The following is a 61,787-nucleotide window of genomic DNA, read 5'->3' as shown; positions in this document are numbered from 1 at the left end:
GCCACCCTGTGGCTATTGTGGACAGTGCTGCTGTAAACAGCCCACACACGTGGGCACACGAATGTTTGACATCTCTTTGCAGTCCTTTTGGGTATATACTGGACATCTGTAGTTTTTAAAAGCTTGCCAAATATGCTAACATGGAGCCAAGGTTGCAAACGGCTGATTTGGGACAGTGGTCCCCAAACTGTGGTTTTGATTTAAAGATTTTATTTATATATTTATTTGAGAGAGAGGGTGCACGAGCAAGCAAGATCGGAGGGGAGGGAGAGGAGCAGAGGGGGAGTGAGAGGGAGGGGGAAAGAACCTCCAGCAGATTCCTCACTGAGCCTGGAGCCCAACAAGGGGCTGGATCTTATGACCCTAAGATCATGACCTGAACTGAAACCAAGAGTCAGACGCTTAGCTGACTGAGCCACCCAGGCACCCCTGGTTCTGGTTTAATAGATTTCCGAGCCTTGCTCTGGATAGTATAATTCAGTAGCTCAAGGAATCTCTCTTTCTGGTTCCTTCTCCGCCTTGGCATCTCCTTTCTCCATGTTGACAGAACCGGCATACCTATCAGCCTCAGGAGAGCTTCTGACAATGCACAGCTTATCAACTGCAGGAATAACCCCTTCCCCTCCGAGAGAGGACCCTCTCTTCCCCAGCTGAGCGCCCCCGGGCTGGTGCTTCTGGGCCCCACTCCAGGTAAGGCAGAGATCAACTCATCCTTCCTGCCCAGGCCAGCCCCTGATCTCCTGTAGGAGATTCCTGAACACTCTCAACTCTGCAAGAACAAATGCTCACATTCAGAGATGGTGCAGTCTGGGTTGATCCTGATGCCCCAGAGCCCTCTGACTCTGTAAGGACAGATCTGGGCTATAGATGTTCCCACCTATCTCATTCCTGGGATATCCTGGCCCAAAACATTGGTATTTTGTGCACAGACGACCACTCAGTTGTCACCAAGAATCTTTTATTTGTGTCACTAAAATCTCCATCCTGGAGATTTTCTCCAAGCAAAGGAGGCTCCTCCAAAAGTGATCACAGCATTCTGAGACAGAAAACTGACCGCTTTCAAAAACTACATCTCCAGCTTAAAACAAAACAAAACAAAACAAAATTGAAGTCCATGGGTACTGGTTATTTAGGTCAACCAAAATTTTAGAGGTTCTGGCATGAGTGTCCAATCCAAGGACATCATGGAGCCTCTGTGAGTCTTCACAAACATACCTGGTGTAACCTCTTGCAGGACAAGGCACCCCCTTTCCTCCCCTGAGAACTGGAAAACCAGGGAAGCCAACGTGTTTGCCTCAATATGGGGGTCAAAGCAGCTCTAAAGGGCTAGAGCATTAAGAGACAAAAGTTTGAAAATGCTCTCCTGTCAACCAAGTCCTATAAGTCACAGAGCAGAACCAGCTTAATATATCTAATCTACATGTCAAAATACTTATCATATTTATTTGTACCATGGGCCAAACTCTGCTCAGTGCATTAACACATATTATCTCACTTAATCCTCACAACTCCCATGTGAGGTGGAATTTATTATCTACATTTTAAAGATGAGGCAATTAAGGCCCAGAGAAGTTAATCAACTTGCCCAAGGTCACACAGCTCTTAAGAAATGGAGCTAGGATACAAACCCAGATCTGTCTGACTTCAAAGTATGTGCTCTAAATACAAATTTTCTCTCGGAAAATGTATTTTGAGAAAGGAATGACCTACTGATCTGCACAGATGCTGCGCCCACTCAGAGCGGTAAAAAGGATCTAAAAAGGATATCTACTGGGCGTATTTAAAAAATAGAACATGATGTAAGCTAAGTGCTAGACTGTGCCGTCTGTGGGAGGCAAAGGACCCGAGGAACATCCCTCATTGCCAGCACCTGGCCCCGCAGCAGGTGGGAGCTGTGCTGGGAGGGATCTGGTCACTGGTGACGTCCCACCTGATCTTCTATTGCACTTTCATATTTAATAGCTCATAAATCCATAAAGTGACCTGTCTTCGGAGATTCTATTCCACAGGGTGAGTTTGTAAAACATTATTCATCTTGGACCACACCAGTTGTTCCAGAGGCTAAGCGGATTCCCAGAGAGTGGCAGCAGAAACGGTGGGAAAGTTATGGGCTGTCGTTCTTTCCCGAGGTGACCACATACCTATTAGCACCCATCCCAGGTCCTTGCAGGTCCAGCCAGGGAACTTGCGTAGGTAAGTGTTTCCACCCGCAAGCCGCCAGGCCAACTGAAGGCCACCCTGGCACTTGCATGTGGTAGTCACTTCAGCCAGCAGGCGGCGACCTTGCCCGTGACATTTCCACCTTCCGGGTTTCTCCGAAAGGCAGCCAGGTGCAGCCTGAGGCAAGTGAACCAAAAAGGTTTCGGCGCCGTGGACACCTTGGCAGAGAAGCTGGTATTTGCGACAGCAAAAGAGTGTCAGAAGCAGACGCACCTTCTCCGGTCTCCAATCACTGTTTTTAGAAGGAACTGCTTTTTTAAAAAGGAAACAGAATTGTTTGCTTTGGTCGACGTATTGAAAATGTATTATTACATTCAACTAATTAAAACTTGAACTACAATTTCGGCGGGTTGGGGATTTTTTCACTGATGTCAGGTAGCCGGAATTTCCTTCATTTTCCAGGGTGCTTAGCATCTGGGTTTTTCTTTTAAATGAATTCTCAAAATAGAGACTGGACAGGCACACTGGTCTTGCAGGAAAATGTGTGTCTGCGGCTGTTCCCCTCACTGAGTGGCAACGTTTAGAACATTCTGTCTGCTTCAGTGAAGCTTGGGGTTCCAGCTGCTACTCATCCCCGCCCCCCAATCTCACGGACAGCCTGTGAACCCAGGAGACTGAGGAGGGCGCCTGCCTTCGTAACAGAGATTGAAGGTAAGGTTCTATTTGATAGAAATTCTCTGTTGCTGTCAAAACAAACAAAACACCTTTAAAAACCAGTAATGGCACAAAGACCCAGGGTTGTCGAGCGGCACAGAGAGGCTGGCGGGGGGAATAACACTTCAAGATTGGCAAAGACGAAGCTCTTTACAAAAATAGTGTTTAAACCACGTTGTGGTCAGTTTGAATAGATTGACAGAAGTTAGTGTTTGTAAACTTGAATTGTAAATGAAAGCTCAAAAAAAATCCAAGCTTTAAAGGAGAAAATGGTCATCTAAATTATTTTTGAAAAGATGATCAACCCACAAGAAGAGATTCCTGGATGGCGCGTCTGCTTGTCTCACTCAGACCCTTCTCCTGGGAGAGAATTCTGTGCTCCCCTAGCGGTCCTCCCCTCACTGCCTACTGCCTGGAGGGAGCCTTCTCTCTTGCCTTTGCCTTTCCCCTGAATCTGACTGAGCTGATGTTGTTGTCTCACAGAAAACCATAGTGGCTATCTTTTTGTTCTGGCCCTGACAAGAGGTAAAGAACCACCATGGATAACTTTGGAGTTGGGAAGGACAGGACTCAGATGGTCCAACTCCTTCGCTGACAGAAGCGGGGGCCGGTGACTTCCCTGGGTCACCCTGGGTTACACAGCTGGGCTAGAGGCAGCAGATCTGATGTCTAGTTAGGAGTTTTTTCCATTGCATCCCCAAGTGCCTAAGCCCAGCTCAGTGGGACTGTGCACATTGAAAATTGCCTTGGAACGAACGAACATCTCATGATCAAGTTCCCCAGAGAGTTCTCTCTGGACCACTGACAGAATTTAGTTCCCATTATGTGAAAACAGAAGAAATGGGGAAGTTGTAGAATATTTTGTGTGTGTGTTTTTTTTTTCTCATGACCATAATCTGATGAATAAAAGAGATTTTTAGGGGAATTATTCTTTGTACATATATATTGGCTCCTTTGCAGGAGTGTAAGCCCTTTGAGGGCAGAGAAAGGGTTATATTTATTCCTATAAATTCGATAAAATCCTCTCTGTTCTCAGTTGATGTCCAAGAAGTATTCGTTGTTTGAACTGAGATGGCTCTGAATTAAAGACTGGATTCGAAAATTGAAAACACTGGCAGGATCTCTCAGACTTCTCAATTTCAGGACTTTTTCTCCCCGCGACCAGGCCTCCTGCAAGTTCTCCTCTTCCCTCTTTCACTTTTTCTCTGAGACACCCAGTAGAAGTATTGTCACCTGCAGCCACTTCCCACTGTTTCATATACCATGTCTTCTTTCCCCACCAAGGTTGTCCTCGAAGGCCAGGCTAATGTTTCCCGTGTTCCAGTGTCCACGTCAGTGGTGGTGTGCTGGGCTCGTGGAGAAATCCTAAAGGCTATTGAAAAGAGCAGTCACGGAACTGGTAAGGATTGACGTGATGCTTTTAGATAGCATTTTACTTTGTAAGTTCTCTCTCAGACGATACTCCTTTTTCAATAACATAAGTTTTTAATTTTCAAATTTTTTTCAAAATCATATTTTTTAGTTGATATATTTTTAATTGTGGTGAAATGTGCAGAACCTAAAATTTACCATCTTAACCATGTTTAAATGTATAGTTCAGTGGTAGCGGTGCATTCATGTTGTCATACAACCATCTCCAGAACTTTTCTCATCCTCCAAACCTCAAACTCTATAGGCATTACACAGTACCTCCCTCTTCTCCCCTCCCCCCAGCTCCTGGTAAGCCCTATTCTATTTTCCGTCAAATTCTATAAATCTGATAACTCTAGTGCTTCGTGTTGGTGGAATTGTACAGATTTGTATTTTTTGTAACTGGCTCGTTTTACCTAGTATAATGTCCTCAAATGTCATCCATGTTGTAGCATATATCAGAATTTCCTTTCTTTTTAAGGCTGAATAATATTCTATTGTGTATATATATATCTCACTTTTTGTTTATCCATTCATCTGTCAATAGACACGGGGTTGCTTTCACCTCTTGGCTACTGTGATTAGTGCTGGTATGAACATGCGTGTGCAAATATCTGTCCTAGTCCCTGTTTTTTTTTTTAAGATTTTATTTATTCATTTGACAGAGAGAGATCATAAGTATGCAGAGAGGCAGGCAGAGAGAGAGGAGGAAGCAGCCTCTGGCTGAGCAGAGAGCCCAGGACCTCGAGATCATGACCTGAGCCAAAAACAGAGGCTCAACCCACTAAGCCACCCAGGTGCCTCCTAGTCCCTGTTTTTAATTTATTTGGGTATATACCCAGAAATGGGAAATTCCATTTTTAATTTTTTGAGGAACCTCCATAGTAGCTAAGCCAGTCCACACTCCTACGCGCAGTACACTAGAGTTCCAGTTTCTCCACATCCTCGCCAACACTTGTGATTTTCTGCTGTTTTGTTTCTGTCTTGGTTTATGATGGTTGTCCTAATGAGGTGAAGAGGTATTTCATTGTGGTTTTGCTTTGCATTTCCCTAATGATTAGTGATATTGAGCATCTTTTCATATACTAAGTGACCATTTTCATATCTTCTTTGGAGAAATGTCTGTTCATTCTTTGCCCACTTTAAAATCAAGTTATTTGGGTTTTTTTGTTGTTGAGTTATGGGAGTTGTTTAAATAATCTGGAAATGTATGATTTACAAATATTTTCTCCTATTTCATGGGTTGCCTTTCCACTTATGATGGCATCTTCTGATGCAAAAAAAAAGTTTTTAATTTTGCTATTGTCCAATTTATCTATTTTTCTTTCACTATCTGTGCTTTTAATGTCTTATCCAAGAATAAGCTAACAGTTTGGTAGTAATGTGTATTCCCCCAAAATGGTTTCTAGCCCTAAAATATAAGAAATTTGATATCAATTTAAGAAGGGAATGTTATTTTGTTATAACATTCGTGGTATTTTATTTTGTCACTCATTTATGGTATCCATAATGTTGCCTACCCTAGGAGAGTGTGTGTGTTGGGGGGGGGAGCAAGGGGGAGAGAGAGAATCTCAAGCAGCATCCAATGCTGAGTGCAGAGCCCCACGTGGGGCTCTATCCATGACCCTGAGATCACAACTGAGCTGGAATCAAGGGCTGGACGCCCAACTGACTGAGCCACCCAGGCACTCCTACTCTATAGGATTTTTAAGTTTCTCCTACATTTTCCCCAAATTTGAAAACAAGAACTTTTCTTTTTTGTGAGCTCACATGAAAATACCAAGCTTACATGAATATGAGGACTTAAAATACAGACTCATTCTCAAGTCACCAAAAACATAGGAAGTGTGAAAAATACATTCTTAATTATATTCTGGTTTGGGATTTTCAAAATTTTAAAAATCATCATGAGTCTTTATATTAAAATGTGATCTGACCCTTTTCAAACACTAGACTTACTGATATAAAAAAGAGAGATTGTCATAAAGTAAAATGTATGTGAGTTGTACCTAGCAATTCATATGAACAGAGACTTTTAGGAAAATAATAATAATGGCAGTGTGCCTGGGTGGCTCAGTCAGTTAAGCATGTGCCTTTGGCTCAGGTCATGGTCTCAGGGTCCTGGGATCGAGTCCCATATTGGGCTCCCTGCTCAGCTGGGAGGCTGCTTCTCCCTCCCCTCCCAACTTGTGCTCTCTCTCTCTGTCTCTCTTTCTCAAATAAATAAACAAAATCTTTTTAAAAAAAGAAAAAAATAATAATGGCAGAACACTTTAGAGTTATTACTTATTAAGTTGGAAATGAAGATTATAATACATTTTTCCTGTCTCTCTGATGTCAAAGAGTCAAAGTAAAATGAGTCAAAGAAAAATGTAATATATTTTCCACATATAGGTGGCAATCTTTATACTATTAACATGGTCTTTATTAAAAGGCAGATGATTAGAAATAATAAGAAATCCTCTTTTTGCAAAAATTTTTTAGAACTTTTTTATTATGAAAATGCCAGGCATATATAAAAGTATAGCGAGTACTATAATGAACCACCCTGTTCTCACCAGCCACTTCAAAACTTACAATGGCCAGTCTTGTTTTATTGGGCCATAGCCCCTTCTCCAATATCTGATTCTTTTTTAGAGTTTGTCTATTTATTTATGTATTTATGTATATATGTATGTGTGTATGTAATCTCTATGCGCAATGTGGGGCTTAAACTCAGGACTCCGAGATCAAGAGTCCCATGTTCTTCTGACTGAGCCAGTCAGGGGCCCACACCATCTGGGTTATTCTGGAGCAAATCTCAGATATTGCAAAATTAAAATAGAAAAATAAATTTATGGTCCCACCTTTAAAACACCTCCACGGAATTCCAGGAGCATACATGGCATCCTAATGGACACAAAAACAAACCAAAAACAACCTCCTTACTACGAAGATGAAGAAGCATTGAATGCCATACCCTATAAAACATGGGGTGGAAAACCTCCATCTATGAAGTCATGTGAGAATGTTCTTATTTTTTTTTTAAAGATTTATTTATTTATTTATTTGACAGAGAGAGAGATCACAAGTAGATAGAGAGGCAGGCAGAGAGAGAGAGAGACAGAGGGAAGCAGGCTCCCTGCTGAGCAGAGAGCCCGACGCGGGACTCGATCCCAGGACCCCGAGATCATGACCCGAGCCGAAGGCAGCGGCCTAACCCACTGAGCCACCCAGGCGCCCGAGAATGTTCTTATTATATATATGACTATGCAGGTGAAATACAGGTGATACTTTGGGTCTGAAGGAGAGAAACCTATTTTTTTAAGCAGTGACTGAGTTACAGAAATACTGAGTGACAGAATATATGACATCCATATCCTTCCTTGGGGCTAAAAAAATGATAAGACCAAGTTAGAAGTCTTTGCAAAACGAATGACGGGATTTATAAAGGGGATACGAGTAAGCAAGGGGAATGGAAAATTACCAACTTGTTAGAACAAAGCAGTGACAGCTGCTGGCTCTAAAATTAGGAACAGAGAAGACATTTTCGGAGCACCACCAAACAAAGGCGCAATCCAGCCAGCACCTTTGCAGAGTTCAACCCCTTAAACAGTAAAAGGCCAACGGCTACTGCGGAGATGACCGCTTGGTGGCTGTTCTCTTGCCCAAACCTTGATGCTGCCTGGGTCCAGGACCACCTGTCTACAGAGGGCTGCCCCTGAAGGACGGCTCACACGGAAACCAAGGGCAGGGAGCGAGCATCTCTTGAAAGACTTCAGCGCGTCTATGATTTACTGAGACATTTAGGACTTCACAGACTATCTGAAAGTCAAATGCATTTTGCTCACGTCTTCATCACACTCTCTGAGCTCTTCAAGCCCGGACTCGGGAAATAAAATGATTCCCAAAAGAACTCTAAGCATCTGGGTTGTAGACTCCTTTGTCTACCTGAAGTATAAACTTAACCGCTGCTACCGAAAAGGTGGTTTTTTGGTGTTTTTTTTTTTAAAGATTTATTTATTTGAGGCGCGCCTGGGTGGCTCAGTGGGTTAAAGCCTCTGCCTTCGGCTCAGGTCATGATCTCAGAGTCCTGGAATCGAGCCCCACGTCAGGCTCTCTGCTCAGCAGGGAGCCTGCTTCCTCCTCCTCTCTCTCTGCCTGCCTCTCTGCCTGCTTGTGATTTCTGTCTGTCAAATAAATAAATAAAATATTTTTAAAAAAGATTTATTTATTTAAGAGAGAGAGAGAAGGAGAAAGGGAGAGCATGAGAGGGGAGAAGTCAGGGGGAAAAGCAGACTCCCCACTGAGCAGGGAGCCTGAAGCGGGACATGATCCTGGGACTCCAGGATCATGACCTGAGCTGAAGGCAGTTGCTTAACCAGCTGAGCGACTCAGGCTCCCCGAAAAGTTTTTTAATCACAAAAAAATCCCACATGAAGATCTGTAAACAGAGCACCTCCGAACAAATAGAAAGCAATGTTAGGGTCCCCAGACCTGCTTTCTAGTCAGGCCACTGCCCTGGGGTGACCAAGGTCATCACACAAGCCAGGCGGGGCTTGAGATCCCTCCCCCAGGACGAGAGAGTAGCTGTGCTTGCTGTCACTGAGTCACGGGAATATTGCTGAGGATAACTAGGAAAACTGCCATAAATACATTTCACAATTTTTGAAACACTGAAAAGTTAGGTGGCTCAAGGGTTTCTTTTGCTTTGTTTTATGATTGATTATAAATGTTTTTACCCTAGTGGTCATTTGCTCTCTTGATGGCCTAGTATCATCACCCTCTCCTCTGCTGATAACAGTCAGCAAATTTGCCTCTAGGGCAGCCCTCCACGCTCTCTGTCCTGTGCTTGGGTACACTTGACCTCACCCTCCGCCCCAGAGCAGGGGCCAGTCTGACGGCAGGATAGCCAGTGCCCAGTGGGGTCCTTGGCTTGGGGTGCAGTTTTAGGGGAGTAATCAGAGTCCTTTCTTCTCTTTTCCTGCTGGACTTGAACCTGGAAGAATGGGAGGGTAGAGCCAAGCTGCCTTGCCTCAACCGGAAGCCGGGGAAGGAAGCCAACACCCAGAGAGAACAGAGCCAACAGACCAAGAGGTGGGGGCCTGAGCGTATCTCTTTAAGATCCCTAACCCAGCTGCCCCAGGACTGCTGGGTTATGTCAGTATATTCTCAGTTGGGGTTGGGTCTTCTAAAACTTGCAATAACAAGAATCCTAACTGAGAAGACAGTCCCTCCGTAACTTGCTACAAAGTACTCACAGCATCATATGGGGAAGCTCACTCTATCACAAAGGATCTCACTCAAAAACAGATATTCATTTGACACTGACTATCCCATGGTTTCTGGGGGTGAGTCTTGATTACCTCCAAATTAGAACTCTTCAAGAAGGTCTGAAGTTTCACTTCCTTCTTTGCTCTCAAGAAATCAGGGAAATACCACTACTTGGAATGTTGAGGATTTCTATCCTGTTGTGATGGTGGCTGACAGCTATTACCTGGGTCCTGTATATTTCAGATTCATTGCTACATGGTGCTGCTAATGTGGAGATATTTTCTGTAAACAAAAAATTTGTGGATTATATCCATTTTCCAGATCACCAGATGGTCAAAAATTTGAAAGTGTTCTTGCTCAATAGCTAAAAGGAAGAGTTCTGACCGTCACCTCCCCAAGAAGCTAGAATATTGATACAACTTTTGGTTTCCACAACAAAATGCCTACAAAGTAAGATGTAAGAAGAGGTTGTAACAGCATCGGGGAAGGCAAAGTTTTGGAACGATTAAACGGGAGAATTTTTTTTTTTTAAGATTTTATTTATTTATTTGACAGATCACTAGTAGGCAGAGAGGCAGGTGGGGTGGCGGGGGAGGACCAGGCTCCCTGCTGAGCAGAGAGCCCGATGTGATGCGGGGCTTTATCCCAAGACCCTGAGATCATGACCTGAGCTGAAGGCAGAGGCTTAACCCACTGAGCCAACCAGGTGCTCCAAACGGGAGAACTTTTTGACATAACTTAACTGTTCAGAAACATTTTTGTTGTTACTCAACTGAAGCTGTTAGAACCTTCCTAGATCTCCTTTAGGGAGAAAGAAGGCACTTTTCAATTCCATTATGTTCTCTGTGAGTCCTTCCCTGAGAAGGTGTGGTCCATGTGGTGGAGGGAAGTGCTGCCACTGTGCAGATCAGGATTTCTTAAGTCCAATACTATGGACATTTGGGGCCAGATGATTCCTTGTCATGGACGGCTGACCTGTACACGGTAGCCTCTACCCACCAGACACCAGGAGCACTCCTCCCCAATTGTGACAACCAAAAATGTGTCCAGACATTGCCAAATGTCCCTTGAGGTGGAAAAGCGCTCCTAGTGGAGGACCACTGGTGTATGATTTCAGCCACTGAAGCAGAACCGTCACCAAGTTGAAACTGAGCTGGTTATATACCGGCAAGGCTTGGGCTCCCATATGGTCTGGTCATTACGAAGATTAATGAGGAAGCTGTCTACTGTGGCTCACTTGGGAAATTCCAAAAAGTAAAATATGGCTGATAATCTTACAGTGGTTAAATAATCGGACTGTAATATATTTAGAGTGTTTATAAACTGTAAGAAATCTCAGCTCAGTAAAGTTCCTTTCCTTTAAATAGTTATTTCAGTGTGAACAATGACAAAACTGTAGCTTTTGTGGGATTCCACTCATCCAAGGTACCAGGGTAGCAAACACATTGAGACAGAAAGGACAAGGGTGGTTGCCAGGAGTGGAGGGAAAGAGGAAGTGGGAATTATTGTTGAATGGGCACAAGACTTTCCATTTTGCAAACTGGAAAGGGTTCTGGAGATGAGTAACACAGCAATGTGTGTGCATTTAACACTACTGAACTGTACACTTAAGATGGTTAAGGTGGTAAATTTTATATTATGTGTATTTTACCACAATAAATTGTAGAATTCACCTCATTTGTGGTGGAGAGAGAATAAACTTTTTCCACACATTTAAACATCCCTCTTAGTTGATCTCAGACTGATAAACCCAGAGAAGGGCTCTGATTGGCAGGGCTTTGGAAATGCCCATGTGTGAGTCAATCAGAGATGACCAGGATGGGGGCAGTATGATTTTCCCAGGCTTCAGGAGAGAAGGAAAGATCACATACCCATCCCTGACCCAATTAACTCTAGCCAAGGGTGGCGAATCTGTCATGGCCAGCTTTCATCCAAACCATATGGCTGGAGTGAGGGGAGACACAGTTCTAGGAAAGAGAGGGAAAGAGAGGGTTCAGGGCAGACAAAGCAGTAACTGAATATTCCAATCTTCAACGACCATAATTATGATCTAGTGTTCTCTTTCCTAGTTCCCTCCTGTTATCACCATTACCAAATTGAAACTGAGCTGGTTACATACCCACGGAGCTTAGGACACATCTGGTACAGTCATCATGAGGATTAATGAAGAGCTGCAGGTTTTTGCAAAGGGAAACATATGACTTATAAAAGCTAAGCCTGTGTTGAGTAAAAGTCTGCATTGCATAGCCTGGGAAGAGACTGGAGTTGACTCTGCTTTATTCATTGCCTTGTCAATGAAGGCATTAGACAATAGAATGCCTGGACAGAGCTGTGCCACCATGCACTTTGCAGTTAGGGAACCTGAGTTCATAGCCCGATCCACCACTTTGGGGCAGGGGGTCCCTCTTGGACCCTCCATGTTCTGATAAAAATTAACCCAAGTGGCATCCCTACTAGACAGTCTGCGGAAGAAGACGTCTGGAGGCAGGTAATGGGGCTTATCATGAAGGTATCAGCCTCAGAGAGGATGGGACACTCACCCAGGCACTGCCCCCTACAGGAGCTCACAGAAAAAGCCACCAACTGGCCTGATGGACACTGATATCCTTTGTGGTAGGAGGACTGCAGCCCAGATGGGGTTCCCAGGAGAGAATCTGATAGGCACAGCTAATTGCCCCCTACACTTGATTGGGTGGGGTATTTTCAGCTGGGCCCTTCATAGGGTGCTTTCCTCTCTGAGTGGACTGGTCTGAGCCAGCTTCTCCTCCCTGGGTTGGGCATCTATGGTGAAGGGAGTAGGGTTTCATGATGTAGAAAGTGGCCACCTGTGGCTATTCCCTCTGCATGACTAGGACAGAGTTGTTTTTTTAAGAGAGGAGGACTGAGGGGAATTGGTACCATCTTAACCTAGTTCAAAGCCCACATATACAGTAGGCACTCAACACATTTGCTCTTACCCTTAGAACATCCATGTATTGGGTTCCAGTGACTGTGAGATGCAGACAGGATAGATTAAATCCCTGACTCCCTGAGCTCCCCTGCTGAGTGAGGGAAGCATGTAGAAGTTTCATGTGGGTGATATAGATGTTGGGAGGAGATGCCCTGAGTGCCTGGCATAATGGCAGCATGGGATAAAGTTCAGTGGAGAAGGGCAAGACCAAGGCGAGCATTGAATGTCACAAGTATTCTCCTGTGTCCACTGGAGGGCTTAAAGGTGGAGAGCAATACTTTGGCATAACCAGAGCAAGAATGTTCATGAAGGAATGTGCCCATTTCCCTTCCTGATTCCTTCATCCAATTCTGCCACTGATGCTCTAGTGGTGGGGTCTACAGGTGTGTGGTTTCCCTATAAAGACCAAAAGAATAGAGGCAGAAGAAGTAGAAAAGGGTGTGTATGTTGGGGGGGGGGGGGGTGGTGGAGCACAATACAAATGGTACACAGGGATTTTTTTAAAATTCATTTTTTAGAACAGTTTTAGGTTTGGGGCACCTGGGTGCTGCAGTCAATTGAGCATCTGACTCCTGGTTTCAACTGGGGTCATGGTCTCAGGGTCACGGGATCGGCCCCACATCAGGTTCCATGCTCAGTGCGGGGTCTGCTGGGGATTGTCACTCCCTCCCTCTCTGCCCCTCCTGCTGGTGCACTCTCTCTCTCTCTCAAATAAATAAATCTTAAAAAAAAAGAGAGAGAGAACTGTTTTATGTTCACAGCAAAATCAAGTGGAAGGTACAGAATATTTCCCTTACCACTTGTCCTGACACATGCACAGCCCCCCCAACTATCAAGGTCCCCCAGCAGAATGGTGCATTTATTACCACTGATGCATCTACGGGGACACATGGTTATCACCCAAAGCCCGTAGTTTACATTAGGATTCATTCTTGATGTTGTACTTCTTATGGGTTTGGACAAATGTATAATAATATGTATTAATTATTATAGTATCACACAGAGTAGTTTCACTGCCCTAAAAATCCTCTGTGCTCCACTTACTCATCCTCCCCTTCCTTGGACCCCTGGCACCCATGGGGGCTGTTGTCTCCATAGTCTTGCCTTTTCTAGAATGCCATACAGTCAGAATCATACAGCCTTTCAGATTGGCTTCTGACACTTAGTAATGTGCATTTAAAGTTCCTCGGCGTCTTTTTATGGCTTGATAGCCCCCCCTTTTAGCACTGAATAATATTCCATTCTCTGGATGTACTGCAGTTTATCCGTTCCCTACTGAAAGACGTGTTGGTTGCTACCATGATTTTAGCAGTTATGAATAAAGCTGCTATAAAGACTTGTGTGCAGGTTTTTGTGTGGACACAAGTTTTTCAGCTCTTTTGGGTAAATACCATAGAGTGTGATGGCTGAATCATTTGGTAAGTGTATTTTAAGTACTGTAAGAAAATGCTGAACTGTTGTCCAAAGTAGCTGCACCATTTTGCATTCCCACCAGCGATGAATGAGAGTTCCTGTTGTTCCACATCTTTGCCAGCAGTGGATGGTCTTTGTTTTTTTGTTTTGTTTTGTTTTGTTTTTTTGTTTTTTTTTTTTTTTATTGTGGCCATTCTAAGAGATGTGGCACCTCATTGTTATTTTATTTTGCATTTTTTGATGTGGTATGATGGTGAGCATCTTTTCATGTGCTTATTTGCCATTTGTATATCTTCTTTGGTGAGCTGTCGGGTCTTTCGCCCATGTTTAAATTGGGTTATTTGTTTTCTTACTGTTTAGTTTTAAGAGTTCTTTATGTATTTTGGATACCAGTCTTTGTCTTTTGAAAATATTTTCTCCCAGTCTGTGGCTTGTCTTCTAATTCTCATGTCTTTCTCAGAGCAGAAGTTTTTTTCAATTAAGTTCAGTTTATCAATTCTTTCTTTCATGGAATGCCTTTGTTGTTGTATCCCAAAGCATCATCACCATACCCAAGATCATCTAGGTTTGCTCCTCTCCTATCTCCTAGGAGTTTTAAGGTTGTGCATTTACATTTAGGTCTGTGATCCACTTTGAGTTAATTTTTATAAAGGGTGTAAGGTCTTTGTCTCAAATCATATTTTTTTTGCATGTGCTTGCCTGCTTGTTCTGGCACCGTTCATTGAAAAGACTGTCTTTGCTGCATTGTATTGTCTTTGCTCCTATGTCAAAGATTAGTTGAATACCTTTATGTAGGTCTATTTCTGGGCTCCCTATTCTGTTCCATTGATCTGTGTATTCTTTTGCCAATACCAAATTGTCTTTATTATTGTAGCTTTATAGTAGGTCTTGAAATGAGGTAGTGTCAGTCCTCTGACTTTGTTCCACTCCTTCAATATTGTGTTTGCCCATTATGGGTCCTCGCCTCACTATAAAAACTTTAAAATCAATTTGTCAATATCTAAAAAATAATTTGCTTGGATTTCTAATTAGGATTACATTACATCTGTAGGTCAAGTTGGGAATAATTGGCATCTTGACAATATTGGGTCTTCTTATCCACAAATGTGGAATTTCTCTCTGTTGATTTAGTACTTCTTCTATTCCTTTCATCAGTTTTTCTTATACTGATCTTGTACATATTTTGTTTGATTTATACCTAAATATTTAATTTTTGGAATTGGTCATATAAATGGTATTGTGTTTTTAGTGGTTTTTTTTTTAAGATTTTTTATTTATTTATTTGACAGACAGAGATCACAAGCAGGCATAGAGGCAGGCAGAGAGAGAGGAAGGGAAGCACGATGCGGGGCTTGATCCCAGGACCCGGAGATCATGACCTGAGCCAAAGGCAGAGGCTTTAACCCACTGAGCCACCCAGGCACCCCTATTGTGTTTTTAGTTTTGAATTCCATTTGTCCATTTTTCATATGAATGGAAAGCAACTTTTGTATATTAGCCCTGTATTCTGTAACCTTGTGACAATTGCTTATTAGTTCCAGGAGGTTTTTTCTGGGGACTCTTTCAGATTTTCTACATAAACAATCACGTCATCTGCAAATGGAGACAATTTTATTTCTTTCTTCCTTTTTATTTGTTTTTCTGGTCTTATTGCATTTTCTAGGATATCCAATGTAATGCTGAGAAGACGTGATGAGGGAGGACATCCTTCCCTTGTTCTGGATCTTAGTGTGAGAGCTTCTAGTGTCTCAGAGAATTAAAAAAAATTATTAAACAACACAAAATAGTTTAAGTGATACATAATACGTGTGTATGTGTGTGTGTGTGTGTATAAAAACCTCAAGTCTTCTATCTCCCTCCCTCCCTCTATCATCACCTTGCCCTAAAAAGTCACTACCTAGTAACTGTTTTGTGAATTTCATGCTGAGCTTGTCCTTATATATACTCACACATACCTTTTGAAAACATAGATGGAAATGTAGTCTCCATTTTTGTCTGTAACTTGTGGGGTTTTTTTGTTTTGTTTTGTTTTGTTTTGTTTCTTACTTAAGAGTATACTAATCATTTTAGCTTTCTAGGCTAGTGTGTATCAATTTACCTTATTCTTTAAATGTCTGCATAATAGGGAAAGAAGATTTGGGGAAGCAATGTTTGAGATTAAAAATAAGACCTCTTTTGATGTCCTTTAAGATTTAGAAGAGAACATTGGAAGGGTTTTTCATTTCCTTTGCTCACTGAGGTGTGTTTCTTTGAATGCCACACCAAGCTGAGATGGACAGTGGAGACCCCAAGTTTATTCAAGTTATATTAGAAAGATTTCTAGGCCAGTGGGGTGGGTTATAATTCTAGAAGATGGTGGTTAGACTAGAAAGGAAAAGGAGAATAAAGACTATAGAAAGGCAGGGAGTAGGGGATGAAGCCTCCAAGAGAGACTAAAAATTACCACTAAAAGGCAAGAGCCATACCAAGGGAGCATGCTATCTTGAAATGCAAGAGGAGTAAAAATGTCAAGAAGAATGGGGTGGTAAATAGTATGCTGCAGAGAAGCCAAGCCAGGTAAGATCTGAAAAGGTTCATTAGGTCTAGGAGATCACAGGTAAGTTCAATGACATGGAGGGAACAGAAGCCAGAGAGCCAGGCTGTGAAGCGTAGAGAAATGACTGGGTGGAATTTAAGAAACAAAATAGATGAAATAAGGGAAGGGAAGGAAAAATAAAATAAGATCAAAACAGAGAGGAGGCAAACCATAGGAGACTCTTAAGTATGGGAAACAAACTGAGGGTTGCTGGAGGGGAGTTGGGGTAACTGGGTGATGGGCATTAAGGGAGGTACGTGATGGAATGAGCCCTGGATGTTCTATGCAACTGATGAATCATTAATTTTACCCCGGAAACTAATAATGCACTATATGTTAACTAAATTGAATTTAAATTAGAAAATTTGTTAAAAAATATTTGAAAAACTAAAAAAAAAAAGTGACTGGGAAGCAAATGATGGGCACAGCAAGGATGTGTTGCACTTTTGAGAAGTTTCACTCAAGATGAAGGAGAGCAATTAAACAATGACTAAACTGAAGTCACATGAGGCTACAGGGATAATTTTGAACTCCCATTATTGTTATATATAAACATGAAAAAAATCAAAGTTTGGACAGTCCCTTTCAATTTTATAAACTCAAGCTCTGTCGAGTTAATGAGCTTACAGAAGTGAGTCAGACCCCATCAGAGCTTATGTCACTTGGCTGTTCTGGGTACCTGGCTGTGACTCAGAAACGCAGACAAGGAGCCACGTGACACCATGGATTACTAAGCATCGTCTATGCATTGTCAAATGGTGATTTAAAAGTTCGCATAGCAATATAGAGCTGGCAGACCAGACCAGAACTATGGAAGCTCCATTTCCTTTTGTGGAAACTTTGGGAGCCTGTATTTGATTCAAAAATGCTTGCGATCATGAATGCCAATCCAGAGAGACACAAAAGTTGTATATTTCTTTATATCTAAGCCTCTGTAGGACAAAATGTCTCAGAAATATTTTGGTTTAATTCCATAGAATATTTTTTCCCCTGGCTCAAGTAATTAATCTTTCTAAATAACTAGATGGCAGTGTGGGGTACTGGTTAAGACCACGGGCAGTAGGACACACCTGACTTGGAGTTTAAATCCCAAGTCAACCTCTTATGAGCTGTGAGGTCTTGCGCAAATTCCTGATATGTAGGGTGAAAAGAGTAATAGTACTGATACAGAAGGTTTTTACGCACATCAAATGAGGCCGTGTATATGCAGAGCTTAGCCCTGAGAGTGGTACCAAGCAGGTGCTCAGGAAATATGAGCTGAACATTCGGTTCACTGGCCCAGCAGGTAAACACTGGTACAAAGACACGGCAGGCATGAAGGGCTACAGGCAGTAAGGACAGTGATGCAGCTGGGAGAGGAGAGGAAATTGGGAGGGAACCAACAGGAAATAAAATAGGTAGGGGTGGAATCAAGGTATATGGATCTTCTGTTGGGAAAAACAATAAAGCAAGATTCCAAACAGTATCTATATTATATATAATTGTGTCTACACACACACTCTGCTCTCTCTCTCTCCATATTACCATGAAAGTCTTCCCTATGCTTTGGTAAACCTATGACTGAGATGTTATCTGAGCCACGCTGTCTCTCCGTATTAAGTGACAGAAACCCAACTTTAAGTGGCACAAGTCAAAATTGTAACGTACCAGCTCACGGCACTGAAAACTGCGGGGGAGGAGGCCTCAGGCAGAGCTAGATCTAATGCCTTCAAGAGAACCCAGCCTCACCCCACCTCACAGCTCGCTTGTCTCCGTGGGCTCCCATGCTAGGCAGGCACTCCCTTCCAGGTGGCCAAGAACTCAGTTACCTTCCCAGCAGCCCTCACTGGGGGATGATGCTCCTGGTGCCAGGATTGCTCTGGTTTGGTCACAAAACCATCTCTTTACCTGGATCCCTTTTGAAGACGGTGGGAAGAAGGTATTGCTATTCTGATTGACCAGCCTGAGACTCATGACCATTTGGGTGAACCTCACAGAATCCACATGGACTGAGCATGGGGAGTGGGGACAGAAGGTAGGGAGGGGGTCCTGCAAGTGAATGGATCTTGAGCAACAAAAATAGCTCGTGTCCTCTATCACCTTCATCTTGGAGGTTGGAAATATTTTAAATGATTTAAATTTAGGAAATTAGGATCTGAAAAAGTTCGCGTGCATCTTTTTTAAAGGTTCCAATCCTCCACAGCAGAGTTTTCAAACTCATCACTATTGACATTTTTTTAAAGATTTATTTTTATTTATTTGACAGAGAGAGAAAGAGAGAGCAGGAACACAAATGGGGGAGTGGGAGAGGGAGAAGCAGGTTTCCCTACTGGCAGGGAGCTGAATGTGGGGCTTGATCGCAGAACCCTGTGATCAAGACCTGACCCAAAGGCAGATGCTTAACAACTGAGCCACACAGGCGCCCCACTATTGACATTTTGAGACAGATAATTCCTTGCTTGGTCCACTGTCCTGTGCATTGTAGTATCTTCAGCAAATCCCCAGCCTGAGCCCACTAGAAGCCAGTAACACCTACCTACCTTCTCCCTTCTGTTCTGACAACCAGAAATAACTTTCAAGATGAGCAAATATCCCCTGGGAAGCCAAATCACCCCCTGTTGAAAACCACTGCTCTAGGCTATGTGATTTTCCCCAGGCTTATTTTTATTGTAATTATGCAGCTAAAATCCAATTTTATCAAGTGTTCTAACTCTGGAAGGTTTCTCAGTGAGTACAACTGACTTTTGGGGAGTTGGGGGAAGAAATCCTGTCCAAGTAGCTCAAGCTACAGGAGGATATCATGAGAATAAGGGCAAATCTGACTGACCAGCTCATCTTTTCAAGCCACACCATGAGTCATGCTCTGTTTGGACAGTCAGCCCATCCAATCTGCTATATCCAGGGCTGGAGGGAAAGTGGGATCTGGGGCTTCAGAACCTGCCCTTTCGAACAACAGGGGCTGAAACCAGGGAATCCTCCACCTGTGGGATAACGGTTTGCGTGAGCAGCAGGTGAATCAAAATACATTTACAGTATGATAGAGGTGCGGAGGGGGGAAAGCACAAAGGTGCAAGACAGGGGTGGCCCACTATCCCAGTTTGTCTAGCACTGGCTTGGTTTTCTTTAACTAAGAAAAAATTTTATGGTGGTAAAATATACATAAGAGAACTTACCATTTTAACCAGGTTAAGTGTACAGTGGCATTAAGAACATTCTGTATAGAATATGTATACTAAGCGACACATTGGAATTAAGTACATTCACATGGTTGTACTATCCCTACATCCATATCCAGAATGTTTCCATCTTCCCTAACAGAAGCTCTGCACCCAGTTAAGAACTCCTCAGTCCCCAAGCCCCTGGAAATCCCCATTCTACTTTCCATCTCTAGAAATCTGACCCCTGTAAGTACTGCACAAAAATGGATCATACCATGTATGTCCTTTTCTGTATGGCTTCTTTCATTCAGCATCATGTCCTCAAGGTTCGTCCAAGTTGTAACAGGTTTCAGAATTTCATTCTTTTGAAGGCTAAATCATGGTCCATTTTATGGACATACTACATTTTGTTTATCCATGTATTTGGATGTATTCGATGGATACTTGCATTGCTTCCCCCTTTTGGTTACTGTGAATGAGAATGTTTTTCAAAGAAACTCTAATATTTTAATCTTAAAACAGGGACTGAAGATTTCATAAAGCAGATTTCTGTATCAAAAGCATCAAGATTATACACATCTGCTGCAGGGCACTGACTGAGCAAAAAGCTTTCATAAAATCATATATCTTATTTCCTTTTTATAGCTTTTAAAAAAGGATTTATTAAATCATCTCTCAACCCCATGTGGGGCTCAAACTCATGACCCTGAGATCAAGAGTCACATGCTCCTCTCACCGAGCCAGCCAGACGCCCCCTTCTTTATGGCCTTATTGAGGTATAATGGATATACCAAAAAATAATATGTAGTTAATGTATACATTTTAATGAATTAGGATATAATGTATACATCTATGATATTGTTACCACCACAATCAAGAAAATAAGTGTATCTGTTCACCTCCAAAATTTTCCTTGTGTGCCTTTGCTTTTCTGTGTGTGTGTGTGATGTGTGATGTGTGAATAATATTCAACATGAGATCTGTGCTCTAGACTTTGTAAGTGCATAACACCACATTATTAACTATGGGCACTATGCTATAGTGTGTCTCTAGAACTTACTCATCTTGTATAACTGGAACATTATACCCCTTGAACAACAACTTCTCAGAGCCCCATCCCCCATTCCCTGACAACCACCATTCTATTTTCTGCTTCTGTAAGTCTGACTATTTTATAGACTTATGTAAGTGGGAATCACTAAGTCATCATTGTGATGTCTTACTTCACGTAGCATAAGGTCTTCCAGGTCTATCCGTGTTGTTCCAAATCGTAGGATTTTCTTCCTTTTTATAGGCTGAATAATATTCCATTGCATGTATATGCCTCACTTTCCTTGCACATTTATCTGTTGAATATTTGGGTTGTTCCCACATCTTGGCTATTATGAATAAGGCCACAATGAACATGGATGGCAGATTCTCTCTTCAAGATCCTGATTTAAATTCTTTTGGATATAGACCCAGAAATGGAATTGTTGGATCATCTGGTAGTCCTATTTTTAATTTTTTGAGGAACCTCCATACCGTTCTCCATAGCAGCTGCACTATTTTGCAATCCAGCCAACAGTATACGAGGTTCCAATTTTTCTTCATCCTTGCCAACATTTATTTCCTTTATGGTGTTTTGGTAACAGCCATTCTAACAGGGGTGAGGTGATATCCCATTGCGGTCCTCATGTGGTTTGCAGATATTTTCTCCCATTCCACGGGTTGCCATTTCTTTCTTTGATTGTTTCCTTTGCTGTGCAGAAGCCTTTTAGTTTGATGTAGTCCCACTTGTCTATTTTTGCTTTTGTTGCCTGCGTTTTTGGTGTCCTATCATGAAATCATTGCCAAGACCATTGTCATGAAGCTTTCCCTCATGTTTTCTTCTAGGAGTTTTACAGTTTCCGGTCTTATGTTTAAGTCTTTAATCCTCAGTGCTTAGTTTTCCCATGGAAAATCTTGTGTCCCAATAAACCCCTCAGTCCCGGACAAACTGGGACAGGAACCCACACTGGACAAGAACCCAGCTAACACACTGGAAGCCGGGACATCAGTACAAGCAGGTGAGCTGGAGCTCTGTCCACTCAGAGCACGATTTCTGGGTTCCAGGAAAGGTGGCCTCTCCCACACAGCTTCAGAAGACCAAGCAGGCTAAAGAGAGGTGACTCTCAGAGGCCTCTAGTGGACTGTCCAGTTCTCAGGGACAGAATCCATGTCCAAAGGGGACACCGGGGTTGCCTGAGTGGCTTAGTTGGTTAACTTCTGCCTTTGGCTCAGGTCATGATCCCAAGGTCCTGGGATCGAATCCTGCATTGGGCTCTTAGCTCAGTGGGAGCCTGCTTCTTCCCCTGCCTCTCCCTCTATCTGCTTGTGTGCTCCTCCCCCTCAAATAAATAAATAAATAAATAAATAAATAAATAAATCTTTTAAACAAAACAAAGGGAACACCAAAGAACGCTCTCACACATTCACACGACAGGAGTCAGTTTTGCCTAAACCTGACCTTATTGACAAACACGGTGCATCAAAGACCTAACTCATGAAGCTAAGTGGGTTTTCCATTAATTAAAAACTTTATCACAATCATGCATTTTCAGTAAACCTGAGATCAGTTTCTTCCTTCGTGTTTTTATACATTATTTCTTAAATGTGTAGTTGCCAAACGTATCCCTTTTCTATGTATGGTTTTCACAGTGGTTGTGCAGTCCAGAAACTGAGTGCTCACTTTCTGGCAGTAAACATGTTCTTTGGCATGATTGTCAACATACCCAACAGGGGCTTCTGTTTTTCATGGTCTATAATGTGGCTTGTTGTGTGGTAGGAAGAGGAACAGTAGGATTTGGGGAAGTGTGACGTTCTATTCACATCGTCCTCCCAACTGTTGAACACTGACGGATTTGAGCATCTTTCAGGTCTGAAATATTTTCAGTCTTTGATGGCGCTGGAGATGGGGGGAGGGAAAGAGAAGTTTTAAAGCAATAAGTACTTTTGTTCTTTGAATCCCACATTTTAAATTTCAACCATGTGATACTGGCTTTTGTCTACTGGTAGTGTGGGACGCGGGAGGTTTTTATAGTGTATTTTTTATAGACTGCTCAGCTAATTTTTCTATTTTTGTTTAAATAAAAATCTTTACTCCTAAAAAAAGTTTTTATCAACAAATATTAGGTGAACATGACCAGGGTAAAAAGAGCTCAGTCAGGATGATGTGGTATTGATCATTGTAAGCTGAGTAAAAAGGTCTATTTCTAAAGATCAAACAGCCCTAAGGAGCTACAGTATGAGGATCAGAATCGTCAAGGTGGTGTTCCTGGTGTTCTTCACCTTCAGCACACATTCCAACTCAACATGTTAATACATAAGAACACCTACGCAGCGGGGACGGATGATGGATTTTAAATGTTAAATTATGTGTAATGATATTTCAGAGGATGAAAGCTTCCCTTGGGACTGAACCGGGGGTTGGGGGGCTTAAACGTGGAGTCAAGGCTTTGTCTGTTCAGCCTGCAGCAGAATGTCGGCAATGTTCTTGTCAGTACAAGGAGTGCCGGGACAGCCCTCCTGCCCTGAACTTACAAAGTAGGAGACACCAGTGGCCTTCTGTCAGGGGTTCTTGCTGCAGGAGCTTGCCCAGAAGTCGTTTCCCTTCCTCCCAATAAAAGTCCTGATTTCCACTATTATGAGGGGCATAGGATCCTTGTGATGTGTAAAATGATGATGGCTCATAAGTGCTTGTCTTTGCTTTCACTACAAAAATATATATATTTGATATTCAAACTTATTTATTTTAGAATTTCTTAGAGTTTTTTTCAAAGATATTTTATTTATTTGTTTGACAGAGAGAGAGCACAAGCAAAGGGAACAGCAGGGGCAGAGGGAGAAGCAGACTCGTCACTGAGCTGGGAGCCTGATGCAGAGCTGGATCCCAGGACCCCATCATCATGGCCTGAGCAGAAGACAGATGCTTAACTGACTGAGCCACCCAGGGGCCCCTAGATTTTAGGTTGTTTTTTTTTAAGATTTTATTTATTTATTTGACAGACAGAGATCACAAGCAGGCAGAGAGGAAGGCAGAGAGAGAGGAGGAAGCAGGCTCCCTGCGGAGCAAAGAGCCCGATGTGGGGCTCGATCCCAGGACCCTGGGATCATGACCTGAACCAAAGGCAGAGGCTTTAACCTACTGAGCCACCCAGGTGCCCCGATTTTAGGGTTTTTAATGTAAAAGTACATGCACAGTTTTAAAATATCTGACTGTGCAGAAGATTATGCCATGACAATTGAGTGTCCCTTCTCCCCTGACCCTCAGTCCCCATTTCTCCTTCCCAGAGGAGACCAGTTACCATTTTTAATGAATATCTTGCCAGAAATAGTCCATGCAAAGACAATCAGATCTGTAAATTGACAGCCCCCACTTCTGCAAAAATGGTAGCATGCTATATACATTGTTCCGCATTTTGCTTTTTTTAAAAAATGAAATTTTAAAGAAAACTGTAGGTGAACATGCAATTATAAGAAATAATGCAGAGACTTATTTGTGGAGCATAACATAACATGGAGGACATGGGGGAGATGGAGAGGAGAAGGGAGTTGAGGGAAATTGGAAGGGGAGGTGAACCATGAGAGACTATGGACTCAAAGACAACCTGAGCGTTTTGAAGGGGCGGGGGGTGGGAGGTTGGGGGAGCCAGGTGGTGGGTATTAGGGAGGGCACGTATTGCATGGAGCACTGGGTGTGGTGCAAAAACAATGAATACTGTTACACTGAAAAGAAATAAAAAAAAAAAAAAAGAAAGAATGCAGAGAGATCCGTGTACCCTCTACCGAGTTCTCTCCAATGGTAGCATCTTGCAAAACTGTTCAACACTGTAGCAACTAGGATATGGACGTCGATACGTTCCATCCACATCATTCAGATTTCCTACTTTTTTCCTTGTGCTCCTTTATGTGTGATCAGCCCTGCACAATCTTATCACATGTGCCGGGTCATATATTCCCCACCACAGGGAGGACAGAACAGCTCCATCACCACAAACATCTCTTTTGGGGATGCTTTTATAACCATACCTGACTCCCTCCCAGCCCCTTCCTCATCCTGAATCCTTGGCAAACACAAATCTCGTCTCTATTTCTAAAATGTTATCTTCTCTCTCTCTCTTTTTTTTTTTAGTTTAAATTTTAATTTTTAAAGCAAGCTCTGCACCCAGTGTGGGGCTCGAGCTCACAACCCCAAGATCAAGAGTCGGGCACGCTCTACCCACTGAACCAGCCAGGCACCAGGCAACCCCAGAATTTTGTCTTTTCAAAAATGTTACATAAGTGGAACCATATGGTAAGTGACCTTTGGTATTAGTTCTTTTTCTCTTATCATAATTTCCTGGAGATTCATCTAAACTGTTGCATGTCTGAGCACTTTATTCCTTTTTTTTTTCTTTTTAAGAATTTCTTTCTTTCTTTGAAAAAGAGAAAGAGCACACGGGTGGGAAACAGGGGAGGGGCAGAGGGAGAGGGACAAGCAGACTCCCCACTGAGCGTTGAGCCCTATGTAAGACTTGATCTTCCGACCCTGATATCATGACCTAAGCACAAATCTTAACCTGACTGAGCCACCCAGGCGCCCCAGTTTTTTCCTTTTTTTTTTTTTTTAAAGATTTTATTTATTTATTTGACAGACACAGATCACAAGTAGGCAGAGAGGTAAGCAGAGAGGCAGGCAGAGAGAGAGAGGGAAGCAGGCTCCCTGCTGAGCAGAGAGCCCGATGCGGGACTCGATCCCAGGACCCCGAGATCATGACCTGAGCCGAAGGCAGCGGCTTAACCCACTGAGCCACCGCCCCCAGTTTTTTCCTTTTTATTGCTGAGCAGAGTCCCCCAGTATGGATGTAGCACCGTTTACTTAACTATTAATCTGTTGGAAGACATCTGGGTGGTTTTCAGCGTGGGGCCCTTATGAATCAAGCTGCTATGAACATTCATGCACAAGTTTTTGTGTCAACGTAAGTTTTCATTTCTTTTGGGTAAATGCCCGAGAGTATAATTGCTGGGCCATATGGTAATTTTATGTTTAATTTTATAAGAAATTGCCAAACTTCTATTTTAACCACTTTGCATTTCCACCCGCAACCAAATTCTTTGCACCCTCACAGGATTTGGTGTTTGTCATTACTTTTTCTGCATAAAAGGAGTTTTATTTCTTCCTTCCTAAGTTGTATGTCTTCTATTTCTTTTTCTTGCCTTCTCACAGTGTTATTGCTGTTGCTGTTGCTTCACTTAAGAACACAACTTTTAGGGGGCACCTGGATGGCTCAACCAGTTAAGCATCTGACCCTTGATTTCGGCTCAGGTCATGATCTCAAGGTCATGAGATTGAGCCCCATGCTGGGCTCTACATGGAGGAGGGGGGAGTCTGCTTGAGGATTCTCTCTCTCTCTCCCCCTTCTGTCCCTATTCTTTCTCTCTCTCTCTCTCTCTCTCGATCTCTAAAATAAATAAATAAATCTTCAAAAAAATTTTTTTTTTTTTCAAAAAGAACATAAGGGGCCCCTGCATGGCTCAGTGGGTTAAAGCCTCTGCCTTTGGCTTAGGTCATGATCTCAGGGTCCTTGGATCGAGCCCTGCATCAGGCTCTCTGCTCGCTGGGGAGCCTGCTTCCCTCTCTCTCTGCCTGCCTCTCTGCCTACTTGTGATCTCTGTCAAATAAATAAATAAAATCTTTTTTTAAAAAAGTTTAAAAAAAAACCCTCTCAGTCATGAGATATTTCAGCTGAGGATTTCCTTCCTTTTTTTTTTTTAATGGGGAAAGCTGGTGTCAAAATCAAGAGGGCCTGCAATTTGTCTAGAACCAGTGACCAGTGTTTGATAAACATTCTTGCTGGTTTTCTTCAAAGAATTTCTTAATTCTTTTGAAGATGTGAAGAGCATTATGCACACCAAATTTGATTCCTACATCATTTGGCTTATATCACTAATTTTACTTAATCTCTCCTAGAAGTAGTACTGAGTAAATAATATTTAAAGTTAATTGCTCCAGAAGTATACTTTTGGCTTACATTCTTTATCAGTTAGTGTTATCTTTGTCCATAAAATCACCAATGGATTTTTTTGTTGTTGTTCTAAGATTTTATTTATTTTTTTAAGAGAGAGAGAGAGAGCTTGAGTGGGGGAGAGCCAGAGGGAGAAGCAAACCCCTTGCTGAGCAGGGAGTCTAATGCGAGACTCAAACCTGGGACTCCAGGATCATGACCTGAGCCAAAGGTAGTCGCTTAACCAACTGAGCACCCAGGTGCCCTCATCAATGGTTTTTTGAAAAGGAAATAACTTGGATATCCTACCAATCAGTAATAGGATCTGCCTTATTCTTTTTAATGGTTTTGTAATAGTCTATAGTAAAATCTCCTTAATTTATTTTACCAGTGTCCTATCAGTAGGCTTTTACTTGATTCTGATCTTTTGCTATTATTAGCAACAATGCTTCAATGAATGTCCTTGTACATATCTTTTCACACATGCACAGGAAACTATAGGAAAAAATCCTAGAAATAGAATTATTGCATTAAAAATATGTTCACTTTAGGGGCACCTGGGTGGCTCAGTCATTAAGCGCCTGCCTTTGCCCCAGGTCATGATCCCAGAGTCTTGGGATCAAGCCCCACATCAGGCTCCCTGCTCAGCGGAAGCCTGCTTCTCCCTCTCCCACTCCCCCTGCTGTGTTCCCTCTCTCGCTGTGTCTCTCTGTGTCAAATAAATAAGTAAAATCTTAAAAAAAAAATATGTTCACTTTATATCTTGATAGTGGCTGAATTATCCTCCAAAGTGGTTGGACCAATTTATAGTCACATTCAACACAGTGTCTTCTCAAATTTTTAAAATCTTTGCCAATCTGATAGGTAAAAGAAAGGATTTTGTTGTCGTAGTTGCTGGGTTTTAAGATGAGTTTAAACTTTGCTTGAAATGAAATCAAATTTAAGGGTGCCTGGTTGGCTCAGTTGGTTAGGCATCTGCCTTTGATTCAGGTCATGATCCCAAGGTCCTGGGATTCAGCCCCATGTGTCCTGTAGACATTCTCTCTATAGTAAAGATAGAAAGAAAGAAAGAGGGAAAGAAAAGGAGCTAAGCTGCACCTGGAGGTTAGAGAAGGCTTTGAGCTGAGTTGATCAGTAAAGAAAGCATGAAGCCTAGCTGGGTGCACCAAGGAGGGAATGGCAATCTAAGCAGAGGGAACAGCATAAGCAAAGACACTGAGGCATGAGCAAACAAGCTTGGGGAATGAGAATGTGATGTCCAGACACTTGACTGGATTCAGGTTGGAATGCTAGGTGGGTCAGCACATATACTGCAAATCTATAGCACAGAGACTGCCCCATTATTCATGTGTTAGGTTTGAGCACTTCCATGTGGTGGTGACTAGCCGATTTCTCCACTGTAGAAGTTCATTTCCCTCTCTGTGATTAGTGCGCAGCCTCTGGGTCATACTGTGAAGAATACAGGATGCTTCACAAAGTCACGTGGTCCTTGCAAGGGCCCATGCTAATCTTTTGGACCTCCTCCCAATTTTATTCTGTCTTCTGCAAGTAAGCCCAGGCCTTTAATGTTAAATGAGGTCATAATGGTGGGGCCCTGATCCAACAGTACTGGTGTCTGTATAAGAAGAGGAAGAGAGGGGGGTCTGGGTGGTCCAGTCAGTTAAGCATCCAACTCTTCATTCGGCTCAGGTTATGATCTCAGAATTATGAGCTCAAGCCCCGTGTTGGGCCCTGTGCTCAGCATGGAGTCTGCTTGTCCCTCTCCCTCTCTTCTTCCTCTCTCTCTCTCTGAAGTAAATAAATAAAATCTTAAAAAAAAAAAAAGAGGAAGAGTCAGCAAGGATGTGCATGTACAGAGGAAAGGCCATGTGAGGACACAGCAAGGTGGTGACCATCTGCAAACCAAGGAAAAGAGCCTCAGAAGAAACAAACCCTGCTGATACCTTGAACTTAGACTTGCAGCCTCTAGGCCCGTGAGAGAGACTGCTGTTGGTTAAGCCACCCAGGCTGCAGTACTTTGTGACGGTAGCCCTCACAAACTAATACACTGTTCTTAAAAGACACCTAAGACTTACTGAGGAGTTTAGAATGTATTCTGTAATCAATAGGGGGTGATTTGGGCTTTAAGCTGGGAGTAACTGCATCAAATCTTTTGGACAGAAGATCACTGCCAGAGAGGTACAAAGGGACTTTGGAGGAAGAAGACAGTAGAGACAGAGAAAAAAACCAGTCAGAAGGGATTTTTAGAGTATGGGTAAGAAAAGATGAGGACTTAAACAAGAGCAACAGGACAGAGAAAAGAATGTAAGACTGTAGAATCAGTAGACTGTACTGACCAGTTGGACATGGGGAAGCGAGAAAGGAAGCAATACTGAATTCTCCCAGGTTCCTGACTGGGTGGTGATTGTAGTGCACGTTTATTTGTTTCCTACCCAGCTTCCCCCATCAGGAGAACACTCCAGAATTGACCCCAGATTTCCCTATTGTGTAGCCCCCGTGCTTGGGGAAGCTCACCTTGTCTCAGCATTAATGGTGGGCTTTGGCTGACTTACACTAATTAGCATATTGCAATGGTCTGGCTGTAGTTTTTGGTTCAGGAGTGAGCACGTGGTCTAAACATTGTCAGTGAAGGGGAATGTCAGAACCCTCCACTGGAAGGCTAAGACTGAATGCTCTTCCCCACTAAACAAGAACAAGGAAGCTTGTAGGCCTGACTTCACTGGCAAATATTTCGTAATTCCAGGGAAAAGAGCCATAGACTAGAGCCGACTGTAGGCAGAGCAAAGCAAAGATAGATTCCCAGGGACACCCTTGGGCTGTTGAATCCACTGTGAAGTCCTGGGCTCCCCAGTTATGGAGTCTAGAAATCCCCAGACATTTAAGCCGGTTTGAATTGAGTTTTCCTGTGACTTGCCAGATAGACATGGGTAATCAGGTGAATGGTGGAGCCATTAACTCACATATGCAAGGCAAGAGGAGGGGATCCTTTGAAAGGAAAGAAGTTTCATCTTGAACTGTCACAATCCCACCCCTTTGCTCAGAGTTGATCCTTGGGTCTGGAATGACCCCCTCCTCCCGTCTGTGGGCTGCTACAAAAGTCCTCCTCACACCCAGAGGCCCCATTCTTATGCACCTTCCTTTGTCAAGCCTTCATGAACCCCTATTCTGTCTAGGTCAGATTTCACCACTCTTTCTGAGCTTCCACAGTATTTTGAACACGGTTCTATCATAGATTTTATCACCTCATCTTACTAGTTCCTCCACTGGACACCAGCCTCCTAGGCAGTCCAGAACACATTGTATCTTTTTCTGGGTCCACACGAGGAGGACCTGCAGCCTCAGATCCTCTCGACAGATAAATGATGGCTCTTCTTCCCCCATATTCTTCTCATACTAATGAATTTACTTGCCACTCCACCCATTTTGGACTGAGGGAAACTCTGGCTATCAGATCATGTTGAAATTATATAAAGATTACCCCCCAAAAAAGATGAAAATATAGAAACGCAAGGAAGGGGTATTTTTATGGCGCTGGGAATACAGAAAAAGAAAAGTTGGATCAAACAAGCACCTTGATTATAACGATGTGATCGCTGCTCCTTTGCCAAGTTAGGAGGGTGACACACACACTGAGTCTCTCTGGATGCATGCGATGGGTTTACAGTGTCTCCTCGTACTGCTAAAGACTGTGGGAAGAATCCAAAATCAGCACTGCCCACACATAAGGTCGCATCATGCCTATCAATTTATTTTGATCTCATTGAAGGCGTGTGGAGCAGTGCTCAAGAAATAGCTCAACCAAAAGAACATTTAAATTATGCAAAAATGAACTCCAGTGATTTAAATCCATTAACCTTACATAATGACATTTCAAACATAGTACTGTAATAGCAAAAAATGAAAAAAAAAAGGCACCTTTAATAATTTGAACTCAGGAAAGATAAGTTCTATATGAATCTTTGTAGGAAGAAGTTGAAGACTACCGATCTGTCCTCTTCAAGTCCTTTTGAAACGTGAATTGACGGGGAGGCAAGTGTAGCCATGCCTAGATCAATGACAATAGTAATGAATGATGATAGCCTTGAGCCTCAGAGTGTGTGCTATGTGCCAGGTGTCATCTGAGGTGCAGAGGACATAGCATCTGAATAATGACAGTAAGAAGGACATTTACTGAGCCCTTGCTATGTATGGGCCAGGCCCTGAGCTAAGTGCTCTGTGTATATTGGCTCATTCATTCCAGTCCTACCATCATTGTCCTCATTTTACAGGTGCAAAAACTATGGTTCAGATGGGTAACTACTCCAAGGTCACAAAGCTAACTGAAGTGGACTCTATCCAGGCCTGTTGGATCCCAGCAGTCACACAGCAGTTGAGTATAAACAGCCGCTGTGTTCCGTGGGTCGGGGGTTAAACCATTTTAAATCCCGTTCACTCCTTTTGCTTACGCATTCATTATTTACAGTTGGCGTGAAGGTAAAATTCAGTGTAGTTCTACTAAAACTTCAACAACTTTGAATCAGGAGAGCTCAACTAATGAGTTTTCTTTAAGGCATTTAGCAATGACTTTAGTCCACAAATCTAGAAGTTTATGTAAACTAATCTGTACCTTGGCAAACTATTTTGTTTTAAGATTTTAAGATACTACTTTTTAAAAAAGTTTTATTTAGTTAGTTAGTTAGTTATTTCAGAGAGAAAGTGTGTGTAAGCGAGGGGGGAGGGCTGGAGAGAGAAGGAGAAAGAGGATCTCAAGCAGACTCCCCACTGAGCACGGAACCTAATGTGGGGCTCAATTTCACGACTCTGAGTCCATGAGCTGAGCCAAAATCAAGATTCAGATGCTTAGCTGACTGAGCCACCCAGGCGCCTCAATTTTCTTACCACTTTAATTCAGTGCTCTCTGTGTTTCACTACTGTGCTTTGTGACTATGGTAATAGGTGCTCATCACTTGTACTATTATTTGCTTAAAATTGATTCATTGTTTTTTGCCTAATGTTTTTTTTTTTTTTATTTTCAGCGTAACAGTATTCATTGTTTTTGCACCATACCCAGTGCTCCATGCAATACGTGCCCTCTCTATTACCCTCCACCTGGTTCCCCAACCTCCCACCCCCCACCCCTTCAAAACCCTCAGGTTGTTTTTCAGAGTCATAGTCTCTCATGGTTCATCTATGTTTTAGAGGAAAATATCACCCCTATAAATAAAGAACCACTAATCAATTCAATGAATATTTATGAAGTGCCTGATATGCATGAGGAAGTGGGGATATAGTAATGAAAAATACACCTCAAGAATCCTTGCCCTCATCAAGCTAGTGTTCAAGTAGGGGTGACAGACAGCAACAAGGAAAAGAATAAAATATAGGGAGGCCCGGGGGGCTCCGTGGGCTAAGCATCTGTCTCCAGCTCAGGTCATGTTCCCAGGGTCCTGGAATGGAGTTCCGCATCAGGCTCCCTGCTCAGCGGGGAGTCTACTTCTCCCTCTCCTACTGCATGCTGCTCCCCCTGTTCTCTCTTTCTCCCTCTCTCAGACAAATAAATAAAAATAATTTAAAAAGGAAAATATATAGTACATAAGAGAGTGATCATCCTAAAGGGAAAAGCGAGAGCGAGAGACAGTTGGGGAGGGCTAAAATTTTAGATACAGTGATGAGGGAGGCCTTATTGACAGGATGACTTTGAATACAAAGACCTGAAAGGGACCACCCATGTGGAAATTCAATAGAGAAAAAAAAAGGCAATTCAGGGAGTAGGAACAGACAGGGCCAAGCCCGGAGAAATGAGCACGCTTGGAGATTTCAACCATAAGGAGGTCATGGGCAAAAGCAAGACTAGACGGGAAGCTGTTGCAAAAATCCAAGCAAGAGCAACATAATTGTTGGTGTGGACCACAGTGATGAGAAATAACCAAATTCTAGAAATATTATGAAGACAAAGCCAACATTTGCTGATGGACCAGTTACAGAGTATAAGACAAGATGAATCAAGAAAAACCCTAGAACTTTTGGCCTAGGAAGCAACTGGAAGGATGGAGTCCAATATATTTCTTCTTCTTTTTTTTTAATCCCTCCATAGATCCTCCCCCGTCCCCTTGATCTGGATCTCTGTCGCTTGCATCACAGCGTCCCCACTCAGTGGAAAAAATTTAGAAAGCAACAGCATTCAAAAGAACAGATTTAAAGCTGCTTGTGGTTTTGCTGATCTAGAGCCTGTGTGTGTCCCACGGTTCTAGGATTCTGCGATCTTGACGACACTGGGAAAATTAGTGGGGTTTTTTTTTTCCAGGGATCCAGCAGACACCTTCGGAATACTGAAATTCTGTATATGGTAAATATATTGAACACACTCTGAATATCATAAATATGTTGAAATTCTGTCTAGTGCAATTCTGGTACATAGATTGATTGGCTGGGTAGTAAGGAACACAAGCTTTCAGAGGTTTCAGAGGGAAAAGGAACACTCCTGGCTCTTAAAATATAGGCTATAAAGAGATCTATGCTTGATAAACTATGTACCGCTTGTGTCAAGTGAATTAATGTATTTAGCATCCCAAGCTCAAACTTTAATTTCACTTTTCTGGCTTACTCAGTAGTTCAAAAAGAGGACAGATTAAATAGAGCAAAAATACATAAGCAGTGAATGAGTTTCATGGTGAGCCAAGACATCACAGAAGAAAAACAAGATAATTCGATTTTATCTTAAACACTGGCCTGTTACTTTAGTACTAAAATAGCGGTGGTATTTGAGTTTAGAGCCAATGGTCTCTGTACAAAAATAATGCCTTTTTTGGCACTGATAAATCATTAATCATCCATCTTAATGGTTTCAACATCAAAAATAGTTTACTGGCCTTATCAGTAAACAACTGCATTGCCTTCAATTAGACAAATTAACACACTCACTGTATCGGTCCTACAGTCACTTCATCAAATTATAAATTCTGACTATGAATTATGTTTACTTTTCCATTGGACAGTATAGCGAACTGAACATTGAAAATATGATCAAGTTCAAGGCTGTCCTGTAACTGCCTCTGAACAGAGGCCAAACTAAAGGTTCACTGCTGGTTTCTCCATAGAGCTGCAAACCTACCGTCTAGTGGTCCCTGGACTCCACTGTAAGTGCCATCCCAGACTCATCTGTGGCCCCACGTTGCCCATATTCCTGTGCTCTGTATCTGTTAGTGACATCTCCATCCACCTGGTCAGCCAGGTTAAAAACTCGAATTACCTTTGACCTCTCTCTGCCCTTCTCTTCCTATATCCAATTAGCTGCAAGGTGTGGCCCCCTGAACTTCCAAACTGACTTCCCTGTATCAAATCACTCTCTTCTTCACCCCACTGCCAGATTTATGTTGTCACTTGCTCAAAAATCTAACTGTTTTCTATTTCCTATGGAATAGCCTAAACTTAGTACTGAAGTCTTTCCACAGTTTGGCCCCAATTCCCCCCACCATCTCTTGTTTCAGTTACACCAGGATTTAATTCATAAGGTGACAGAGTGGTCAGTGCCATTGAAACAAGTTTTATTGCTCACCATTCCCAAGAGAAAGGGGGCACATCTTGCCATTCAGAGCCACACAAGGAAGTACCAGGGTCAGGAAGAAGCAAAAGGAGTGAAAGGGAGAGCATGACCCAGAGCCTCTAATGTGGTTTCTGCAGGAAGAAATGAATGAGACAGAGTAGGCAAATTTGAGCAAGCTTAGAATGGGATACTTTGAATAATGTCTATGGGCTCTGGGCTATAAAAGGTGTCTCTCATTGTCCAGTACTCAGCCCTGGAATGATTTAGGACAGGGGAACTGTTGGCTTGGTGAGAGTTAAAAGAAGTGGTTGGGGATATAGGCTCTCAACCATTTGGTCAATGGAAGGTGTGTTCCCAGGCAAATTGTTTGTTACTCTAGGCATTAGCTCATCCAAAGAGGGACAGCTCCTGAGGTGGAGGGGGTCAAAGGCCCCAAGATGTCATGGCGCCCTAAAATGCAGCAAGAAACATGACTAATACATATCTTCCTTCCCATGAGCCCCTTGCTCATAGCTGTCCTAACCCCAGAAAATGCCTTTCTGTATGAAGTTCTACAGTGCATTTCTTAACACTGCCACTGTCCACAGGGGCGACTGTGGCCAAGTCTGCTGGCATATAACTGTCAACCTCAAAAATAAAACTGCCAGTTATTTTACCAGCAAAAAATAGGTTTATATTTTTAGCAGTCAATGCCCATCCAGGGCAAGCAAGGTATGGCAAAACCAAAGACAAGACCAGAGAACACATGAGACTTGGCTCATTTATGGAGGAGAGGGGCACTTGGGGAAGCTGTTATAAACAAGAAATCCATTGGAATAAAATGGGAGTTCAAATACAGTGGCTTCTCATTGGCTGAGTCGGGACTATTTCTCATTGCCTGGGCCTTTGGAGGAAAGCCTTTCTTCCTCTTACTTAGGTAGTAAAATTGTATCCATGTGCAAAGTCCTTCTCTCCCTGTTGGATTTGCAATAAGCAAAGAGTGGTAGGGCAGGAGAGCTCCCCCTGCTGAATCTCCTGACTCCATTTTTGTGAGGTTTCTCTATTAATTTTCACATAACCATGATCCCTTCCCTACCCCTTTCCCCCAACTAGACAAGGGATTGCACCTGACACAGATACTCATCCAGTCTATAGGGTGGCTGGCAACACAGGACTCTTACCACCTTCTTCAAAAAGACAAACTGGGCCAATCAGATTTCCTCTTTTAAGGATTCAAATTAAGAGCCGCAAAAGGAGATTTCTAGTGGGTGGAAAGGTGTAAACTCAGGACCTTTGTGAGCCAGACATAGCCCAGTGCTTTCCCCCATCTCCTCCAACTCCATCCCTTACCCATGCCAAAATATTACAAACAGTCCATGACTATCTGGGGATAGTGCTGGAGGTTTTATTTTTTTGTTTTTCTAATATTTCTTTGAAGTAGGAAGATTAACAGATTCAGTAACAAAACTGTTGTAAATAGGTCTGACTTGATCAGGCCTGAGCGGAGGCCACAATGATGCCCACTTATAAGCCCCCAAACGCGTTGATAAGTGTTTTTAACTTCATGTAAACATTTAAAGGATCACACAAACAAAATCTAGTACAAATCATCCAGACCCTTCAATGGGCATTTCCAGCTCCTTTTTAAATTTCCCACACTGTGGGGCACCTGGGTGCTTCCGTGGGTTCGGCCTCTGCCTTCCGCTGAGGTCATGATCCCAAGGTCCGAGATCAAGCCCCATATCAGGGTCTCCACTTAGCGGAAAGTCTGCTTCTCCCTCTGCCTACTGTTCCCCCTGCTGTGCTCTCCCTCTTTCTGTCAAATAAATAAAATCTTTCCAAAAAAAAAAAATGATAAGTTCCCACACTGAGCTCACACTCCGCTAGGAACAAATCTTCCCAGGCCGCAGGTAGAGGCTACGCCCCGCCCCTGATCACGTGGGACCAAGCCCGCAGCTGTCGATTGTTTCTGCCTGGGCAGGCCCGCCGGGATCGATTGCTCCAGTCTGGCCCGTCCGCAGAGCGGGAAAATTTTCAATCAGCCTGGCTGCCACAGCAAATCTCCACAGTCTGCACAACCTTGACCAGCATCCGCTTTTTCAGGCTTTTACGTCTCGGACTCCCGGCACCACACGAGTGGAAGCGAAGAAGTTCAAGGCGCCGCCGCCGCCATGTCTGAGGCTTATTTCCGGGTGGAGTCGGGCGCGCTGGGGCCTGAGGAAAACTTTCTATCCTTGGACGACATCCTGATGTCCCACGAGAAGCTCCCGGTGCGCACAGAGACCCCCATGCCTCGCCTCGGCGCTTTCTTTCTGGAGCGGAGCGGAGGGCCCGAGACTGGCCACGCGATCCCTCAGGTCAGCCTTCCCACGCGCGTTTCCCGGGAAAGACTACAGTTCCCGTGGGGCGTGGCCGCCGCGCGGAAACCATGATCCCCCCTGGGATTTGTCGTTTGGGGGAGGGGGGAGGTGGGCCCTATGCACAAGCGAGTTATAACCGCTGGTTTCCGCGTGCTGAAGCGGTTTCTTAGCGGTGGCCTCTTGTGTGAAACCGAATTTATCCTAGGTGGTCTGATACCATTTTTGAAGCCGTCCGAATTGAGCAGTGGCCCCACCCGCCCCGCCTTGTGTCTAGGCTGAAAGGACCGGCTACTACTGACGACTTCAGGATCGGGGTTCTGATCACGTTTGTCTTAAAACGACAGCTTTGGGTTCTGTAAGAGGATGTGATACGTCTGGGAACCGCAAATTGCTAATTCATTCCTGCGCAGCGACGACGGTCTCCGCAACCGTCTACCGAGGGCTTTAGTGCCCGGCGTGGATGGTGTAGGGGAGGAAATCTTCCCTTCCGTGACTCCTTTAATCTTTCCATGACCCTATAGTTAGATCTGGTTACACAACAGGAATCTGAAGCCCAGAAAGGTTGTGTAACTTGCTCAGGGTCCCACTGCCCGTGGTGAGCTTAGGATTGGAGCCTCGAGCTGTGGGACTTCACAAGCTGGTTCGCCCCAGAAACGGGCTCGAGGTGGTTATTCTGTTCTTTCCTCTTTAACCTACATTTTGCTTGGATGGGTGTGTTAGTTTGGCATGTTTCTTTCCATTTTTATCAAAGTAATCCATATACAAAGTTTGAAAGGTCAAATGGTACTGACAAAATTTCTAACAAAAATTGGGGGGCCCTGCCTTGCTTTACCCCCAGTTTTCCTTGCCAGGTCCACCTGGTCTGTCGACTTTTTAAAAGAGTTTCTTCAGGATTTGCCTCTGTGTTTTAAAATAATAATCGTGAGCTTGTTTTTTTGATTTGTAGAAAATTAAGACGTTATTTCTTAGCTTTGCATTATAGTCAGAAGGATTGTGTTCTCATACACACTTGTAAGCAGAGATGTGCTGCCCATATGTTATTTATATTGCCTTTGTTTTACCAGATGGCCTTTTTTGTGTTCCAGGATTCCATCCAGGTCACCCCCGTTGTACTTAGTATCCCATATCCTTGGGCTGCTCTTGGCTGTGATAGTTGATCAGATTTTCCTTGTTTTTAATGACCATGACAGTTTTGTGGAGTGCCGGTCAGGTAATTTGTGGAATGTTCCTCAGTTGGGATTTGTCTGATGATTCCCTCATGGTTAGACTGATTTGAGGAGGAGATCACAGAGGTGAAGTGCTATTTTCATGGTGGCATATCAAGAGCATATAGTGTCGGTGTGGTTTGTCACCGATAGGAACCTCCATCACCTGGCTAAGGTAGTGTTTGTCAGGATTCTTCACCACAAAGTTCCTTTTTCCAGGGCTCCTGGGTGACTCAGCTGCTTAAGCATCCAACTCTTGATTTCGTCTCAGATCGTGATCTCAGAGTCGTGGGGTGAGCCCGGAGTTAGGCTCTGTTCTGGGAATGGAGCCTGCTTAGGATTCTCTCCCTCTCCCTCTGCCCCTCCCCACCTCTCTCTTTCTCTCACTCTTTCTCTCTCTCTCTCTCTCTCTCACACACTCTCTCTTTCTCCATCCCTTACTCTCTCTCCCCCCAACCCCACCCCCACCAAAAAAAGTTAACTTTTTTCCACCTTTCCATACTGTTCTCTTTTTGGAAGGGAGTCATTATACACAGCCTCACACATAAAGAATGGGGAGTTATGCTCTACCTCTTTGGGGGCGGTGTCTACATAAATTATTTGGAATTCTTCTGTTTGGGAGATTTGTCTAGGAAGCTTTTTAATGACATATTTAATTTCATTCATAGATACAGGACTCTTTAGGTTTTCTGTTTCTTCCTGTGTTTTTCTTGGTACATTGTTTTCTCCCCTAGGAATTTGGACGATTTCATATAGATTTCCAAATGTGGTGGTATAATCTTCAAAATATCCTTTTACTATCTTTCTGACATCTGTAGGATTATATTGATGTCTTGGTTTTTATTATTTGGGTTTTTTTTTTTTAAGATTTTATTTATTTAGGGGCACCTGGATGGCTCCGTGGGTTAAGCCTCTGCCTTCAGCTCAGGTCATGATTTCAGGGTCCTGGGATCAAGTCGCACATCAGGCTCTCTGCTCAGCAGGGAGCCTGCTTCCCTCTCTCTCTCTCTCTCTGCCTTCCTCTCTGCTTACTTGTGAACTCTATCCATTAAATAAATAAATAAAATCTTTTAAAACAAACAAACAAAAGATTATATTTATTTATTTGACAGAGAGAAAGAGACAGCGAGAGAAGGAACACAAGCAGAGGGTGTGGGAGAGGGAAAAGCAGGTTTCCTGCTGAGCAGGGAGCTGATGCAGGGCTCAATTCCAGTGTCCCAGGACCCTGGGATCATGACCTGAGCTGAAGGCAGACGCTTAATGACTGAGCCACCCAGGTGCCCCAGTTTTTATTCTTGATATGGAGAAATTATGCTCCTTTCATTAGTCTTCCTAGGAGTTTATCAATTGCATTAGTCTTTTATTTTATTCAAAATTTTGTTTAAATTCTGGTTAGTTAACATACAGTGCAATATTAGTTTCAGGAGTAGAATTAAGTGATTCATCCCTTACATACAATACCCAGTGTCATCACAAGTGCCCTCCTTAATGTCTATCACCCTTCTAGCCCATCCCCCACCTCCCTCCCTCTATCAACCCTGTTTATTCTTTATTGTTGAATATCCTATGGTTTCCTTCTCTCTCTCTTTCTCTCCCCTCTCATGTGTTCATCTGTTTTATTAGTCTTTTAAAAGAACTAACTTATAACTCTGTCAGTTTTCTTCTTTTTACCTTTGTCTTCTAGATTATTAAGTTCTTAATTAGTTCTTTACTGCTACTTTCTTTGGATTTAATTTTCTATTGTTTCCTACCCCCCACAACCTTGCCCATACATTTTGAGATGGGTCCCCAGGTGATTGGTTTTTCAGCTTTCCTTTATGCATTTTTTAGCTCTGCATTTCCTCTGAGCTCAGCTTTAATTGCATTCCACAAGTTTTGATTTGTTGTATTTTATTTTCATATCAGTGAATTCAAAATAATTTCTATTTCCATTGTGATTTCTTCTTTGACTCATAGTTATTTAGAAGACCAGTGCTTAATTCCAACATGTTGGGATTTTGCTTTTCATCTTTTCTGTTTTTGATTTCTAGTTTAATTCATTAACTGTGGCTAGAGACTGTAGTCTGAAAGATTTCAGTCTTTTGAAGGTTAAAGCTTGCTTTATACTGCAGCATAAAATCCACTTAAACATTCTATATGCACTTGAATAGATGTATATTATGAAGTCAGGTCAAGTTTGCTATTTTGTTGAGAATTTCTCGATCCTTATTGGGGTTTTTAGCTATTACTTATCTAAAGAGATATGCCAAAGTCTCCCACTATAATTATGGATTTGTCTATTTCTCCTTTTACTTCTGTCAGTTTAGACAGGTGCCTATCTTTTTCTTGTGGATATGATGACCCTTTTATTACTGTATCTCTAGTCTCCTTTCTTTTGATTACTATCTGCATGACATTTTTTTCAATCTTTCTGTGTCTTTTTATTTAAGATATATCTCTTTTGGGGCGCCCAGGTGGCCCAGTGGGTAAAGCAGCTCGGGTCATGATCTTGGGGTCCTGGGATCGAGCCCTGCATCGGGCTCTCTGCTCCTCAGGGAGCCTGCTTCCCCCTCTCTCTCAGCCTGCCTCTCTGCCTACTTGTGATCTCTCTCTCTGCCAAATAAATAAATAAAATCTAAAAAAAAAAAAAAGATACAACTCTTTTAAGAGCATATAGTGGAGTTTTGTTTTTATTTGGCTAGACAATTTTCCAATTGGTGTATTTAACTTGTTTACATTTAATTTAATTACTGATATATTTGTGTTTATTTTTGCCTTCCTACTGTTAACTGTCTGTCCTGTATTTCCATATTTATTTCTGGGATCATTTTCATTCTTCAAGATTTACTCACTCTGTGTCTTCTGGTGATAAATTCTCCATTTCTGTCTGTACAAGGGGGTCCCCAAGACCAATCTGCAGTTTGATGATTCACTAAGAGAACACAAAGGACTCAGTATACAGTCATTCTTACGTTTACATTTTAATACAATAAAAGGATATAGAGTAAAACCAGCAAAGGGAAAGGGTGTGGAGAATGAAGTTTGCAGAAAGCCGTATACAAGCTTTCAAGTCCCAGCGGAGTCACACAGGATGCACTGAATTTCTCCAGTAATGCATTGTGACATGTGTGAAATATTTGTGTACCAGGAAAGCTCATTAGAGACTCAGTACCCAAGGTCTTATTGAGGGCTAGTTACATAGGCACTCTGCCTAACATATACAAAGATTCCAGGCTCCCAGAAGGAAAGCAGGTATTCAGCATAAACCACATTGTGCAAACTAAGCACAGTGAAGCACATGTATCCATTCTGAGAATAGTGGGAACTTTCCTGAAACCCAGATTCAAGGACACCCACCAAGGACCAACCTTGCAAGCAGGCCTTTCTAAGGAGGGCAGTCTGAGGCTTGCTGTGTTAACTTTCTGCCCACTTCCCGTGTGAAAATATCTTTGTTTTCCCATTACTTTTTAAAGTATATTTTCACCAGGTATAGAATTTTAGATTTGCTGTTATTTCAGGCCTTTTTAAAAGATGTCATTCCAGGGGCACCTGGTTGACTATTTCAGTTAAATTTTGGCCTTTGGTTCAGTTGATGATCATGGAGCCCTACATCAGGCTCCCTGCTCAGTGGAGAGCCTGCTTTTCCCTCCGGCCCTACCCCTTCTTGTACTGTCTCTCTCAAATCTTTTTAAAAATAAATAAAAATAAAAGATGTCATTCCATTTTCATTGTTTTGTGTCTTCGTTTCCGTTGAGAGGTTGGCTTTGACTCTTCTAGCTCCTCTTGTAAAAGATGTGTTCTCACCCCCACCAGCAATGCCTTCTAAGATTTTCTCTAGGTTTTCATTTTTCCGCAATTTGAGTAAGATGTGCTGAGTTGTGGTTTTATTAATATTTATCCTACTTCGGGGGCATCTGGGTGGCTCAGTGGGTTAAGCCTCTGCCTTCAGCTCAGGTCATGATCTCAGGGTCCTGGGATCGAGCCCCGCATGGGGCTCTCTGCTCAGCGGGGAGCCTGCTTCCCCCTCTCTCTCTGCCTGCCTCTCTGCCTACTTGTGATATCTGTCTGTCAAATAAATAAAATCTTAAAAAAAAAATACTTATCCTGCTTCGTAATGTTCCTAGAATCTGTGATTTGATATCTCTCAAATTTTGGAAATTCCATGACTATTTTCTTCTCAGATACTTCCTTTGCTTCAATCTATTCCTCTTCTCTTTCTGGGCTTCAAATTACATGCAGGTTAGACTTACTTCCTTTCTTTCTTTCTACCATATTCCACATCTCTCATGCTGTTTCCTGTATTTTCTTTCTATGTTTCAGTTGGATATTTTCTATTCACCTTTTTTTAAATTCATGACCCTCTATCTGTGTCAAATCTGGTAGGCCAGTCAAATGTAACTTAATCTATTGGGTTTTGGTTTTTTTTAAGTGGGGAGGGAGAAAGGGAGAATCCCAACAGGAGGCTCAATCTCGGGACCCTGAGATCATGACCTGAGCTGAAATCAACAATCAGATGCTTACCTGACTGGGTCACCCAGGCGCTCCCCTCTGTTGAGTTCTTAAAGTTCAATTCTTGCATTTTTCAGATCTATAATTTCTATTTGATTCTTTAAAATTTGTTTTAAAGCTAGTACCCAATTACTCTTGATATTTGGTACAGAAATTGGACTTCATTCTCTATCCTTTTCTTCTCAAATCTTGATCCCTTACATTCTGGCTTCTTTGGAAGCCTTGAACTCAGCAATTGTCTCCCTGGCCCTGGGAGGTTGGAAAAAGCTCTGCTCCTACACACTGCAAAGCCTCTCCCGCCTTTTACAGCAGTTCTGCTCCATGAGAGTTCTATGCTATTGTTACCTCCTTCGACTTAGTTAGGTTTGACTTTTATTTTTTCGGATATTTCTCAATTTCTGGTCAGTTGTGGCCCCCTCACCATATTTTCCAATTCTGTTAAGGCTTTAAAAATATAGATTTATCTTTTCTGTCATCTCTGAAACTATGAAGTGGGATACAGAGGGCCTGTGGTCTGAGGTCAGGCTGATACTGATTTTCCATCTAGCCCTTGGCACCCAGGGTGTGCTTTCTTAGCACGTAGCAGGCCCCCAGTCAATGTATATGAGGAATAGATATTGAATATTCAGAGAAAGCAGAAATGTTTATTTTATTTCTGAAGTATCTGCAATTGGGAGTTTTTATTTCTGTGAGTTAGAAAACTTTCCCTTAATACGATGGTATTGTTCTGTACTTTGCTTTCATTGAATAAATCCATTTCTCACCATTCCATTATGACATTAAACTTGAGCCCCTACGGTTCAGTTTTTCAGGTCACAACCAGACTTCTGCACGTGGTAGCCCTGCCACCAAGGAGAACAGCCAACACTGATATTTGCCAAGGGTGTGTGTATTTCTTTTCTAGCAGACATGCTTACTATGTGATTTGTTGTTAAAATCTGTGTTCTTGTCTGATGCAGGGCTCAAAGCTTGAACTCCCCTTGTGGCTGGCCAAGGGACTTTTTGACAACAAGCGGCGGATCCTTTCTGTGGAACTTCCCAAGATCTACCAACAAGGTTGGAGGACGGTGTTCAGTGCCGATGCCAATGTGGTGGACCTCCACAAGCTGGGGCCACATTTCTATGGGTTTGGCTCCCAGCTCCTGCATTTCGACAGTCCAGAGAATGCAGACATTTCCCAGTCTCTCTTGCAGGCAAGTGATTGATGTGAAAACCTAAGGCACTGCACAGGCCCTGGGAGCTGGCATGGTCGCCAGCAGACTTCACTGTTCCTCGGAGAAGTGTACCATTTGCACGGTTCTTTTGTTATTCCACGTCAGCCGACAGTTAGACTGTGTTTGCCGATTATATACCTACTTCAAAATGATTGGTCTGCAGCTTTTCATATTTGCTTGTTAAGACTTGGGACCAACAGAAAGTCCTGGAAATAAGAAAGGGATGATGGTTGACAACAAGGGACAGGCTCCCAAATGTACCAACCCATTTCTGGGACTGGCCGGAAGGCGCCTGTCAGGAATGTACCTGTTACTTGTTCCCTTCCCTTGCTCTGGGGCTAAGATGTGGCTCTGCATCTGCACTGTGTCCTCACGGTGTGATCTGGTCAAGCTACTTGTTCTCTCTAGGCTTCTCAATTTTTCGCCCGTTAAGTGGAGATACAATAATGCCAAAATTACCATATCACAGTGAGATTATATTGTGCTATTTAATAAATGGTACCTATTACTGTTATGTTCCATGGACAAGACAGTGTGATGCACATAGTACCATCCTTTAGGTATGACCTTATTTTAACATTTTATTCTGCTAATATTAGAAGGAACCTCCTTTTCTACCTCTTGTTTTACTCCTTCATTTCTAGCTTTATAAGAACTGGTGACTAAAGACACGTTTCTGCCCGGTGTTGGGCTAATGTGTCCTTGTGCAATTTTTAATGTGGATAGTAAAGAAACATTTCATTGCTCTTCATTCAGATAAAGAAGCCAATACACAGACTGTAGACCATTGGAGCTTAGGAAACTCTTGTGAGCAGGAAGCTAAAAGTGAGGAAAACCCATTTGTCTTACAGTGTCTCCAGGACATGTTCTTGAACTGGAACACTGCCTTTGGCTAGTGATTTCTTTGTTTTCTTTTCCCATCACCACTTTGAAGTCCTATAAAGTTGCTGACGTATAAGGTGACTTCGCCACAAGGCCGTAGAAGAAATGAAGCCAGGGCTCGTGGCTTGGTCTCGGAGCCCTAGTGGGGAGTGACACTCCTAGATCACACGTGTCTCTGTCCTGCTCTCAGACTGAAAAAAGTAGAAAATGCGTTCAATTAGATCAGGAATCTTCTCTGGTTGAAACCTGTCTGCACGTGTCACTGTGCATTATTATGATCTTTGTCCCTAATAACAATAACAGGTAATGCTTTTAGAGGAGCTTCTTCTTGCCAGTCATTTGCGAGATGCTTTACAGGTGTTCCTTCATTGGTTTCCTTCACAACCCATTGGATTTTCCTAATAGTCTGTTTCACAGACGGGGAAATTGAGGTGTGGCAATGTGATACAACTTGAGTGGTAGTCGCCTCAGACCTCCTTCCGACTGAGTCCAAACTTTCCCTTCGTGACATTTAATGCTCAGGGATGTTCAGGGATGGAGCACCTGGCGGTCTCCGTCGATGGAGCGCGTGACTCTTGATCTCAGGGTTGTGAGATCAAGCCCCTTTTGAAGAGGGTGAAGAGATCACTTAGAAATAAAATCTTTAGAACAAAAATGTACAGGGGTAAAAATGGATCTGATTTCTCTCATTCCCTTCTCCTTTAGACATTCGTTGGACGTTTTCGCCGTATCATGGACTCCTCCCAGAACGCTTACAATGAAGACACTTCAGCACTGGTAGCCAGGCTGGACGAGATGGAGAGGGGCTTGTTTCAAACAGGACAGAAAGGACTGAACGACTTCCAGTGTTGGGAGAAGGGGCAGGCTTCTCAGATCACAGCCTCCAGCCTCGTTCAGAACTATAAGAAGAGAAAACTGACTGACATGGATGACTGAAGGCGAGAAGAACACAGAAGTGCTCCTGGTGGAGGGAACCACTCCGTGTGTCCTTGATAGGAGCCTCGCTGACCTTCTATAGGACCAGAACCGTGTCCCATGTCATGGCTTATTTCCTGCAGCAGTCCGTGTGGGAAAGGATGTGCTGTAGGAGGTCCTTGACCTATGAGGCATATGAGACTATCCAAACCTGCTGACCCACAGCCCAGGCCTACTTAACCCATGAACCCCCAGCTGGAGAGAAACCAAAGTCCCTTATAAAGAAGGATGGTTAGTTAATACATGCGTCGCAGTACAGTTGGAACTGGGATCCCTTGTGCCTGGGGTGTACTAGCCTCCAATGTCCACAGTTTCACTAGCTCCAAAGGACAGGTACAAATGGGCTGTCTTCGCCTGCTCACAAATGTTCACGGGAGCGTAACTACTCCATCTTCCTCATGGGTGCTCAGAGGACAGCAGCCCTAGGATGTCAGCCTTACTTGTGTCCCCTGCCGATGGGGAGTTACCCCACACCAAGAATAAAGAAGAAAAAGGAACAGGCAGATGAATGGTGGAGCTTTTACTGAAGGGGCTTTTACACATTGCCTTCCTCCTCTGTGGCCAGGGCTTTGGGGTCTAGGTGCACAGATCTCTGCAGGCAGCCTGGAGGGGAAATGGTTAACCTGAGCCTGGCTTTTGTCTTGAGATCTTCAGAGCCACCAGCACAGCAGGTCCTTCCCTCCCTAGAGCAGCTGTCAGGGAGTCATTTGGAATGGCAAAGTAGTTATTAAAGGGTGTGAACCAGCTCTTATATTGAAAACCAGGCTTTAGGGTGGCTGGTTAGGAAGGGCCCCCATTTGAGAAGCTTCACGGGGCAAATGTAAGTAGGCGGGAGACCTTGATGTTTTCCCTCTTAAGTAAATTCAGCAGCATCATTACCTAGAGGATTCCTGACCATTTACTGAGGATCTGTTTCAGCAAGCACAGAGCTCTTCCCCGGAGATCAAGGCGGAAACCTTGGCCTGAGTAAGAAGCATCGTTCCCTGCAGGCCACCCCATTTGAAGGATAGTTGTCTCTGCGCCGACTTCCCACGAGTGACTACTGTCTTTGTTATTAGAAATTATAGAGGGATTTGGGGATCCAAATTGTGCAGATGTCTCCCTGCAAACTTAGAATGCCAGAACGGCTTTTTAAATGCATGTTTCAAGATGGAAACAGTGTTTTTATAATTTGATTTTGGTGCTAAATAAATGATCCGTTTTGCACATGAATACATTCTGTACAAGTACTATTTCTGTAACTCGAGTACTACAGATGATCAGACAAAGCGATTAGAGAATTTTGTCTTTGATCGTATTTGACAATAATGCCCAACTAAATCCATGTTTCTGTGGCTGCTCTTTTGTTTGCACCAGACTCATGAATTTGAGGAACATTCTCTGTAGCAACGATTTGTGCCCCAGAAAGGTGGGCCTTTCTTTGCTAGCACGGCGTTTGCGTAGAGCCAGGGACCGGAGATGAGGCATAGTCATAGGGAGAAAAGTGTATTGTTTCATTTTTGGATTCACTGTTTTCACAGATAGCTTTGTATTTAAAGTCTGTCCTAAGGCTGCTGCCATTTTTTTCTCTTATTGGGAAAAAAAAATGCTGGAGTCACATGCTGGGAATAAGTGGGTATGCATGTGCAGAATTTATACCCTGTTTTACATTTCGAACAGATTATTATAAGTAGCTTTTGAAACCTATTTCCAGTTATAAGGTTGCCTTCAAGCCTTTCAATTACTACCCCTCTCCCCTGCAGTCCTCCCCAAATCAGGCTTATAGATCATTATTTGTTCCCTTCAAAGAGGGGAGTTTTCCAAAATGAGTCCACAAATGACTCAAACAGCAAAATGCTCTTAAAATCAATAGCGGGAAAATGTGTGTCCTTTAACCTTAAGGCTCTGTTGTCTACGGCCATACCACCCTGAACGCGCCCGATCTCGTCTGATCTCGGAAGCTAAGCAGGGTCGGGCCTGGTTAGTACTTGGATGGGAAACCTTAAGGCTCTGTTCCCGGGTAACTGAGGCTTTAATTATATGAAAACACCTCACCACATTCATATTTTTCCCTGGGACCAGCCGGGCTGCCAGGGGAGTGGGGGCAAGTCTGGACTCCTGGGTTCATCCCTCCTGCTCTCCTTGACCTCTGAACTTTGGATAACCCCAGTCTCAGTCCGTGGGTCTCTCCTAGCCTAGCCGTTCTCCCTCGTGAGGGCATCTTATCCTATCTCAAGCTTTTTAAATACCATCTACGTGCTACCCAAAATTTGATCTACAGCTCAGACCCTCCCTCCAACTCCAGACTTGGATCCTGCCACCTACTTGACATTCTACTTCAATGTCTGATCTCACATGGCTGAAATGGAACTAATCTGCCTCAGTCTGCTCCTCCTATAATTTCTGTCTTCTCTGTTTCTGACAACACCATCCTTCCCTCTTGAACAGGACAAAAACCTGGGTGCCTCATTGGCCCTTCCCTTCCTCTCCATGTCTTTTGGGTCTATCTTCAGATCACCCGTACTATCTGACACGTCTTCCCCACCGCCAGTCTCGCACTGGATGGTTGTGGTCACCTCCCGACTGCCCCCTGTACCCACTCTCCACCCCACCTTGAGACTTCTCACCATAGCAGCCACAGTGGTCTTATTCAAAAATAAGTCAGATCTTATTTATTCTCAGCTCAAAACCCTTCCAAATCCAAGAAAAAGATCATTCCACCATCCCAACCCCTTTTATTAAAAAAGTTCACTTAACCCCAGTGATCTGGCATAGAAATTTTTTTAATCTGTTTTTTTTAAAGATTTATCTATTTAATTTAGAGAAATAGTGAGCAGGAGGGGCAGACGGAGGGAATCTCCAGCAGACTCCCCGCTGACCATGGAGCCTGTGGCGGGGCTCAATCTCAAAACCCTGAGATCATGACCTGAGCCAAAATCAAGAATCGGATACTTAAATGACTGAGCCACACAGGCGCCCGTGGTGTAAAAATTTTTTAATGCTTCTGTAGCCAAATTAATTTGTTTCTTATTTTAAATAAAAATTGCATGTTCTGCCTAAGAGAGTTCTCAGTATCTTACAGAGTTTCTCATTAATCTCTCAGCACCACTGGACCTGAGAAGTTTCCGGAACGCTGCTTCTGAAGTAGTGCAGTCAGAATGCAGAAGTATTGAGTGACTTACTCAGGTCAGCCCCACTGTGAGTCTGTCTGTTCTGTTCCCCCATCCTTCAAGAAACTCCAAAAGAGCTTTTCATCTTTATGCTTGAAACAGTTGTGCTTAAATGAAAATATTTTACACATCTTAGCAAAGGAGAATAACTGTGCAGAGGCTGTATGTGTGTTTCTGAAAGCAGATATCTTTGTGTTTAAAAGAAAAATCTATACTGGAAATAACTTGAACAAAATGTAGGATAAATTCTTAACAATAAGAAACTTAATCTTACAATCCTTACTTCGTATGGGTAAGCTGAAATTTTGTAATTCAAATACACACAGATAATTTCTAAAAGACAATTAAATACCCTAAAACCTAAAGAAATTGTCTGAATTTGGAATTCTGTTGCTCCCTCTTGATATCACTATTTTGAGTGAGCAGTAAACTCCCCTCCTTAATGAATAGTGAATAAAATCACTAAAATAGTGAATCAAGGGGAATCCTGAGACCATGTATAACCACACTCTCCTACTGAGAGCAAGTGATTAACAAAGGTGACAGACCCAGCCTGCTTTTGTTTGAGCTCATTTTGTTGATTTTTCCGGGCCTGTGCATTTCTGTCTAGCACAGAGACACCGTAACCCAGCCCACTCGGCTGGCAGCCTTCCTTGGGACACAAACATTCTCATATCAGGGTACCTTCTCCCATTGCCTGTGCTGTGGTTTATGGGAGGGTACAAATGGGGCTCCTCCGCAAAGCCAGAGGTCTCTTTTGCTCTTCAGAGATCAGAGTCAGGTCAACTGATGGGGCACCATTCCACTGAAGATAGTATAGAGAGGCAGCCTGTATCCTCCACCCAGCGTTCCCCCTCATCTTATGTAACCGTGTGCATTTATTAAACTCTTAACTAAGCCACAAGCTTTATTCACATTTCACCAGTTTTTCCACTAATGTCCTTTTCCTGTTCAGAATGCAATTTAAAATCCTCCATTGCATTTAGGGGGCAATCGGTTTTGAAAGCAAAAAAGAACATCAGACTCTTCCCTATGTTAATTTCAGGAGTTCAGCTTATTGGAAACGTTTCATTGCATTGATGTAGGTCAGGGTGGCCAATTAGGGGCTTGTTGGACCTTGCCCAGGAACGAGCTGCAGGTCACCACATCAAAAAGGGAGAATATTAGCTTTTCACCTGAAAATGTCACTCGCTGGTACTTGGATCTGTTGGGAAAAGGTCTCTTTGATTTTACTTAAAGCTTTCGCATTCTCTCTCTGACAGCAATAACTTGATTTTCTCCCCTTTCCCTTCTGGCACATACTAGCTAATTTTCTTTGTGTCTAAATGAGTTTAAAAAGAGCACAGCTTTATACACCAATGTTATTAACAAGTGTCAGGACAGCTCTGAAAATAGTCCTGGGAACTGCTAGTGTTTCAGAATCCATAAAGGGAGCACACAGAACCAGCTAATCCTTGCAAACATCTCCCACCTATGCCTAATTAAGAAAAAAAAAAAAACCCAGAGTTTTAAATCTTTATGTCGTTCTCTGTTCTTGTATCACCCTTGAAAGTTTATTTGATTCCCACACAATTTCCATGCCTCCCTTTGTGCAATGAACATTCTTCCCTGAGGAGAGTTTCTTTTCTTTCGATCCAGAAAAGCAAATGAGTGACTAAGGAATATATAGATTCAAGGGCAACCAATGAGACAGGTCAGAGAAAGGGGGTGTGATTTATCGAAGGGAATGTGTGGGAATGATGCATGTTGACGCTTGAAGACTGGGGACAGAAACCAGTAATAAGAGTTGGCGTTTGCCAGAACCATCGGTTGGAAGAGGTGGCAACAGTTGTTCCCAGAGAGTGGCCTTATCTTAATGGGAGCAAGAGGGCTTGGCACTCGGCTATCTTGTAGGCTCAGAAGCGAAACACTTAACAAAACTTTTCAAAAGCCACGGTCATTTTCTAATTTAGCATTTCACGTTCACGTCTTTATCCAAGATTTCCAGATAAATATTAAGTAATGCGCCTCTTTTCAAATCATTGGGAAGTCCAGGAGAGGTTTTCTCAGGTTTTGAGCCAGCTCAGGCCTTGATCCACATTCCAGAGGATTCTCCTTGCTGAATGTCCACATCATTTCAAAGATCTTTAGGGGGAGCTGTCCACATAGCATGATACATCATGTTTATTGGCCAGCAGTGAAAATGAAGTTCGGCAACGTTTAAGGCATTTTTCAAAAGACATTAATAAAAACCGAGAAACTCCATTTTTGAAAGACTAGTTATCTCCATAGGCTGTTGTGATTTTAAAAGGCTTTTCTGCCACTGCACTAAGACAAACCACAGGAAAAAATGTGTCCGGTTCCCTATATGTATTTGTCAAAGAGAACATGGTGAAGCTGAGTTACGTGGCGTTGAGGGTATTGCCTCACTTAATTACAGCTGAAACACACTCACCTCCTTCCATTTCGCCCACGAGTGTTCTGTGGGGACTCGCACCGCACAACAGATCTCTCAGGAAAGAGGTGATGTTTTCAGACCTCTGCTGTGGTCATTAACTCTGGGAAGTCTTAAAGGGGTGGCTTCTTGATAGCATTCTCCATGGGACCCCTTTGTTTAGTTTTACCCCTGTTCCTTCGCAGAAATGTAATGTTGATGGCTGCCTGATGACCCACTCATTCTCTGTCTGACTTGGGCCAAAGTGCAGGAAGGAGCAGCCTAAGGAGTTCTAGCGATCCTAGGGGTGGTAGGGTGCTGAGTCGAGCACAGTTCCTCATCTGGCTCTTTCCTCCTGCCCCAGGGTCTTTCCTGGTGCCTTGTCTTACCAGCCTCCGGCCTCCACTTTGGGTTCTCAGCCCAGAATTTGTTCTGGAGGCAGTGACACGCGTGCTCTTTCCAAATTCTTCCCCCAAATAAACAGATATTGGAATAATGGAGTGTTCCCTATCAGACCTTGCTAAACTGGCAGCCGTGATGCAGTAGCTTAGAGCCAAAGGGGCCCATGAGGATTAACTAGGACAGGCTGCGAAAAATACTTAGTTTCTTTGTAAGTAATCTCTCTACCCAACATGGGGCTCAAACTCATGACTCTGAGGTTAACAGTCGCACACTCCACTGACTGAGCCAGCCAGGCGCTCCTGTAAAAAATACTTTTTATCATCTTATATTTACATGTCAATACATGTAAAAAAATATATGTGCCATATCTTTAGATTGTGAAGTATTGCAACAGGAACACCCGTGAATGTCCCTTCACTTAAGTTCTGGAACATAATCAATGCTTTTGGGTTCCTTCTGCATGGTCCCTGCTGTCCCCTTCCCCTGGAGTAGCCACCCTCCTGGACTTTATGTTTATGACCCCCTTGTGTTATCTATCTAATGAATATATTGTTTTGGTTTGGTTTCAAACTTTGTCAAATACCACGCTGCATGCACCTTGCCTCTCTCTCTCAATTTTAGGTTTGAGCTTCCAGCCACCCTGGGGCAGCTCCTTTTCACCGCTGAATGATACAGCCTATTGTGGGAACATGTCACGGTTTCCAGAAGCCTTCTCTCAACACTGGACATTTGGTTCATTTACGGTCTTGCTCTATCATCAACATCGTCACCGTGCACATTCTTCAATGCATCTGGGTCATTTATTTGAGAGTTTCTCAGGGGTGAGTTTCACCCAACAGCAAAATTGCTGGCTTGTAGGATAAATTACTTGCTTGACCTCACAAGATGGTGCTGAAAGGTAGCGATCTCCTCTCCGATCAGCTGTCCTCATTATTAGAGTTCTTAACTTTTGCCCATTTAATGGGTATAAAATAGCTCACTGTGATGCTGATTTGCATTTTACTTAACACTAATGAGGCTGATTTTTTAAATATTTTTTTATTAAGATTTTTTTTTTATTTGACAGAGAGAGAGAGAGATCACAAGTAGGCAGAGAGGCAGGCAGAGAGAGAGGGAGAAGCAGGCTCCCTGCTGAGCAGAGAGCCCGATGCGGGGCTCCATCCCAGGACCCTGAGATCATGAGCTGAGCCGAAGGCAGAGGCTTAACCCACTGAGCCACCCACGTGCCCCTAGGCTGATTTTTTTAAATATATAAATTCACTGACCATTCATGCTCACTCTCCTCTGAAATGTCCTTTTATGTGTCTTACCTGTTTTTCTACTAGGTTGTTTGTCTTCTTATTGATCTACAGGACTATTCTGGATACTGATCCTTTGTCAGTTATCCATATTGCAAAAATATCTCCCAGTTTGTGGCTTGTCTTTTAATTTTCTTTGTTGTATCTGTTGGTGAATAGAAAAGTTCTTAACCTACTAGAAGAGAGCCTAGGCACAATGAAGTGATGGGAATTCCGATATAAAATAATTACTACAGAAGAATGAAGTCAGACCCTTACCTAACACTATATACAAAATTTAACTCAAAATGGATTAAAAATCCAAACATCAGACCTAAAAGTATAAAAATCCTAGTTAAAGAAAAAATAGGGAAAATCTTTATGGTATTAGATTTGGTGATGATTTCTTGGACCTGACACCAAAATCCCAGGCAATACAGGCAAAAATAGGCAAATGGGACTACATCAAACATGAAGCATTTCTGCACATCAAAGGAGATGATCAACAGCATGAAAAGGAAAACACAGAAAGGGAGAAAATATTTGCAAATCGTGTCTGAGATGGAGTTAATGTTCAGAATATATAACCAACTCCTACAGCTCAAGAGCAATAAACCAACCCAATTAAAAGCTGGGCAAAGGACTGCATAGACTTTTCTCCAAAGATGACATACACATGGCCAACAAGCATGAAAACATCCCTCATCATTAGGGAAATGCTAATCAGAACCGCAGTGAGATAGACAGCATCTCATACTCATTAGGATGGCCACTATCCAAAACAAAACAAAACAACAAAAACAACAAGTGTTGGTGAGGATGTAGACAAATTGGAACTCTTGTGTGCTATTGGCGTGAATGTAAAATGGTGCAGCCACTGTGGAAAACAGTATAAAGTTTCCTCAAAAAATTAAAAATGGCATTACCACATGATCTAATAATCCTACTTCTGGGTTTACACCCAAAAGAACTGAAAGCAGGATTTTGTAGAGATATTTGCCTACTCTTTTTTTTTTTAAATATTTTATTTATTTGACAGAGAGAAATCACAACTAGGCAGAGAGGCAGGCAGAGAGAGAGAGAGGAGGAAGCAGGCTCCCCGCAGAGCAGAGAGTCTGATGTGGGGCTCGATCCTAGGACCCTGGGATCATGACCTGAGCTGAAGGCAGAGGCTTTAACCCACTGAGCCACCCAGGCGCCCCAATATTTGCCTACTCATGTTCATCACAGCACTGTTCCCAATAGCCAAGAGCTAGAAGCAACTCAGGTGTCTATCTCTGGATCAATGAGTAAATAAGATGTGGTTTAATCATACAGTGAGGTATTATCCAGCCTTAAAAACGGGAAATTCTGACACCTGCCAGAACAGGGATGAGCCTTGAGGACATCATGGTAAGTGAAATAAGCCAGTCACAGACAGATAAATACTTATATGAGTTATCTAAAATAGTCAAACTTGGGGGCGCCTGGGTAGCTCAGTTGACTAGACATCTGACTTCAGCTCAGGTCATGATCTCAGGGTCCTGGGATCCAGCTCTGCCGCAGGGCTCCCCACTAAGCGGGGAGTCTGCTTCTCCCTCTGCCTCTCCCCCTACTCATTTTCTCTCCCTCTCTCTCAAATAAAATAAAATCTTTTTAAAAATTTAAAAATTAAAATAATAAAATAGTCAAACTCTTAGAAAGTAGAATGGTGGTTGTCAGGGGCTCGGTGGGGGTGCAGAAGCAATGGGGAATTTGAGGCTATAGAATTTCAATTTTGCAAGATTAAAAAGTTCTGGAAATCAGTTGCACAACAAAGTGAATATACATACCACTACTGAACTTACACATTTAAAAGTGGTCAAGATGGTAAGTTTTATGCTACCTATTTTTAACCACAATTTAAATTCTTTAAAAATTTTTAAATGTTATAGTTAATAATAGCTGTCATTTATTGAGCACTTAATCGGTGACACCAGCTTTCTATGCATTATCTCACTGACTCTTTACAACAGCCCTGAAGGATAAATAGTGATTTGTTTTTATTTTTATTTTTATTTTCCCTCATTTTCCTGGAAAAGTGGCTCAGTGAGGTTAAGTCACTACTCAGTGTCACACAGCAACAAGCACCAAGCCCAGGACTGGAACCAGGTCCAGCTGCGTCTGAAGGTTGAGCTCTTCACAGCACTGCAGTGTTGTCCCATGGGCAGGAGAGCCTGGCCAGGCACCGTGGGAATCCCTCTTCCCCGCACACTGCCAGATGTCTCGTTCTTCAGCCGTGGTCCTTCCAACACAACTTCTGCAGGCATCTCCATGCCCCCCACCTCCAAAGGGTCTCCTCTGGGGACATCGGCCCAACATCGACCCATGTCGCACCACTACTATCTGCGATATAAATAGGACTCCTCTCTCTGTTTCACAACACTGCTCGTGTCTTTGACAATTCATGCTCATTCCGGAGATTGCAAGTTGCTATTTTTGAAAAGATATTTTGCATGGCATCTTGCCCCTGGGGCTCTTGGTATCTCATTTGGCAGAACACAGTGCAGCCCTCTGGATGTGATTGTAGGTATCTAATCTGCAACTTTGGCTGTTCCCAAAACTCCCCTCCTCTCTCCTCTGTCCCCTCCCCAATGCCTTGCTCAAAACAAAGTGCTGGGTGCTTGGCCTGATGGAAGGGAGGTTGGCAGAAAGAAGAGTCCCCAGGACAAGTCTGGCCGGTTTCTGGCCTCTTCCAGTGTGGGTTTCACTGAGAACAGGAACCATGATATATTCATGGAAGGCCTCTCTGAGGAAGGAGGCTGCCAAGTGAAGAGCCCAGAGAAGAATGTTACTGGCCAAGAATGTAGCAAGTGCCAAGGTCCTGGGGCAGGAAAGAGTGAGGTCTGTAGGTTGGCCTATTCTGAGGAAGGAAGGCAGGCGTGGGTGGTAGAAGCCTGGAAGGCGAGTGGTAGGAAATAGTGGCCAGATCCTTTGAGGGGTAAACACAATAGACCCCCACCCTGTGCATGGAGCTGATAGGTAGGGGGTAGGGGAACATTACTAAATCATCACGAGCAAGAGCCTGGAAGAGGCCATATAGATTGCCTAAGAACATACAGCAGGAGCACCTTCCCCAGTCAGGGTATGTCGCGGGGTGTGATATTTAAGCAAAACCCTAAAGCAGTGGTTCCCAAAGTGTGGTTCTCAACCAAGAGGGTCAGCTCCACCTGCGCATTCATGAGAAATGAAAATTCTCGGGTCCCGCCCCAGGCCCACCAAATCCCCCAGAACACCAAGCACAGAACCTTGCACAAAGTGCTCTGTTACGGAATGGTTGAATCGCAAGCCCTTTGGTTCCAGAAGGTGCTCCCGTGTTAAGATACGGGAGTGTGGTGGGCCCCGCGCACCAGCAGACGTGGGAGTGTGGCCGACTTGACTTCGAGGTGCAAAGGTAGAGAGAAATGCATCCCTCTGCCAGGTGAAACTTCACACTTGGTCTACTGGGGCCCTGGGGGGAGTGTGCTTCGATTTTTACAAGGTGTGAAAGGAATGAATAACATTTGCTGCCGCAGGTTGGAAGCCTTTAAACCAGCTTCAAGTTACAAAAATCAGGCACCAAAAAACCAAAAAAAGCAGACAGGAAATGACGTTATGCTCAACCTCCGCTAACTCAAGACCAGCTGCGGACGATTTTGCCAGATTACCTGCTAAGCAGACCCACCACGGGCTAAGAGCAAGCCTGAGACTACCCCTTCCCCCCAACCCCGGGTCCTTTAGAAAAGAAAATTCTCTGCTTGCAAACAGGACGCTTCCCTTTAAAAGTGCACCTGCCCACAGTGATGCAGAGCCTGAGGCCCGGACAACTTAAGTGCTGGGATAGACATGGTTAATGGGGCTTTAATAACAGTAGAACCCAAATAGGTGTGGAGTCCCTTGTTCAGCAAGTAGAGGCACTGCCAGGTTTGGGTCCCATGGGTGTTAGGGCCGATCCCCCCTTGGCAACTGGACCCCGTGGAGAGTCCCATAAAGGGAGTGAGTCCGTGGATTCAGTACTGAGAGTCAATCAACAGCAGAACCCTACGGCCTGATCTAGCCTAGATTCAGGCAAACACAGGTCAAACCATGTCCCTCAAACCACTACAGGCAGTGAAAGCTTGGGGTACCCATCCTGTGAGCTGTGCACCCCGCTCGCCAGCAACCTGCAGCCCTCCCTGCTGCTGCTCCTCCAGCCAGTTCAGATCTTCACAGGGTAGAGAAGGGGTCAGTTTTTGTTTCATTCGTGGTTGGGGCAGGGTCATTTAGTAGTGAAGGGCCCCAGCTCAGGGCCAAGTCTGCCTCGGTTCGGATCCCTGCTTTGCCAGTTTTTTGCAGTCTGACTTGGGCACAAGTCCTCACCTCTATGCCTCACTTTCTTCCTCTGTAAAATGGGCTCATAGTCATTGTTTACCTTATAGGGTTTCAAGGAACATGAAATGGATTGTCTGAGGCATCCAGCACAGAGGAGGCCCTGGAATCACGCTGGCTGGTGGGGAGATTGGGAACCAAAGGAGAACGAAGAAGTCAGGTAAGCCTGGACCCAAGAAGGAGATCAGCACAGGCTGCTAGGACTGAGCCCTGGGGGGAGTGGGGAGGGTTACGCCAGAGGGGCCCTCCCTCGGGGAGGGTCATGGGAAGCCAGGAAGCAGGACGTGCCAGCCCCGGGGGAGCAGGAGCTCAGAAATGCTGCCAGGCTGGACTGGTGGTGGACCAGAAGGGGTGAGATGTGCTTGTAAACATGGGAAGGAGTGAGACTGTGCAAAGCTTTGGAGCCCGGGGCAAAGATGGGACTCTAGAAGCAATGGGGAAATGGGGAAGTGGTCCTTGGCAGAGGCTGGAGGCCAAGCTGGCTGCTGGGCGGGCAGAACATGGGGCACTCGGGAGGCACTTGGGTAGGAGAGCCCTGTGATGATGGAGTGAGAGGCGAAGGGGCCAGAGGCAGGATGTGTGGAGAGGAAGTGAGGAAGATGTGTGACCACTGACTGTGGGGAGTGGGAGACAGGTAGAGTCCAGACCACCGCAGGTTCAAGAAAGCCCCAGAAGAAAACAGGTTTGGGGTGAGACAAGAGGATCCCATCAGGTTCCCAAAGCCGCTGTGGCCCCTGTCCCTGGGCGTGCGCGTGTCGCTCTGGCTGTGCCGTCCCACTTGACTTTTGTGGCTTAGTCTCCACACAACACCACCTGCGCCACCTTTTAGAGACCCCTTCGCCCCTTGCTGGCGACGGACCCTGTTTCTAGTCCCGAAGGTAACCAAGATCCCAGCCCTTCCTGAGACTTCCCGTCAGCTTGGAAATGGAGCTCTTGAGTGGTCAATGGTGGGGCATTTGGGAGTTTGGAGGCTTTTTTATTTTAAAATGATTTCATAGTTTGACCGCGTGCTTTTTAACTGATTACATAAATACGATGTGTTCATGCACATACAGGCTTGTGAGAGATTCAGATCATGCAGGACAAAACATAAGGTCCCCTCCTCCTCCACCTCCCACACCCCAAGCCCAGCTCCCCGCGCCTCCCCTGAGATAAGCCCTGTCAACAAACACATGGCTTTCCGCCAGGCCTGGCAGCAAACTGACTCCCTCCCGCCTGTCCTTGACGTATGTTGGACCTCATTATACAACCTGTTCTGCTCTTTCCCTTCTTGACCTAGCAATATGTGTCAGAGATCTATCTATTTAGGTTCCCCCCCCCCTTTAACAGATATGCAGGGTTTTAAAAAATATTTTATCTATTTATCAGATAGTGAGAGTGAGCGAGCACAAGCAAGGGAACAGCAGGCTCCCCACTGAGCAGGGAGCCCGATGCGAACTTGATCCCAGGACCCTGGGATCATGACCTGAGCCGAAGGCAGATGCTTAACCGACTGAGCCACCCAGGTGTCCCAGCTATGCAGTTTTTAGAGTATGAAGATAATCATATTTTATTTAACCACTCACCTTCTCTGAAGGTTTTAGGCGTTTTAGAAATTTTCACAACAGTGCAGTGAGTATCACTGGACCCAAATTCAGACTCACATGCAAAGATTTCTCTAGAGCACATTCCTGAAAATGGAACAACTCCTTCAAAAGGGAATATACACCTAGAATTTGGGCACCTACTATCCAATTATCTTCCCAAAAGTTGTCTTTTCCTCTTAAAAAACAAGTCTCCTTAATTACACAAATAATTCAAGTTCTTATAAAAGCTCTAAAATATACAAACAAGACCAGAAAATGAATTTCAAAACACTCATCATCCCATTACCCAGAAATGACAACTGTTCACCTGTGATCTATTTGAATCCTTTTATCATGCCCATATGGCTGCACGAATTGTTACGAAAAATGTGGTCATAATGGATACCTTTTTTAGAAACGTGTGTTTTGCGGTTAACTAGATATCACAAAGATCTTTCCAAGTCATTCAAGATTCTTCCTCGGTGACATTCGAGATTGCTAACATGGTTTGGGGCAAGAGAAGCAAAGCTTATGTGGAAGGAGGGAAGCTAAAAAGAATTTTTTTGGAAGGCTGTGCTGAGAATATTAACAACCCATGTGTAGGATATATTCAGATGAATCTGTTTATGTAGAAAAATTATTCTACAACCCTTGTTCTTGGGCATCTTGGAGAATCTGGTGAAGCTGTTTTCTTCCCTGCAATGTATTTGAGCACATAATTTGTATGTAATTTCAGGGGTCCGTCCTCCCCTTACCAAAAAATTCGTAGTCTACACCATCATTTTATTTTGTTTTAATATATATGTATTTTATATATTTATATTTATATATTTTAATATATTTTATATGTAATTATATATAAATTGTATAATATATTTATATATAATATATATTTATATTTTAGGAAGAAAGGAAGAGAGAGAGGGAGCATGTGAGGGGGGAGAGAAGGAGGGAGATGGAGAGAAAGAATCTTAAGCGGGGGCCACATTCAGCTTGGAGCCTGACGCAGGGCTCGATCTCATGACCCTGAGATCGTGACCTGAGCTGAACTTAGGAGTCAGACACCTAACTGACTCACCCAGGTGCCTCTACACCATCACTTTAAATGCTTGCATTGAAAGCCTCAGTGTGCATGGAACACAGATTATTTAATGCATAGAATAGTTAAGAATATGGGCTCTGAGTCAGACACCATGTCAAGTGTTGGCTCTATTTCATATTCCTCAGTCCCTCTGTCTGTCTGTGTCCTGGCTTGTAAAATCCAAACAATACCAGATGGGTTATAGGGTAGTGTGTGGTTTAAGGGTTCGTGTGCGTAAGATGTTTAGAACAGGGTCTGGCACATGGTAAGTGCTAATTAAATGTCAGCTCTTATTATTTCCCGTGTTTTGCTTTTGCAACATTTCTAAATATATCTTTGCACACATCTGTGATTACTTCCCAGGGATAAATTTCTAGATAGGGACTAGCTGGGTGGAATTAGCCTATTTATAAGATTTGAGATATATAATCCAAAGCTCCTCTATAAAGATTCAGATTCAGTAATGATCCTGTGACTGGGTTTACGCTGGTAAGCAAACAGACCAAACTCCCTGCCCTCGTGGGGCTTGCATTAAAAGGTGGGTAGACAATAAACAAAATACAGAAGCAATTTATTTGTAAATGATAAATACTGTGGAGAAAAAGTAAACGGGGTTGGGGGTTGGGAAAGCTGGGATGGCGTGGGGGTGGCAGTTCTAACGAGGGTCGTCACTGAAGCTCCCTGAAAAGATAACACTAGCGCAGAGATCTAAAGGCAGGACACAAACATGAGGACAGCTGGGAAGGAGTGTTCAGGCAGAGGGAAAAGCAAGTACAAAGGGCCTGCGGCAGGAAGGTGCCAGAGCGTGCACTAGGGGGACCTGGAAGGAGAGAAGACAGGGCTGGAGGAGGGCAAGAACATGTCTCAGAGGGCTGGGCAGACTGAATCCAACTCCACTTCTGGAGCAGTTTTGCTTCTGTGCAACTAGAGGTCTAGGAAGGATGAGATAGGTGCTCAAGGAGACATTTAGGACCAATTGGAATTGTGTTTTCCTTGTTGCAGTCTATGCTGAAAGGAAGTGATAATTCTCACTGTTCCCCCTGAGAAAATCAGAGATTCCCTGTTGTCTGAGCAAAACATGTGCATGTTTCAGATACTCAAATCCAGTCTCTTTTTCCTAGAACAGTGAGAACCACAAGAAAAACGAAAAGGCACAAGCGTGTTTTGTTTGTTCCTGGGCCGTGTTCCTGGACAGCCCGTTTTCCAGGCATGTGGCTTGGAGACAGTGGCCACCAGGGAAATTTAGGGATGTGAGTCTGAGATGGCATTGCCAGGGTTGAGGGTCCCTTGGGCCCCGGGCTTCCCCCCTCATCTTTTCCCTGTACCCTACAAAGCAACAGCCCCAGAGACACGTGCAGAGGGTGGAGTGGCCGTCTCTGTAGAGGCTGCAGTTCAGGGCAAAGAAGTAGCAAACCACAGGTTCATGCTGGGGACCACCATGGCTGAAATCGTGACTTTGAATTTCCACCCAAGTGCTCGCTTCGGCAGCACATATACTGAATTTCCACCCAATTCCTCGAACTGCAAAACCTCCGCTTGGGATAAATGAGAACATCCCAGGCGCTTGGGCGGGACCAGGCGCTGAGCTGAAATGGTTCTACAGGAGGGGAGATGAATCTCGGTGTGAACAGGCTGGTGGAGGTGCCTGTTGCCACGTGGGGTCAAGGCCAAGCCCTGGCAGAATGCTCGCTTGTGCTGTTCAGGCTTCATCTACACCTTGACGGGCGCTCCCTTTTGTAACTTGGCTTGTGGCCGATAAGTCACCGATTGCCTACCACTGACAGGCACAGGGCTGCGTGCCATCAGAGGGCTATGAAGGACTGTGCCTTTGGGAGCTGCCAGCTCCCGCCGGGGGAGGGGGGCGCTCTTCTCCACGAGATGCTTGGCTCAGTGCCCCGCGAGCCCTGCCTTCTCCAAGTGAACACCAAGCAGCTTGTTCTTTTTCTCCGCCTTTCCTTCCCTCCTTTCTCTTTTTTTCTCCCCCATTGTCTCTCTTCCTTCCCTCCCTCCTCCTCCTTTCTGTTTTGCAGACAGTATGGTTTTATCACGATGAAATGGGATTAGACAGAAAAACGTGTCCTCTGAACTGTGTCTCAGTTTACTATTTCAGCAGAAATAAAAAATGCTTGTCAAAAAAAAGAATACTGAGAAAACATCCAAATACAAGAGCAAATCTTCATTGCATTCACTCCCTGCTTTTCCTTTCCCAAGTTACTCTTAACAATTTAGTGTTTACTTTCCAGGCATTTTTCCCCCATGCACACATGTATTTTGGTACACCGTTTTCATACAGA

The 61,787-nt window shown here is 43.6% G+C and overlaps 1 protein-coding gene across 2 annotated transcripts; it reads left to right on the top strand.

Annotated features, from left to right (window-relative positions):
• The first annotated feature begins 24,873 nt into the window (after positions 1-24,873).
• On the top strand, positions 24,874-46,427 carry GINS3 (GINS complex subunit 3). Of its 2 annotated transcripts, none has more exons than XM_045988155.1 (4): positions 24,874-24,926; positions 36,221-36,474; positions 43,130-43,363; positions 44,972-46,427. In XM_045988155.1, the coding sequence occupies exons 2-4, from the start codon at positions 36,289-36,291 to the stop codon at positions 45,200-45,202; spliced, it is 651 nt and encodes a 216-aa protein (XP_045844111.1). In that variant the 5' UTR covers positions 24,874-24,926; positions 36,221-36,288; the 3' UTR covers positions 45,203-46,427. The 2 variants fall into 2 exon arrangements, with proteins under 2 accessions (XP_045844111.1, XP_045844110.1); XM_045988154.1 differs by lacking the exon at positions 24,874-24,926 and adding an exon at positions 33,676-33,731.
• Positions 46,428-61,787: the final 15,360 nt, after the last annotated feature.

The sequence above is a fragment of the Meles meles genome, chromosome 19 (assembly GCF_922984935.1).
Source record: "Meles meles chromosome 19, mMelMel3.1 paternal haplotype, whole genome shotgun sequence".
Classification (NCBI taxonomy): Eukaryota; Metazoa; Chordata; class Mammalia; order Carnivora; family Mustelidae; genus Meles; species Meles meles.
Note: the sequence above shows the minus strand (reverse complement) of the source record. Positions and strands in the feature narration are given on the sequence as shown.

What these genes read in the sequence shown, in the direction of transcription:
- GINS3 (XM_045988155.1), top strand. Translation starts at nt 36,289, where the DNA reads ATGTCTGAGGCTTATTTCCGGGTGGAGTCGGGCGCGCTGGGGCCTGAG. An exon ending in CTGGCCACGCGATCCCTCAG is followed by an intron (nt 36,475 to 43,129) that starts GTCAGCCTTCCC and finishes TGTCTGATGCAG; the next exon opens with GGCTCAAAGCTTGAACTCCC. An exon ending in TTTCCCAGTCTCTCTTGCAG is followed by an intron (nt 43,364 to 44,971) that starts GCAAGTGATTGA and finishes CTTCTCCTTTAG; the next exon opens with ACATTCGTTGGACGTTTTCG.